Source organism: Mirounga angustirostris, unplaced genomic scaffold (assembly GCF_029215605.1).
Source record: "Mirounga angustirostris isolate CCGP_5_RB_7025 unplaced genomic scaffold, mMirAng1.0.hap1 SCAF_4, whole genome shotgun sequence".
Lineage (NCBI taxonomy): Eukaryota > Metazoa > Chordata > Mammalia > Carnivora > Phocidae > Mirounga > Mirounga angustirostris.
This window is the reverse complement of record NW_026991712.1, coordinates 1,508,437-1,578,296: the sequence shown is the minus strand read 5'-3', so window position 1 is coordinate 1,578,296 and position 69,860 is coordinate 1,508,437. Positions and strand designations below refer to the sequence as shown.

General features: G+C 51.8%; 2 protein-coding genes across 4 annotated transcripts; both read left to right on the top strand.

Annotated features, from left to right (window-relative positions):
- The first annotated feature begins 21,285 nt into the window (after positions 1-21,285).
- On the top strand, positions 21,286-41,221 carry GML (glycosylphosphatidylinositol anchored molecule like). Its single transcript, XM_064587790.1, has 4 exons — positions 21,286-21,417; positions 23,619-23,707; positions 24,195-24,302; positions 40,767-41,221. Exons 2-4 carry the CDS (start codon positions 23,638-23,640, stop codon positions 41,054-41,056), a joined length of 468 nt encoding a protein of 155 aa, XP_064443860.1. The 5' UTR covers positions 21,286-21,417; positions 23,619-23,637; the 3' UTR covers positions 41,057-41,221.
- A 14,930-nt stretch (positions 41,222-56,151) lies between these two features.
- On the top strand, positions 56,152-67,057 carry LOC123858670 (cytochrome P450 11B1, mitochondrial-like). 3 transcript variants are annotated; one of them, XM_045895791.3, is made up of 9 exons: positions 56,158-56,510; positions 56,951-57,106; positions 61,092-61,291; positions 61,423-61,626; positions 61,902-62,056; positions 63,137-63,303; positions 63,733-63,811; positions 63,910-64,107; positions 64,354-67,057. In XM_045895791.3, exons 1-9 carry the CDS (start codon positions 56,272-56,274, stop codon positions 64,465-64,467), a joined length of 1,512 nt encoding a protein of 503 aa, XP_045751747.1. In that variant the 5' UTR covers positions 56,158-56,271; the 3' UTR covers positions 64,468-67,057. The 3 variants fall into 3 exon arrangements, with proteins under 3 accessions (XP_045751749.1, XP_045751748.1, XP_045751747.1); XM_045895793.3 differs by lacking the exon at positions 63,733-63,811 and having other exon boundaries at positions 56,152-56,510; XM_045895792.3 differs by lacking the exon at positions 56,951-57,106 and having other exon boundaries at positions 56,154-56,510.
- The last annotated feature ends 2,803 nt before the right edge of the window (positions 67,058-69,860 follow it).

The following is a 69,860-nucleotide window of genomic DNA, read 5'->3' as shown; positions in this document are numbered from 1 at the left end:
AGAATAGAGAGCCCAGAAATGGACCCTCAACTCTATGGTCAACTAATCTTCAACAAAGCAGGAAAGACCATCCAATGGAAAAAAGACAGTCTCTTCAACAAATGCTGTTGGGAATATTGGACAGCTACATGCAGAAGAATGAAACTGAACCATTTTCTTACACCATACACAAAATAAACTCAAAATGGATGAAAGACCTAAATGTGAGTCTGGAATCCAGAGGAGAACATAGGCAGAAACCCCTTTGACCTCAGCAGCAGCAACTTCTTGCAAGACACATCTCCAAAAGCAAGGGAATTTGAAAGGCAAAAATGAACTATTGGGGCTTCATCAAGACAAAAAGCACAGCAAAGAAAACAATCAACAAAGCCAAAAGACAACTGACAGAATGGGAGAACATATTTACAATTGACATATCAGATAAAGGACTAGTATCCAAAATCTATAAAGAACTTACAAACTCAACACCCAAAGAACAAATAATCCAATCAAGAAATGGGCAGAAGACATGAACAGACATTTCTGCAAAGAAGACATCCAAATGGCCAACAGACACATGAAAAAGTGCTCAACATCACTCGGCATCAGGGAAATCCAAATCAAAACTACAGTGAGATACCACCTCACACCAGTCAGAATGGCTAAAATTAACAAGTCAGGAAATGACAGATGTTGGTGAGGATGCGGAGAAAGGGGAACCCTCCTACACTGTGGGAATGCAAGCTGGTGCAGCCACTCTGGAAAACAGTGTGGAGGCTCCTCAAAAAGTTGAAAATAGAGCTACCCATGACCCAGCAACTATACTACTAGGTATTTACCCCAAAGATACAAATGTAGTGATCTGGGGTGCCTGGGTGGCTCAGTCATTAAGCGTCTGCCTTCAGCTCAGGTCATGATCTCGGGGTCCTGGGATCGAGCCCCGCATCGGGCTTCCTGCTCAGTGGGAAGCCTGCTTCTCCCTCTCCCCCACTCCCCCTGCCTGTGTTCCTTCTCTTGCTTTGTCTCTCTCTGTCAAATAAATAAATAAAATCTTAAAAAAAAATGTAGTGATCTGAAGGGGTATCTGTACCCCAATATTCATAGCAGCAATGTCCACAATAGCCAAACTATGGAAAGAGCCCAGATGTCCATCGACAGATGAATGGATAAAGAAGATGTGGTCTATATATATTTTGGAATATTACACAGCCCTAAAAAATGAAATCTTGCCATTTGCAATGATGTGGATGGAACAAGAGGGTATTATGCTGAGCGAAATAAGTCAATCAGAGAAAGACAGTTATCATATGATCTCACTGATATGAGGAATTTTAGAAATAAGGCAGAGGGAACAATAAAACAAGGCAGAGGATCATGGGGAAAGAGAGGAAAAAATGAAACAAGATAAAACCAGGGAAGGAGGGAAACCGTAAGATACTCTTAATCATAGGAAACAATCTGAGGATTTGAGGGGTGAGGGATGGGGTAACTGGGTGATGGACATTGGGGAGAGTATGTGTTGTCATGAGCACTGGGTATTATATAAGACTGATGAATCACAGACCTATACCCCTGAAGCAAATAATATATGTTAATTAATTGAATTTAAATAGAAATAAAAATAAAATAAAAGTTCTGATTTTGTGCTCCGCTGCTCTATCACTTTCCAGTAGCTGGCTGATGGAGCCTCCTTCCCCCCCGTGGTTATCTTCTGATATAGCACCCCGAATTCACATCGCCACACCTCCTACCTTGCAAAAGGGTTGCTTTTCTATTTGTAGAATCGCAGCAATTCTTTTCTCAGAGATCTGGTTGATTTCGCAGGTGTTCAGAATGATTTAATAACTATCTAGCTGAATTCCAGGGACCAGATGAAATTAGGGTCCCCTGCTCCTCCACCTTCTTAACTCCTCCCCAAATCTTCCCTTTTTAAAGGGATTTCACAGGTCTCGGGCCCCTGCAGACGTCCTCTGCTGGTTATCAGTTCTGCGGTGTCATCGGCCAGTGCTGGTCTCGGCAACGCCCGGTCTTGGCGGCAATGCCCTTGACACAAGCCCCTGCTTGACATGAGTGACTCCACCTTGCTCTCTACCCATGGCTATGGCACAGGCTTGGCTCCTGCCCTCCAGCATCCAGCTCCCTCTGGCACCTCCTGCTGGCAAAGTGGAAATGTGGCGGGCAGAGTGGCAGTGAAAAGCTGGGCACAGAGGCCAGCAGCATGGACCTGAGCCCTAACTCCACCACCAGCACCCCTCCCGCCACCGAGGCCAGGCACCCCTCAGGACTCCTTTGAGCCACAGGGAGCAGGGTGGACCGATGCTGCAGCCAAGGACAGCAAACAGGAAGCTTGGGCCTGGCGAACATCTCGGAGCATCCTCCACCCTCCTCCCTGCACTGACGGCAGGCTCGGCCATCCTCCTTGCTCCTGCTACCCCTTCTGCCATCAGCCCCGTGTGCGCTCACACCCCAAGCACACTCGAAGCAGCCCCGCACCCCACTCTGCCCTACACGGCTTCTGCCACACCCACACCGGCTCCCACACCACCACACACGTGTGCACGCTCGCACATACGCAGGTTCACACGCATACGTGTACATGCACACGGCCCCCCACTCACACACATGCACCCACGTGCTCGCATGCCCGGGTGCGCCAGGCTCCGTCCAGCTTCTCCGCCTTCAGGAGGAGCCACTCTGCAGGACCCCGCCTCTCACCGAACTGCTGTCCTTCACGGCTGGCAGGCTCTCCTGCGGAGGGTCTGCGCACCCTGCCTGCTTCCCACACGACTGGCTTGAAGGGCATGGGAGGGCAGGAGGGAGGCAGCCTCCCTGTGCTGGGAGGACACCCTGGGGACTCTTCCCCACAGTGGCAGCACTCAGGGAGGCCTGGCTTTGGCGGTCCCAGACTGGTCGATCGGGTCTTGGCTGTGTGGCCTCTCCCTCCGCAGCTTTAAATTCTTTGTCACTAAGATGGAGATAAGGTGCCCTCCGCAGGGGAAGTTAGAGGGGATAAAGTGTGTACCATGTCCGGCCCAGCCAGGAGGCAGTAGATGGTGGGGTGGTGAAGAGGAGGGTGGTGACTTTGGGGCTCGAAGGCGTGGGGTTCCCTTCAAGGCATCGGGAAGACAGAGGTGAAAGGGACAGCTTGCAGAGGGGGCCTGGGAGGGCTCTTTCAACAAGAGAAGGGACCCAGAAAGCTTCTAGGGCTCCAGAGAGCCAGGCCTCCAGAAGGGCGTGGAGCTGGGTGACTTCAGGGCCACACTCCTCACTGGAAGACAAGAGGGGGGACAGAGGAGATCAGGCTGGCTCAGGACCCTGGGTCCAGACCTGGAGCTCACACCCTTTTGTCAGGTAGGGCAGGGTCTGGGCGGGACTGACATGGCCATCTTTCTTCAGCGGTGAGGATGCCAGCAAAGGTGGTTCTGAAGGGGCTTCCCAAAGCCCTGCACAGGTGAGCTCAGGTGCCCCCCCCCCCAGCTGACCAGGGAAAAGCCAGAGGCTCATCTGTGGGCACGCACCCCTGGCCTCAGGATCCCAGCTCTCTACCTCATCCTCCACTCACACTGCCCTGTTTGCACCCCCACCAGGCCCACTGTACAGACAGGGGGCACCTCCCTGCGCCTGTGGTACCCAGCTTGGTGCCTGCCACCTGACGGGCCCTGTGTCACTGTGCTGCCTCCTGTAGGATCGTGTCTGGGTCCCGGAGAAGCCAGCTGGCTGCCTGGAAGCTGGAACGCCCCGCGGGGGGCACCACCTTGTTGGTTCCGCTGTAGAAACCTGACCAGTGGGCAGGCTGGGGCTAGGCACCTTGGCCGCCTGGACCCTGGCAGATAGCAGTCTGCAAACAGGAGACAAGTAAGGGAGGACTTGTCCAACTGGAGATAAGGAGGCCCCCCACACCAAAATCATTTAGTTATTCATTCATTCCACAAATATTTATTGTGCCTCCCACATGTTGGGCACCGTGCCCAGCCTTGGCTCACAGTGGCCTTGGCTGGGATTGGGAGGGCCAATGGTTTTCACAGGAAGGAGGGCCCTGGGGGTGGTGAGTGCCAGCCTGTGGCAGCAGGGAATGGCTTCTTCTTCTTGTTCTTTTTTTTGTTTTTAAAGATTATTTACTTATTTGTTTGAGAGAGAAAGAGAGAATGCACAAGCAGAGGGAAGGGCAGAGGCAGAGGGAGAAGCAGACTCCCCACTGAGCAGGGATCCCGACGTGAGGCTCGATCCCAGGACCCGGGGACCAAGACCTGAGCCGAAGGCAGACGCTTCACCCACTGAGCCACCCAGGCGCCCCAAGGGAATGGCTTCTGTGTGCGCTTCCCACGGTCCCAGGGAGTAGACAAGACCTATTTAAGAGATCCTCTGGGCTCAGGGGGCAGGTGCACCTGGCCGTCCCACCTGGCTGTGTCCTCCCTGCAGCGAGTCCTCCGGCCAGCTTCCTGCCTTGCTTGCCTCGTCTCTACGGCAGAGCGCCCTGCGCAGCCGGCCGCGGGAGGCGCTGCTGAGTCCCCGTGCGCCGAGGCCACGGACCGCTCCCGAGCCCACCTGCACCCTCTGCCTCGCCACCCTGTGCCCGTGCCCGGCTCCCAGTGCTGGCACCACACTTCTCGGCCTGGGGCTTGCTCCTGGCCTTGATCCTTGGCTCTTAGCGAGGTAGGACAGCAATGCCCGAAAAATGGATGCCCCCCTTCAGTCCCCGAGGCGCCCCCAGTCCCTCGCCGGGTGGGACGGTCAGAGGTGAGGCTTCTATACAAGCACCACGTGATCCCGCGGGAGGGGCCCGTGGCTGCAGCGGTAACTGGCTGAGCGATGCCTTCTCTTCCTCGTATCCCCTAGAGATGTCCCTTTACCTCCTGAGTGACTCACTGGCTCTCCAACCCTCACCGCTGGGTCTGCTTCCAGGGGAGCTCCAACCTAGCGCCTTCAGGGGCCGGCACACGGTCGGTCCACCGGCAGCTACGGCAATGATGGTGAGCACCCCAGGAGAAGCGGGTGCTCCTGGGGAGGCTACAGGCATCTGCAGAGTAGACCAGACATCTGTCTGCGTGTGGCCTAGGGTCCAGGAAACTGTGGTTTGATCTTCCCTGGGCTGCTGAGTCCAGAGAACCATCCCCAAATGGCAGCTGAGCCAGATACCTCCCACCAAGAAAGCACTGTCTCCAGAAGCGGCCATGGGCAGGCAGGCCTGGGCTGGGGACCTCAGGGTCTGGTCCGAGGCCTGACAGTGCAATTTAGCTGGAGGGCTGAGCGCGGCACCGAGGCTTGGAGCCCTGGTCTCCTGAGTTGAGTTTGGGGGCCTTCCTCCAGGTGGGCCCTGAGGATCAAACCTGAGCGGGGCAGTGGTGCACTGTGGCCCCGCCACGTCGCGGCCCCACCGTCAGCCACAGTGGCCAGAGCGGGCAGAGCCACCACAACAGACTGGACGACGGTCACATGAGGCAAAATAAGCGGAGGTAATCAGTTCTGAGTGTCGCCTTCTTGTAATATGATGTATTAAATTACAAGGTGATATCATTTAACTTGACATACGACTGTCCTTAGCGAAAGCCCCCCAAATTCTTGGAAATCGAACGGCTGACTCAGGAGTACACCACCGCTGTCCCTGCAGTGTCCCTGCAGTGGTGGGGGGAGAGAGAGGGGAGGCCGCTGGTGGGGGAAAGGAAGAAAGCACGTGGAGACTGAACATTAAGCAGAAAGCCAGGTGGGAGCAAAGGGAGGGAGAGAGGTTGGGGGGGATGCTGGGGGGCTGGGGGGAGGCAAGGCCTGTGGTCCCCCAGCTGCACGGTGGGCCTCCAACCTGGTGTGGTCTGTGGACAGGGCGGGCAGGGCAGGTTGGTACTGGGGTCACAGCAGGGTGCCTAGGGCTCTTTGCACCATGGGGTCTGTGGCCAGAGTCCCCCAACCACATGGAGGCTGCTAAGACCATGCATGCACAGAAGAGGACAAGCTGTACAGTTAATTCAGCTGTGTCCTACTGTTAGGATGTGAGGAATGTATTTTCTTGATTAAATTTTAAAAATACAAGGAATAGCAATGGGGCTAATAGCCTCGGTGGCTCAGTTGGTTGGGCGACCGACTCTTGATTTCGGCCCAGGTCATGATCTCCTGGTTGTGGGACTGAGCCTCATGCTGGGCTCCGTGATCAGCGGGGAATCTGTTTGAGATTCTCTCTCTCCCTCTGCCTCTGCCCCTACCCCCTGCTCGCTCACTCTCTCCCTCCTTCTCTCTCAAATAAATCCATCTTTTAAAAAAAATACAATAGCAAGACATGGACAATAAAGGTCTATTAGAGCTGTGCCCTGACATCACCTGGAGGGAGTGTGACTATTGAAAGTCAAACTCACTCAAGTTCAATAACATCTAAAATTCAGTTCCTCTGCTGCACTGACAACCTTTTGAACACCCGATAGCCAGCGGTGGCTGGTGGCCGGCGGCATCTTAAGCAACCGCGGGTGATGTGTGGTGCCCAGCCAAGTCTGAGAGGTGTGGCTTTGAATCACAAAAGCTTTCTTCCAGCTTTCTGTTTCCCCAGCTCCACACAAACCAACACTATTGTTTAGGTTATCTGGATTTGTCAGGGGAAATGGTTCCTTTGCTTGAAAACCAAATATGTCTCTTAAGTTCCACTTGTCTAAGTGGCCTGTGGGGGTGACCAGAATCCCATCCTCCTCTGTTTGCCATAAAGAAGACCAAGAGCAGGTCTGCGGCTCTGACTGTGAGCGAGGAGACAGCACTGGCCTGCCGCAGAACTCCCCCCTGCCAAGTCGCATGTGCTTTCTCCGTTCCTTCTGGAGCCCTGGACGTGCTTCTGGTATCTCCAACGAGGTGAGGAGCTGCCCAGCAGGAAGGCACCAGAGCCTATGGAACGGTGCTAATCCAACCATTTCTTTTTTTCTATAAGGTGTCCCAAAGGGAAGGGAGGACTCTGACATGGCTTTGACCCTTGTGGCAAGTTTGAAATATGCTTTCAACCATGCCTTCATTTCCTTACCTGGCAGATGGAGGTGTGAGTGAGGAATGAGAGCTCACCACATACCATTCATTCATCCATCCATCCATCCATCGTCTGCCTCACAGAAGTGGCTGCCTTCTCACTCTCAGGGGGTCCCACTATAAGGATTCCCTATAACAAGTTCTGGGTTTCTGGCTGGTTTGACAAAGCCTGTATCATTTCGGAGACTCTTATACAAATGGAACCCTATAGTATGTGGAGGACTCGGCTTTTTTTCGCTCAGGATAACTCCCTTGAGTTTCATTCAGGTTGTTATCCATGTCACTAATTCATCCCTTTCGTTACTGAGAAGTGTTCCACAGTGTGGATGGACCACAGCTGGTTTAACCACTTGCCTACTGAAGGGTATCTAAGTTGTTTACAGTTTTTGACTATTTTGGATGAAGGCCCATAGGTGTTTTGCACGCACACACATTTTCATATCTCTGGGAGAAGCACTCATTGTTGGGTCATGCTGTACTTGCATGTCCAGTTTTATAAGAAACTGCCACACTGTTTTCCACTGTGGCTGACCAATCTACATTCTCACCAGCGGTGTGTGAGCGATCCAGTTTCTCTGCATCCTCACCAGCATTTAGTGTGGCCACTATTTTTTATTGTAGCCTTTCTGACAGGTGTGTAGTAACATCTCATTGGGACTAACGCTGAATTTGCATTTCCATTAAGGATAATGATGTTGAACATCTTTTCGTGTGCTTGTCGGTGAAATGTCTGTTCATGTGTTCTGCTCCATTTTCTAATTGTATTTTCATGTTTTAACTGTGGAGCCCTGAGAGTTCCCTATATATTTTAGATGATACTTCTTTGTAGGATTGTAGAGCTTATAGAAATATCCTCCAGGTCTGCAGCTCATCTTCCCGTCCTCCTAACAGGATCTTTAGCAAAGTGAAACATTTTAATTTTGAGGAAGTCCAATTTATCAGCTGTTCCCTTGATGGATTGTGCTTTTAGCATCAACTCAAGAACACTTTGCCTGAGCCCTAGATGGTATCCTTCCCCATATCTTTTTAATATTTGTAGGATCTGTAATAAAAGACATGTCATCTTTTGCATTCCTGATATTGATAATTTCTTTTTTCTCTCTAGTCATGATCATTCTTTCTAGGGATTTATTAGTTTTATTAGCTTTTTCAAATAAATAACTTTTGATTTTGTTGATTCGGGGGCTCCTTTTTCTACTTAATTAATTTCTGTTTCTATTTCCTTTGGGTTAATTTGTTATACGTTTCCTAATTTCTTGAAATTGATACTCCCATCTTTGACCTTCAGACTTTCTACCATTACTACATGATTTTAGATCACAAATTTCTCCTTATAAGCAGGCATTAACACTACGCGACAAATAATAATGTATTACTGTTCACTTTAAAAATAAAACTACCAGTTACTTTACCAGCAAAAATGGGCTTACTGGAGAACAACAAAAAATTGCAATGCAGGACCAGCATCCTATGTCCAAATCATAAGAAGCCTCTTTTGTAGAAGAAAGGAGGAGCTGGGAGGGGATGCTGTGAACTGAAAGTTCACTGCAGTAAACTGGGAGCTGGAAGTAAGTGGTTTCCCATTGGCTGAGCTGTGACAGTCTCTCATTGGCTGGGCTGTTGCCTTGGGAACCTTCCTTCCTCCTCAGCGCGGTAAAGGGTCTCCTCCACACTGCAAGGGGAGGTGCTTGCCCGTTGCATGGCTATTGACAAGGGGAGGCAGGAGGTGAGAGCTCACCTGCTTGCCTCCCTGCTGCGTCTAAAGGAAGCTTCCCTTTTTTCATTTTCACATTTTGTACACATTTAATTTAATATAAGTATACTCCAACTTCCGTTGTCATTTTTTTGAGTCTTAGGATATCAAGAAATTTACTGCTTCATTTCCGAACATTGGGAATATTTTAATTTTTGTTATTAGTTTTTAACTTAATATCACTATGGTCAAAAACACACTCAAGATGATTTCAATCCATTGAAATTGTTGAGAATTGCTTTACCCACAGCATATGGACAAAAATTTGATAATTATTCCATGCCCACTTGAAAAAACTGGTTTTTCAGTTGTTGGATTCCGTGCTCTATATGTCATTCGGCCCAATTTGTTAATCCTGATGTTCAAATATTCTACCTCTTCATTAATTTGCTGGCTTGTTTTGTCATATACACAGAGAAATATATACTGAAATCTATCATTTCATCTTTTATTTCTGTTAATGTTTGCTTGATAGATTTTGAGGCTATGTAAACAGCGGCATACAAATTTAGACTTGTATCTTCGGCTTGTTGGATTCACCCTTTTGCAGCTATGAAAAGCTCTCCATTATAGCAATGCTTCTTGTTTTGGCATCACCTTTGATACTAGAAAGTCTATGTTTCCTTTTCACGTGGTGCGCCAATTACTAAGAATAGCTCAGCTCCAGCTGGCCCCCGCCTGGCCCCCGCAGACCCGCTTCCCCGGCCGGTGCCGCCATGCGAGGCCCCGCCGCTAGGGGCGCCAGACAGAGCGGGCGGCGCTGCGGGGAGGGTGGGACCTGCTCCCTCCGCGGCACTTCCAGCCTGGCGGCCCCGGGACACTCTCCCCTCCGCCGCCGTCCGACCCGCTGCCGGTTTTTTCAGCGTGCAAAGCTTCGTCGCGCAGGGTGGGGTCCAGCCCGGCCGTCCTCCAGCCCCGAGACCCCCGCCCGGATTCACCCCTCCGCAGGGCCCGGGCCCAGCCCGGCCGTCCTCCAGCCCCGAGACCCCCGCCCGGATTCACCCCTCCGTAGGAGTCTTTGGGGCCACCCACTCCTTGGAGCTTTTAATTTTTATTAATCCCAACTTCTTCATTTGGTAACTACAGCTCCAGGAGTGGAAGCTACCTAGGCTAATCATGTTTCCCTCCTGTAGGAGTTGGCAGCCTGAAGGCCAATCTAGCAGCTTGTTTTTATAGGACCTGTGAGCTAAAAATAGTCTTTTATATATTTAAGTGTTGGGGGAGGGGAAGAATCTTTTGTGGAAGTTGTGCGACATACATCTAAATTCTAGCAAGATCTTTAACCTCTTTGTAAACCATGCAAAAACCAAATAACACTTTGATCCCAATCAGTTCCCTCCCGCATGGTGTGCCATTGGTATCGTCTTCTGTCTTACTTTCTTTGACCTTCCAAATAAGGAATTCTCCTTGCGCTACCTAGTTGAGGTTTGCTTTGATTTATCCACATGTCTTAGTCCTCTCGTGTTGCTGCAACAAAATGAGGACTGAGTGGGTTGAACAACAGATTTCTTTCCCCCAGGTCTGGAGGCTGGAGTCTGAAGTCCGGGTGCCCGCTGCCTCGGGTTCTGGTGAGGACCTGCTTCCTGGCCTGCAGGTGGACCCCTTCTCGGCCCCCTTCTGGCTGTGGCAAGGAGACAGCTTTCTGGTGTCTCACCTTCTAAAGATACTGATTCCTTTGGCTCAGGGCCCCACCATATGACCTCGTGTCACCTTAATTACTTCCTTAATCCAAATATAGTCACACTTGACTTGAGGATGTCAGCACGTGAATTTTCGAGGCGCCATAGCTCAGTCCATAGCACCACATATTAAGATCACTCTTTATGATTCTATCTTTCTGTCTGGGATTGTCACTCCCTTCAAAGAATGTTTACTGGGTGTTCCTTTAGTAATGACTGATCAGTGGTGAACCATTTCAGGTTGGTTGGTTGGTTTTTTATCAGAAAATATCTAAGTATTCAATTCCAGGCTAATTTCTTGTTATTTTCTTTCAGCGCTTGGGAGGTAAGAATGCCTCGTATTCTGACTTCCATACTGAAGTTGGGGTCCACACAAAGTATAATTGCTCTTCTGTTTTAGACATATCTTTTCTCCCGGGCAGCTTTTAAAACTTCCCATTGGCTTTGAAATCCTGAAGTTTTACTCTGAATGTGTCTCAGTACAGGTCAGTTGTGATTGCTTGATCTGAGTATTTGTCGTAAATCAGTTTTGAAAACTCATCCGTTGCTCTTTGTTTAATATTGCCTGTGTTCTATTCTCTCTGACCCCCTCTGGAGTTCTGCCTACTTCTGTATTAGACTTCCTCCTCTTTCCACGTCTTCTAGGCTCTTTGTATCTTCGATCACTTTTTATCTCTGGGCTGCATTGTAATAATTTGTTCAGATGAAATTCCACTTTTTTATTCTCCATGTATGTGTAACCTGTTGTTTCTCCCTCAAGTTTTTATATTCTGTGGTTATTTTTCTCATTTCTAGAAGTTCTCTTTAGGTTTTCTTCCTTCCTTCTTTTCTTTCTTGTGTGTGAGGCCCACTTAATATTTTTTCACTGTATCTTGTTCTTTCCTCATGTTTTTCATGCTCTTTTATATCTTTTTTTAATGCTCTTCTATATCTTTAAGCAAATCTGTATTATATTCTCTATCATTTCCAATGTTTGGTGGCCTACTTCTACTTATTGTTTCTTGTTTTCTTGTGTCTTTTGTGCATTTTGTTATTTTAGCAGGTATTCATGAGGTGATACCTGAGAGAGTCTATGACTTCTGAGTTCAGAGAATTATAACTCAGGAGGAGCAAGCTACAGCCAAACCATAGGCTAGCCCCCACAAATAAAGGGGAAGCACGTTACTTTAGGGTGAAGAAGGAGGAAGTTGGGAGGGTGGTTTTGAAGGAAAGTCCGCCGGAGGCTAGCAGGACTTCAGGCTGACGCTGGGTTCTGGCAGCTGAGCTGCAGAGGTGTGGCCGATTTCTTGTGGGAGCCCCATCTTTCCCTGGGGGGCCATAACTCATGATTATCTCCTATTAAGGATGCTTCTTTTGGATCTGTAACAGACAATTCTTGTAATTCACCTGGACTAGTCGGGCATGAGAGCGCCCCCTTCTGGCCTCCTTGACTCCATTTTAGTGAGGTTCCCTTGATTAATTTTCACGGAGTATATTCATTCATTCCTTCAGAGAGGATTTTCCTTTAGTTTTACGCTATAGAGACCTGGAAAAACAATCTATTACCACTTCGTATTTATTTCTTGTATTGGACCTTATTGGAATAAACCAATAGTGGAAATATGAACCCCAAAGTCATATGAGAGCTTTTAACTTTCAGAGAACATTCTCTGTATGTCTCTCTCCATGCAGCGTCAGTACCAACACAAAGAAGTTTCCTAGTGCCGTGTATGTGTTTTTCTAGTTTCATATTTAATTTGGGATATCGCTCTTCTGAAGCTCATTTGTGGTTCTTACTTTCATGCCCTCTCTTACGGAGACCCAGTACCCTGTCCACTCCCTCACACGTGGCTCTAGGGAACCAGCGAAAAGCAAGTCTCCTGACGGCTGCCAGCTCCAGGATTCTATGCTGATTCTATTCTCTCGTGATTCAGTTTCTTTGTTCTCTTCTTTCATTTCTGAAGTGTTCAAATTGGCATGGCATACGGTTGAAAAGTATTTCAAATATTTATCCAACATATTAAAGTTTTATAATAGGAGGGTTTTAAGCTATCTACTGAGGCATATTGCCAGGTAAGCCATTTCTATACTCCTAATTTTTCTCATTTTATTACATGGCTAAGCTTTCTACCTGAATGTCTGATTGTAGTTATGACAGTGTAGCGTATGTATACCAGGTTTTCCAGTTTAAATGGGCACACATCAACGTGTCACCATTAAGAATGAGGTTTGTTTTAGGTTTCAAGTAGGTAACTTTTATTAAATGATTGAAATTCTCTTCTATTCTGGACTTTTTAGAAAATCATGTTAAGTGAATGTTGATGGCCATAGGGTTCTTACCTGTATCCTCCAATGAGAGTGCACAACACCCTTGTGTAAGATGGAACCATTCTCACCTTGCTGGAGGAAGCTGCATTTGCTCATAACCTATCCATTACTTTCATTTGCTTGGGCTTGGTTAGCTAATATTTATTCTGTAAAAAGGAGGAGGTGGTAGGAGGTTTCTAAGTGCTTGGGACAGAATGACGTTTCAGAGAGATGGACATGCTTGTTCGAAGATGCAGAGGCTACAGAGAGCCTGTGTGTTCAGGAATGCACCAGCAACTGCACGTGTATCAATCAGGAGACCCGTCCGTGGCAGCCTCCGACAGGCAAGTTTGAAGCCTCAACTCCCAGGCTCCTCCCGTGGGCCCTTGTGTGACCCCTCGAGTCCAGCCATCAGAGGAGAAAGACTGGTAGCTCCTGGAGCTTCAGAGAGACTTGTTACCCTTGGAAGACTGCTCCCTAGACTCAAAGTAGACCCTCAACCTCTCTTTTTTCTAGGTCTAAAAGCCGACACATAGGTGCTGAGGCTCATGGGCGTGCATATTCTGGCATGGGGGCTATCTGCCACCTTGCAGCAGTGCTGCCTTGCCAGAGCTGCCCCCCCCGCCGCTCCCCCAGGCTGCAGTCCCAGTAGCAGCGTCACTCAGCAAGGGGAGTCTACCTGGCCCTGCTGCCGGCTACCTGACCCAAGTTCCCGATGTTGGACAAATGCACGTGGGCAAACCTGTGAGCCCACACACCTGTGCCAGTTGCTGGGCGAAGTCCAAGTTCCTTCCACAGAATTCCTCCTGTTCCATCTCCCAGAGTCCGGGTGGAGGAGCCCAGTGAGAGGAGCCGTGGTGCCACCCCCACCGGAACCTGCTCTCCCTGGGATGCTCTACCCCCGCCCCATGCTGAGGAGTCCTTCACTCCTGGGTGTCTCGCGCCCAGATCATCCTGTCTTCCCCCCGGCCCAGGGTCCACCCAAGGCCAGAAGCATCCGAGCACAACTCTCCATGGGTGACACTCAGGCTCCCCTCCACCAAGACTGAAGCCCTTAAAGGCCAAGAGGAGGAAAGCGTGGCAGCAATGAACAGAATATAAGGCTTGTGTTCAAAGAGAAACACTGTCAGAGGGTTTGGACTTACTCCGAAGGCAAGCTTTGGGCCATGGCCAACTGGACTTGGTCCCCACCCAGCTACCCTAAGGTCTCTCAAAAGTCAGACTGTGAGTTAGTCAGTGGAAAACAAGTTTAATGCAACAGGTTCCAAGCATCTGCAGCGAGTCCACTTCAACTGTGCCATGCTCCAGAAGGCAGGGCCCGAGGCATGCTCTGTGGCTCACGGCAGCCTGAGGCCCCCAAGCCCAGAGGACAGTGTCAGGAAGAGCACCAGCCAAGCACTGCTGCCCCCCGTGTCGCTCGCGCTCCCGCCTTGTCTGTACCCTGGCTCGGGGAGTTCTGGCCCGTGTGTGTTACATAACATGCCACTGCAGCACTTTACATACAGAAAAGGCGTGGGCTTTAAGAGGACAAAGGACTTGACTATCAGATCCAACGATTCACGTACTGGACAATATTTTGAGCACTGCTTTGAAACATAGAAGAAACGTGGATATATTCCTAAGAGCAAATACAGAGAAAGGAATCACGTGAATTGAAAGCAATGCCCCCAAAGAACTTTCTGTCTGTACCTGTCCAACCCTGACCTTCTAGTGCCCCCCGCCCAGAGGTCCATGGCTAAAGAGGCCCCCCCCTTTCCCCAGCTACCCTCCTTTCCTTTCCCCCCCGCCCCACCCCGGTCTAGGAGGGAGTCAGGAGGCATCACCGAGGAGGAACGGGACAGGCCTTTGTATTACGAGCTGCTACTGTGGATATGGGGCGGCTTGCCTACAGAGTAGCCATGTGATGCACCCCCCCGCCCCCGCACCCTCTTCCCCAGCCCTGGCCGGTGCATGCCTACTGGGACCCTAGGGCTGGGCTCCCCATTTGGGAACCTAGAGGCTCCTAGGCCTCAGCATCTCACTACCAGGGTGCACAGGCCTTGGTAACCACGGGACACACATGGGAGCTGGGACTCTTGCCCATCCAGGCCATGGCCCAGGACTCAGCACTGGGCTCTTGATGAGCCGCCAGCCAGGGCCTGGGCACCCATGCCGTTGCCGTGCACCTGCCAGGGGCAGCATGGTTCAGCACTGGCTGCACGGCACTCTTCTGGCTTCACCTCATCTTCAGTTCATCGTGCCAATCGCTTTCCCTAGGAGCTCGTGAAGTCGGCCTGGGGCTAGCGCCAGTCCTAAGCCTCCACTCTGCACCCCACACATTTCCGGGAACGTGGGTGGGACCTCCGGAAGTGCTGCCACGCTGCCTCTGAATTCCTGAGCCCTGGCCACGCCACTGCTGGATGGTGCTGGGCCTCCAGACGTCTCTTTGGTGGGGGCAGCTTCGTGTGGCCAGAAGTTCTTGGGTGATTTACAGGCGACAGAGCGATGGTCTCCAAACATTTAACAGCACACACATTCCTTCCAGAACATATGGTAAGCCCACTCCCCTAATTATGTAGCTCTCTTGTAAAAGCTATTCTCCGCGGGACAAGTGAAATCATTAAAGCTTCATTTTTCACTTAAAAATGAATACAGATAGGGGCGCCTGGGTGGCTCGGTCGTTCAGCATCGGCCTTCGACTCAGGTCATGGTCCCAGGGTCCTGGGATCGAGCCCCGCATCGGGCTCCCTGCTCGGCGGGAAGCCTGCTTCTCCCTCTCCCACTCCCCCTGCTTGTGTTCCCTCTCTCGCTGTGTCTCTCTCTGTCAAATAAATAAAATCTTAAAAAAAATGAATACAAATAGGGGCACCTGGGTGGCTCAGTCAGTTGAGCGTCCGACTCTTGGTTTCAGCTCAGGGTGATCTCCAGGTCCTAAGATCGGCCTGGTGCTGGGCTCCACGCTCAGTGGGGAGTTGGCTTGGGACTCTTTCTCCCTCTGCCCGTCCCCTTGCAGGGGCGCCTCTCTCTCTCTGTCTCTCTCTGAGGCAGATAAATAAATTTGTATAAAAATGGATACAAATAAACCTCTATGACTTTCTTCCTGCACCCCACTATTTCCTCTAGTCCAACTTTCCGCGGTCGGCCGTATGTCGGCACTGGTCTTCCATAAGCTGGTCTCCTCTGCCACCTGCTTTCAGTTGATGTCTTAGGACCTTGCTCTCCAATTTTTTTTTTTTAAGATTTTATTTATTTATTTGAGAGAGAGAGAATGAGAGACAGAGAGCATGAGAGGGAGGAGGGTCAGAGGGAGAAGCAGACTCCCCGCCGAGCAGGGAGCCTGATGCAGGACTCGATCCAGGGACTCCAGGATCATGACCTGAGCTGAAGGCAGTCGCTTATCCAACTGAGCCACCCAGGCGTCTGCGCTCCAATTTTTTTAAAGGTCACTTTTCTATTAGTTATTCCCTGTTGAGAAAAACTGGACAGACCCTACTTCCTGTTAGTATTTACTGACCTGCCTGTGAACCCAGTATGAACTGAGATACTTACTCACGGCAACAGAAGAACAAAACTTAACATCCTCGTCACAGTTCGTTTCATGGGTGCAGTTGAAACTATTCTCTCTCTCACATACATGACACCTCAGTGCTATGTCTGAAAGGAGGAATAACAACAAAGTGGAGAGTTACAGTCCCCAGCCCTATCAGATGAACACCCACCATCCTCCTCCTCCTCCGAGTGAGCACAAAACCAGTGGGTCTCGAGTCCTTTGCCTTCTCTCCTGGGCTTCCCTCCTCCTCCCCCGGGCTGTGCCTTGCTCACACACCCACACGCAGACTCACGGCACGGACATGTACACACAGAGACACGCACCAGTGCACCTGGACACCCACACCGCCAGCCTGCGCACCCATACCTTTCACAGAAGCACCCTCCACGCGTGCGTGCGTGTGCGCGCGTACACACACACACACACACACACACGTGGCATCTCACATTCGGCGGCTCGACAGATTTGCCATCTGCTCTCCCGGGCCCTTCCCGCTCACCTTCCTGGGCCACCTAACCTCCTCCAGCAACAGCTACACCCTCCTCGACACTCTTAGGCCCTGCGCCCTGACCCCTGTGCAGTAGCCCGCTGTTGGGTCTGTATTAGGGCAGGACCCGCTCCTGGGAGAGAAGCTGGTCACCCTCTCACCGCTGTTCCAGTTCTCGGAGACAGCCTTGGAAGGTCCCATGAGGACCAGGCCAGGCGTGGCTCCCAGCCTGACATCTCCCAGGAAGGCAGTATGAGGGGACACTGAGGAGACAGCAGGGTGCTAGGGAGGAAACCAGGATTCCAGCCACTCCTGCCTGCCCTTGGCGGGGGAGCCCCAAGACGACAGGCTCTCCCATTACGTGTCCAAATCCACAGGCTGCTCTCCTGACCCTCTCCTGCTCCCCGATGCCTGTGCTTCCAACTGCCCAGAGCCCCTGGGGCCGTGGCAATGTCCATTTCGGGTGGCCCCGCCGTGTCTGCCGATGAGGTCTGGCCTGCCTTCTTCTGCCAGTCAGGAGGCTGAGGGGCCCAGACTTACCTTGTTTTCCAGACACAGTGACATTTGTCTCCACCCGTGGCAGGTCCATGACCAGGAGCAAAGCAAGGAGGATCGTCATGTCCAGCAGTGCCTGGCCCTGGACACAAGGAGTGAGGCCACGTGCTCAGCTCTGTGGCTCCAGGGTTAGGCCTGACTTCCTATGTGTCCACCCCCATGGGTCCAGGGGAGGCAATGTGGTCTCTCGGGCAGGGTGCACACCTACTGGCCCATCCCCTCGTCTGGTAATCCAGTTTATGCCTCACCATCCATGCCAACCAGATTCCAGGTCCAGCCCTACTCACGCTCACCCCGACCCCAACCACTCCAGGCCCTGCTGCCTGACACCAACCCCGCCCACGCCCCACCCCTCTCACTACAGCAACCGAGCCTAGGCCCGGCCCTACGTGCCCACACACCAGTTAATAGGTAAGTTAAGCCATTGATCTATATTGAAATGATTGGTACGTTTGGTGTAAACTCCCTCAGAGACACTCTGTGTGTTATGATTATTATGTATATTAATATGTAATATTAATTATGTTGGCTGGTTCTTTGTGTGATGAGTTGTCCCTGTTCTTTTTAATATTTCTTTGGATAGTTCAATTTTGTATTTTTGTCTCAGTTTTACCTTATACTCAGATCTCTTGAAACTGCTTTCTTTCTCCACATTTTCCTACTTAACTATTTACTGCCGGTTGTCACTTTTCAATGGTGCCCTTTGGTTCCCGCTCATCACCATGATTAATAATGGCCATTTCGTGTAACCAGTGAGCCTGTTCTCCTTTCCTCTCTCTTCTTACCCCATTCTTTAGTTCCATTATCTCTGCTTCATCCGAACAGATGGAGGAAGACCGAAGCATTTAGTCCTACAGAGTAGGAGCTTGGGACCATCATTCCCAAAAGAAAACACTTGCCAAACTGAAAACCAACCACATTTAGTAGCCCCTCGGAGAACTGAGGACGACAGAAGTGACAGTTCCAAATCTGGCAAGCCCGGTGGACCCTGCCAGGCCACCGTGAAACACGCTTACCTGGAGCAGAAGCTGCTGGAGCTGTAAACCGGTAGGAGCAGTTACATGCAATTTTGACAAAGTGCTGGAGGCTGGGTGTGAACAGCAGTCCTCGGGAGTCTCCCATTCTCACAAGAGTCCACATCCAGCCCCCAGCACTTGGCCACCAAGCCCTTTCTTTTTCTTTTGGAAGCATAGCAACTGAAAGTGCCACAAAACACACCCTCTGTCCTAGGAACAATGCACAGGAAAGATGCGAGCTACAACAGGAGACAAAAACAAGGACACTCAAGAATGTGAAACCTAAGGGAACTAGAGCTACAGAAAACATTACACAGAGTCCCACTCCCAAGGCAGGTAACATGAATCCTCATGCTCAAAGCCTATTTACAGCAGTTCCTATTAACCAGCTCCACACGTCCAGGTTTCAACCAGAAATACAAGGCGTGCCAAAAGCCAAGAAAACAGTTTGAAGAGGGAAAGTAAGCACGAGAACAAGACCTATATAACAGAGACGTCAGTCATCAGAGAGGGACAGGATGGGACAGGACTAGGATTCAGACATGAAGAACACCAGTGGAAAAAGCAGATGACACGTGAGAACAGATACGCAATGTGAGCATAGAGACCAAAACTCTGAGAGTCAAATGGAAATGCTAGAAGCCAAAACCAGTGTGGCGGAGATGAGGAACGCTGCAGGTGGCACATCAATGGACTCAAGACACAGTTGTGGAAAGATTCAGTGAGCTTGAAGACAGGTCAGTATAAATCTCCCCAGCCAAAAAAACAAAGACAAAAAATGATGAGAGAACAGAATGGAATATCCAAGAACTGTAGGAAGGTGTTTTTTTAAGTAACATACAGGTAGTTGAAAGACCAAAAGGAGGAGAGAATAGCACAGAAGAATTACCTGAAATATTCACGGCTAGGGGCTTACCAGTGTTAGTGGACGGACATCACTGGGAAGACTCTGGAAGCTTAGAGAACAAAACAAGTACCAGACCAAAACGAACAAAGGCGCGCACACACACTCACACACACACGCGCACGCACACACACGGACACACACGCGAGCACACACACACACATGCGCACGCATACACACACACGGACACACACGCGAGCACACACACACACAGAGCCAAATTACCTACACCTGGGCATGTTCAAACCTACCATTTGAAATGCCACGAGTGTTCGGTTCAAAGAGAAAACTTTAAGGAACTCGCACAAAGGAATAAGAAGGGGAATTACAGTGCACTTCACATCAGAAACCATACAAGCAAAAGGGTTGTAATAAAACATGTCAAGTGTTGGAAGACAAATCCTGCCAACCTAGAATTCTGTACCTAGAGGAATTATCTTTCAAAGTACAGCAGAACATAGTTTTGAAAAGGCTCGTAACATGTAACATACATTTTGTCCACTACTGACTTCAACTTTCTTTTAGTGTTGAGTCTACAATAAAATATATCCAACACGTTCGCAGTATAAACTCCCATCAGTTTCAAATATCCAAATAAATGAAACGAAGATATACGTTAAAAGGAACTGCAAGGAAGCTCTCTTGATATAATTACCTGCACGTTCTACACCTCCACACCTTTTTAAATACCACTGGGGCACTGAGAGTGTCAACACGCCCTGCACATCAGCAGAGAGAAGAGCTCCTCAGGGAGGGTCAGCACGCACCAGCCACCTGCACACGCCTCTCGGCTCCTCTCCCCCCCACCTGCACCTGCATCCCACCCAGCAGGGCCCCAAGCTGCGCCACGCGGGCACTGGGGCGGTAGGCCTTTCCCAGCAGGAAGGCTTCCTCCCTCGTGACTTCACCTTGCAGGAAGTCCTCCGGCCGGCTCTCGGTCAGGCAGTGCTCTGCCAAGGCAGCCAGGTCCCGGTGCTGCCTCCACCTGGGGCTCACCCGAGGTCCCTGCGCCCCCAGATGCTGCTCCTTATGTACTCGTTGACTCCCACCTCAAGAGCAACTTGGGGAAAGTGCCAGAACGTTGTCCACGCAGACAGTCCCTGCTCCTACCAGCGTCCGGACAAACGTGGGGGGAGGGGGGAGGTGCCCGAAGCCTCACGTGCACACAGGCTGCAGCGTGACCCAGGAACCTTGTGCCACGCCCAACCCCCACCCGTGCCCTCCCCGCAGAATCGGGTGGCCCCAAGGTGTGGGCAGTGAGGGGCGGGCCCCCAGCAGCGGAGCCCAGACCCCGGCGCCCTACTCCAGGCGACCCCCCAGGCACCGCGCAGTGCCTGCTCTTGCAGCCGGGTCTCGCGGCGGGGGGCATGGAGCGCTCATATCCAAAAGGACTCGAGAAAGTCCGAGCACCTTTTCCTGCACACCGGCCCGAGCAAGACTGAGTCCCAGGGACAATGGAGGAAACCGCCGCGTTCGCCAATTCACACCCTTGCAAACTCGCAGCCCCCTCCCCCAGCGCTCCCGGCAGAAGAGGGAAAGTACTTGGGACAGCGTGGTAACGACAAGGCGACAACACAGCCCGACACGGACGGCGCACGGGCCGCGGAGGGAAAGGCAGGCTCCACCCGGGTTCGTTAGGAAGGGCCGGAGGGCGGGCAGCCCAGGCCCTCGCTTCCCTCTCGGAAACGAAGAAACGGACGTCAGGGTCAGCCGGCACGAAGGGCCCGAAAGGAGCGGGCGCAGAGCCAGGGGAGGGGTGTCCTGGGAGGGGTCCTGGCGCGGCCGAGACCCCAGGGCAGAGGGATGCCCCCCACCCCAGGCCCGCCGCGGGCCACGCCCAGAACCCTCGCGAACCCGCCCCGCCGGCCCTCCCCTCCCCCTTCCCAGAGACACCCAACCTTCTCTCAGTGAACTGCCGCGCGGCTGGGCCTGTGAGGTAAGTCCCCGGAACCTACTGGAACCTTTCGCGCCTCCCGGCTCTGTGGGGGCGGGGCCTCCGATGCCTGCCGAAACTTCGGGAATCCCTAGAACCTGAGCGCGCAGGCGCACCGGCGCGCGCGCACGCGCAGAGACCCTCGGGAGTTGGCCACGCCCACGCAGACAGCCTGGGGGCCGTGCTCCTGCTGTGGGAAGCGCGCCTGTGGTGCGAGGGTCCTGCTGCTCGCCGGCTGCGGCTGTGCCTCCGAACCCCACTGTGCCCGCGGTCTCAGGCCGCGCCAGCCCAGGGTTCCAGAAGGTTCTCTGTGGTCGTCATGGGTCGTTGCGGACCGTGGGCTCAGGGAGCCGGCAGGGCGGAGTGGGAAGGGGCTGTCGTGGGCGGCGGCGGCGGGGCGTGGGGCGGGAGGCAGGCCGGCCCCACCGCCAGGGGTGGGTGGCACCGGCTGGGGGGGGGTCCTCGCAGGGTGGGGACAGCAGGGGTGCGGGCGGCCCCCGCCGACAGGGAGGGCGTCTCCCCCTGCGGCAACGGGGCATGCGCAAACAGGCGGCCCCCCCCACCTCAGCCAGGGGCTCCCCCCAACTGGGAGTTGGCCCGCCTCACATAGCGGCCTCCCCCTTTGAGGTGGCCACCACCCCTTCAGCAGGGTGGTCCCCTCTAGACAAGCGGTCACTCCCCCAGACAAGCGGCCCCGCCCCTCACTCCGGGGCTGCCCGAGTCAGGCGGCCGCCCCACCTCAGCCACGTGCTCCCCTCAGCGAGGCGGCCCCGCCCCTCAGCCAGGGGCTCCCCGCGTCAGGCGGCCTCTCCCCTCAGCCAGCTGCTCCCCCCTCCAGCTGGTGGCCAGCCTCCCTCAGGCAGGTGCTCCCCCCCCAAGGGCGGCGTGCAGCTCAGCCGAGTGCGCATCCCGCCCCCAGACGGGCGGCCATCAGCCCCCTCAGCAAGGTGCTTCCCCCAGACGGGCAGCAACCCCTTAGCCAGGTACTTCCCCCTTGGACAGGCGGCCCCCCGTCAGCCGGGTGCTCACCGCCCATGACCCGCGGCCCCTTTCCCAGGCAGATGCTTCTTCCTAGACGGGTGGCCCCTGATCAGGTGGGTGCTCCCCGACTGGTGGCCCCCCCGTTCAGCCAGGGATTCCCCCTCAAAAGGGCAGCCACCACCTCTCAGGAAGACGGTCCCCCACACACAGGTGGATGCCCCTCAGCCAGGGACACCCCCTCAGACAGGTGGCCAACCCCCCTCAGGGCGGTGGTCCCCCCCCCCCCCGGCCCCTCAGACAGGTGGCCCCCCCGTTCAGCCAGGGACACCCCCTCAGACAGGTGGCCAACCCCCCTCAGGAAGGTGGTTCCCCCCCCCGGCCCCTCAGACAGGTGGCCCCCCCGTTCAGCCAGGGACACCCCCTCAGACAGGTGGCCAACCCCCCTCAGGAAGGTGGTTCCCCCCCCCGCCCCTCAGACAGGTGGCCCCCATCCCCCCGCCCCCCTTCCCCACTCTCCATCACCTCAGGCGGGTGCTTCCCCCCAGTCAGGCACCCGCTCACAGCCTCGGTCTGTCACCTCTCCCTTCAGACAGGTGTCCGCCACTCTCAGGCAGGTGGCCTCCCTCCCCCTCAGGGAGACCCAGTCAGGCTCCCCCTCCAGGCAGGGGACACCCCCCCCATGCAGAGATGCATCCCCCTGAGCACTGGTGACTGCGCCTGACCCTGAGAAGGCAGACGGGGCGTCCAGGGAGACAAGCTGCTGGGGCAGGGGAGGCGGTTTCCCGAAGGGCCCTGGACACAGGGTTGGGGGTGCGGGTGGGGCCCCATGGGAACATAGTACAGAGGCAGGCACTGCCCGGTGCCTTGGGGGCCATCCTGGAGCAGAGGGCCAGGGTCTGGGCTCAGCTGTGGGGCCCCCAGCCCCTCCGTGGCCTGCCCTTCGGGGCCACCTGATTCCGCAGAGGCGGGCTGGGTAGCAGAACGTTCCTGGCGCGCACTGTGGCCCGCGTGCAAGTGAGGCTTCTGGCACCTTCCCTTCCCCCACGTTTGTCCAGATGCTGGTGGGAGCAGGGAACACACAGATGGACAGTGTTCTGGCACTTTCCCCAGGTTGCTCTTGAGATCAATGGGTACATAAGGAGAAGCATCTGGGGGTGCGTGGACCTTGGGTGAGCCCCAGGCGGAGGCGGCCCCAGGGCCTGGCTGTCTCGGCGGAACTCTGCCTGTTGGAGAGCAGGCAGGATGACTTCCCGCAACCTGAAGGCAGGAGTGACGAAGCCTTCCTGCTGGGAAAGGCCTACCCCCCCGTCCCTGCGTGGAGCAGCTTGGGGCCCTGCTGGGTGGGGATGCAGGGGCACGTGGGGCGAGGAGCCGAGACGTGCGTGCGGGTGGCTGGTGCGTGCTGACCCTCCCTGAGGAGCCCTGCTCTCTGCTCACGTGGGTCCGGCAGACACACGTCCTGTGAGGGGCGCTCCGTAGACACGGAGCCTGCTGACGTGCACCCTGCGTCTCCTCACCCATAGGTTCGAGTTCCTGCGAGAAATGATGCTTCTCTGTGCCTTGCTCCTAGCCGTTGGCTGGCCATTGGTCAGCAATCAAAATATATCAACTTGTAAGTATCCCCCCTGGCTGTCTGGGAGGCGATAAGAATGTATGTGTTATCCAGGGTCAGAGAACGAATTTGAGTGGAATTTCTGTCATCTTAGCCAGCAGAGCCCTCCGTCGCCAGTGCAATTGGTGGGCACAGGGTGGATTTGGAAGTGTCCCTGAGCTAGGAGAGGGTCAGGAGGGGGTTTCTAGATGCGGCCCTTCCTCATCTGGAGTGGGCAGGAGTGGCTGAGTCCAGCGACATCTGGGTGGGCACCGGCCCTCTAGGACTGTCAGGCTTCTTAGACAGATGAAGCTTATCTGCAGAGCGCAGGGTTCCCTCACTTGGTCTCTGGGAACAGGAGCAACTCCTGGCTTCTGCCCAGAAGCTAATCCTGCCTATAGCAGCGTGTCCTTTAAGGCAGGGGGGAGGGGTCACCTGCCAGGGGAGGGTGTAGCTGGCTGGTAACGGGCGGAAAACGCTGGAGCCTGATGCTGCTGTTTTCTCTCAGGGACCTACAATTTGAAATGCCATGATTGTTCGGTCATCAACACCTTCAGCTGTTCAACTGTACGGGTATGTGACTATGAAGTCAGGCGCTGTCTGATAGTCTCTATTCGTAAGTACCTGTCTTTCCTACACTTTGTGATTTAGTGAGTTGCAGGGAGCAGGTCCAATCTGTTCTTTCTCTGCACCCAGTCCCATGGCCCTTGGCCTGCTCTGCCCCCATCCTGGGAGCACATCCCAGGCACTAGGCTCTAACTGCCACCTCTTGGTTGTACCAAGTGCCGATGCCCGCACTGGGGACTCGGGCGGGAGCTAGGATCTGTCCTTTGTCCCTGCAGGGGGCACTGTAGTGTGCAGGTCTCGGCCTCTCAATAATGCGGCGATGTGGCTGGAATGGCCCTTGTGGTTCTTAATAGGATTGCAAGAGGCCCTCAGCAGTAACCATCAGGGGACTTTGAAATGACAGGGGTTGTCACTTACAAGTCTGGAGCTTACAAGGTGCTTCTGGAGGCACACAGCGATGTCCTGGGTAGTAGAGAGAGAGAGGTCATGGGCTGGGGGTTCTGCTTTTATCGGGGTCAAGGGTGGGGACCCAGGGTTTCTTGGGCCCATCTTTTATTGGTGAATTTAAAACATGAGCGTGGGGGGGTGTGCCTGAGTGGCTCAGTCGTTAAGCATCTGCCTTCGGCTCAGGTCATGATCCCAGGGTCCTGGGATCGAGCCCCGCATCGGGCTCCCTGCTCAGCGGGGAGCCTGCTTCTCCCTCTCCCACTCCCCCTGCTTGTGTTCCCTCTCTCGCTGTGTGTCTCTCTCTCTCTCAAATAAATAAAATCTTAAATAAATAAATAAATAAATAAAACATGAGAGTAGGACTTGAAAGCGCGGGAGGAGAAAACACAGGACACCCAAGTGGTCACCTATGGAAACCAACCAAGATCCCTAAAGCAAAGGAGCCTCAGGGGGTGGTGGTGTGGGGCTGCTGGCTCTTTATCTCGTCCAGTGGCTGGTGACTTGTTTATTCCAGATAGCCATCTTTGAAGTGGATGGCTTAGCAGTCAGGGCTTGTGGGGCACTTGCATTACAAAAGGAAAAAAGACCCACCATCAGGGCTACACTCCCTCTGGGAGACCTGGATGAGTTGTGCAGCCACACGTTGGGATGACTGCTCCCGAAGTGGGCCGTGGACTCTGTTTCCAAGCACCTCACCCTCTATGGCTCTGGGGTAGACTTGCCCAGAGAGAGCTTGCCTGAGGTCTGCAGGGCTGAGGTGAAGCAGAGACTTGCTCTGGAAGGTCACTGTGGTTTTCCACAGTGGCGGATAGCAGGGGACTGCGGCGTCTCCTCGCTTTATCCTGCTGCACGTCCATCCCTTCATCCCCATTGCCGGACCTTTGGACCAAGAGTGCTTCCCTTTTTTAAAAAAAATTTTATTGTTATGCTAATCACTATACATTACATCATTAGTTTTAGGTGAAGTGTTCCATGATTCATTGTTTGTGCATAACACCCAGTGCTCCATGCAGAATGTGCCCTCCTCAATACCCACCACCAGGCTAACCCATCCTCCCACCCCCCTCCCCTCTAGAACCCTCAGTTTGTTTTTCAGAGTCCATCGTCTCTCATGGTTCGTCTCCCCCCCCATTCCCCCCTTCATTCTTCCCCTCCTGCTATCTTCTTCTTTTTTTTTTTTTAGCATATATTGTATTATTTGTTTCAGAGGTACAGATTTGTGACTCAACAGTCTCGCACAATTCACAGCGCTTACCATAGCACATACCCTCCCCAGTGTCTATCACCCAGCCACCCCATCCCTGCCACCCCACCCCCCACTCCAGCAACCCTCAGTTTGTTTCCTGAGATTAACAATTCCTCATATCAGTGAGGTCATGTGATACATGTCTTTCTCTGATTGACTTATTTCGCTCAGCATAACACCCTCTACTTCCATCCACATTGTTGCAAATGGCAAGATCTCATTCCTTTTGATGGCTGCATAATATTCCATTGTGTATATATATACCACTTCTTCTTTATCCATTTATCTGTCGACGGACATCTTGGCTCTTTCCACAGTTTGGCTATCGTGGACATTGCTGCTATAAACATCGGGGTGCATGTACCCCTTCGGATCCCTACATTTGTATCTTTGGGGTAAATACCAAGTAGTGCAATTGCTGGGTTGTAGGGTAGCTCTATTTTCAACTTTCTGAGGCGCCTCTATACTGTTTTCCAGAGTGGCTGCACCAGCTTGCATTCCCACCAACAGTGTAGGAGGGTTCCCCTTTCTCCACATCCCCGCCAACATCTGTCGTTTCCTGACTTGTTAATTTAGCCATTCTGACTGGTGTGAGGTGATATCTCATTGAGGTTTTGATTTGGATTTTCCTGATGCCGAGCGACGTTGAGCACTTTTTCATGTGTCTGTTGGCCATTTGGATGTCTTTGGAAAAATGTCTGTTCATGTCTTCTGCCCATTTCTTGATTGGGTCATTTGTTCTTTGGGTGTTGAGTTTAAGAAGTTCTTTATAGATTTTGGATACTAGCCCTTTATCTGATATGTCATTTGCAAATATCTTCTCCCATTCTGTCAGTTGTCTTTTGGTTTTGTTGACTATTTCTTTTGCTGTGCAAAAGCTTTTTATCTTGATGAAGTCCCAATAGTTCATTTTTGCCCTTGCTTCCCTTGCCTTTGGCGGTGTGTTTAGGAAGAAGTTGCTGCGGCTGAGGTCGAAGAGGTTGCTGCCTGTGTTCTGCTTTAGGATTTGGATGGACTCCTGTCTCACATTGAGATCTTTCAACCATTTTGAGTCTATTTTTGTGTGTGGTGTAAGGAAATGGTTCAGTTTCATTCTTCTGCATGTGGCTGTCCAATTTCCCAACACCATTTGTTGAAGAGACTGTCTTTTTTTCATTGGACATTCTTTCCTGCTTTGTCAAAGATTAGTTGACCATAGAGTTGAGTGTCCATTTCTGGGCTCTCTAGTCTGTTCCATTGATCCATGTGTCTGTTTTTGTGCCAGTACCATACTGTCTTGATGATGACAGCTTTGTAATAGAGCTGGAAGTCTGGAATTCTGATGCCGCCAGCTTTGCTTTTCTTTTTCAACATTCCTCTGGCTATTCGGGGTCTTTTCTGGTTCCATACAAATTTTAGGATTATTTGTTCCATTTCTTTGAAAAATGTTGATGGTATTTTGATGGGGATTGCATTGAATGTGTAGATTGCTCTAGGTAGCATTGACATCTTCACAATATTTGTTCTTCCAATCCATGAGCATGGAACGTTTTTCATTTCTTTGTGTCTTCCTCAATTTCTTTCATGAGTATTTTATAGTTTTCTGGTACAGATCCTTTGCCTCTTTGGTTAGATTTATTCCTAGATATCTTATAGTTTGGGGTGCAATTGCAAATGGGATCGATTCCTTAATTTCTCTTTTTTCGGTCTTGTTGGTGTATAGGAATGCCACTGATTTCTGTGCATTGATTTTATGTCCTGCCACTTGACTGAATTCCTGTATGAGTTCTGGAAGTTTTGGGGTGGAGTCTTTTAGGTTTTCCACATAAAGTATCATATCATCTGCAAAGAGTGAGAGTTTGATTTCTTTTTTGCCGAGTTGGATGCCTTTTATTTCTTTTTGTTGTCTGATTGCTGTGGCTAGGACTTCTAATACTATGTTGAATAGCAGTGGTGATAGTGGACATCCCTGCCGTGTTCCTGACCTTAGGGGGAAAGCTCTCAGTTTTTCCCCATGGAGAATGATATTCGCTGTGAGTTTTTCATAGATGGCTTTTATGATCTTGAGGTTTGTACGCTCTATCCCTATACTTTGAAGAGTTTTGATCAAGAAAGGATGCTGTACCTTGTCAAATGCTTTTTCTGCATCTATTGAGAGGATCATATGATTCTTGTTCTTTCTTTTATTAATGTATTGTATCACGTTGATTGATTTGCAGATGTTGAACCAACCTTGCAGCCCAGGGATAAATCCCACTTGGTCGTGGTGAATAATCCTCTTAATGTACTGTTGTATCCTATTGCCTAGAATTTTGGTGAGAATTTTTGCATCCATGTTCATCCAGGATATTAGTCTGTAATTCTCCTTTTTGATGGGGTCTTTGTCTGGTTTTGGCATCAAGGTAGTGGTGGCCTCATAAAATGAGTTTGGAAGTTTACCTTCCATTTCTATTTTTTGGAACAGTTTCAGAAGAATAGGTATTAATTCTTCTTTAAATGTTTGGTAGAATTCCCCTGGGAAGGCCTCTGGCCCTGGGGATTTTTGATTACTGCTTCAATTTCCTTAGTGGTTACAGATCTGTTCAGGTTTTCTATTTCTTCCTGGTTCAGTTTTGGTAGTTTATACATCTCTAGGAATGCATCCATTTCTTCCAGGTTATCTAATATGCTGGCATAGAGTTGCTCATAATATGTTCTTATAATTGTTTGTATTTCTTTGGTGTTGGTTATGATGTCTCCTTTTTCATTCATGATTTTGTTGATTTGGGTCATTTTTCTTTTTGATAAGTCTGGCCAGGGGTTTATCAATCTTGTTAATTCTTTCAAAGAACCAGCTCCTAGTATTGTTGATCTGTTCTACTGTTCTTTTGGTTTCTATTTCATTGATTTCTGCTCTGATCTTTATTATTTCTCTTCTCCTACTGGGTTTAGGCTTTATTTGCTGTTCTTTCTCCAGCTCCTTTAGGTGGAGGGTTAGGTTGTATATTTGAGACCTTTCTTGTTTCTTGAGAAAGGCTTGTATTGCTCTATACTTTCCTCTTAGGACTGCCTTTACTGTATCCCAAAGATTTTGAACAGTTGTGTTTTCATTTTCATTTGTTTCCATGATTTTTTTTTAAAGATTTTATTTATTTATTTGACAGAGAGATAGAGGGCACAAGTAGACAGAGCGGCAGGCATAGGGAGAGGGAGAAGCCGGCTTTGTGCTGAGCAGGGAGCCGGATGTGGGGCTTGATCCCAAGACCCCAGGATCATGACCTGAGCCGAAGGCAGCCACTTAACCGTCTGAGCCACCCAGGCGCCCGTTTCCATGAATTTTTTAAATTCTTCTTTAATTTCCTGGTTGACCCATTCATTCCTTAGTAGGATGCTCTTTAGCCTCCATGTATTTGAGTTCTTTCCGACTTTCCTCTTGTGATTGAGTTCTAGTTTCAAAGCATTGTGGTCTGAAAATGTGCAGGGAATGATCTTAATCTTTTGGTACCAGTTGAGACCTGATTTGTGACCTAGGATGTGATCTTTTCTGGAGAATGTTCCATGGGCACTAGAGAAGAATGTGTATTCTGTTGCTTTGCGATGGAATGTTCCGAATCTATCTGTGAAGTCCATTTGGTCCAGTGTGTCATTTAAAGTCTTTATTTCCTTGTTGATCTTTTGCTTAGATGATCTATCCATTTCAGTGAAGGGGGGGTGTTAAAGTCCCCCACTATTATTGTATTGTTGTCGATGTGTTTCTTTGCTTTTGTTATTAATGGGCTTATATAATTGGCTGCTCCTATGTTAGGGGCATAGAAATTTACAATTGTTAGATCTTCTTGTTGGATAGACCCTGTAAGTAGGATATAATGTCCTTCTTCATCTCTTATTACAGTCTTTGGTTTAAAATCTAATTTGTCTGATACAAGGATTGCCACCCCAGCTTTCTCTTGGTGTCCATTAGCATGGTAAATGGTTTTCCACCCCCTCACTTTCAATCTGGGAGTGTCTTTGGGTCTAAAATGAGTCTCTTGCAGACAGCATATCGATGGGTCTTGTTTTTTAATCCAATCTGATAGCCTGTGTCTTTTGATTGGGGCATTTAGCCTATTTACATTCAGGGTAACTATTGAAAGATAGGAATTTAGTGCCATTGTGTTGCCTGTAAGGTGACTGTTACTGTATATTGTCTGTGTTCCTTTCTGGTCTATGTTGCTTTTAGGCTCTCTCTTTGCTTAGAGGACCCCTTTCAAGATTTCTTGTAGGGCTGGTTTCGTGTTTGCAAATTCCTTTAGTTTTTTTTGTCCTGGAAGCTTTTTATCTCTCCTTCTATTTTCAAGGACAGCCTAGCTGGATATAGTATTCTTGGCTGGCTGCATATTTTTCTCCTTGAGTGCTCTGAATATATCATGCCAGTCCTTTCTGGCCTGCCAGGTCTCTGTGGATAGGTCTGTTGCCTATCTAAATCTAATGTTTCTACCATTGTAGGTTACATATCTCTTCTCCCTAGCTGCTTTCAGGATTTTCTCTGTCTCTGAGACTCATAAGTTTTACTATTAGATGTCGGGGTGTCGACCTATTTTTATTGATTTTGAGAGGGGTTCTCTGTGCCTCCTGGATTTTGATGCCTGTTCCCTTCCCCAAATTAGGGAAGTTCTCTGCTATAATTTGCTCCAATATACCTGCTCCTCTCTCTCTTTCTTCTTCTTCTGGGATCCCAATTATTCTAATGTTGTTTCGTCTTATGGTATCGCTTATCTTATTCTGCCCTCATGATTCAGTAGTTGTTTATCTCTCTTTTTCTCAGCTTCTTTATTTTCCATCATTTGGTTTTTATATCACTAATTCTCTCTTATGCCTCACTTATCCTAGCAGTTAGCACCCCCATTTTTGATTGCACCTCATTAATAGTCTTTTTGATTTCAACTTGGTTAGATTTGAGTTCTTTTATTTCTCCAGAAAGAGTTTCTCTAATAACTTCCATGCTTTTTTCAAGCCCAGCTAGTATCTTTTAAATCATCACTCTGAACTCTAGTTCGGACATCATACTAAGGTCCGTACTGAGTTAGGTCCCTGGCAGTCAGTACTGCCTCTTGTTCTTTTTGTTGAGGTGATTTTTTCCATCTTGTCATTTTGTCCAGAGGAGAATAGATGAATGAGAGAACAAAATGCTAACAGGGTAACAACATCCCCAGAAAATATACTCTAATCAGAAAAGACCTGAAGCCAGGGGAAAAGAAAGGGAAAGAAAGAAAAAAGAAAAAGAAAAAAAAAAAGAAATAGATGAAAACAAACACAGAACAAAACAAAACAAAAAAAACAGAATATGATCAAATATGATCAGGGTGGTGCATAGATTAGTGCCACACACTAGATTTTGGGTGTATTTTGGTCTGTTAGAAGAAAGTGCCCCCCAAAATTTTAAAGAAAGAAAAACTTATATATGTACAAAAATAAGGGTTAATACAATGAAGGGTTGGAATGCGACTGTAAAGATGAAAATTATAAAAACCTTTATAAAAGTAATTGATAAGAAGTTGTTTGAAAAAAGAAAGAAGAGGATTTTTAAAAGAAGAGAAAAGGAGAGAATGTGATCAGGCAGGAGACTAGAACAAAGCCATACACTAGAGATTTAGGGTATATTTTGATTTGTTAGAAGAAACTGTATCTCAAAATTTTAAAGAGCGAAGAAGGTATATATATATGCCAAAAATAAGGGTAACTACTATGAAGGGATAGAATATGACTCTAAAAATGAAAAATAAAAATGTTTTTTAAAAAAGGGATTGATAAGATGTTGGTTGAAAAAGGGGAAAGAAAAATTAAAAAAAGGACAGTTAAAAAAAATTAACTTTGAAAGACTAAAGAATCATGGTAAAAAAGCCATGAATTCTATGTGCAGTATTCCCCTAGCGCTGGAGTTCTGCCGTTCTCATTGATTGGTGAACTTGGTCTTGGCTGGCTGTTCTTGCTGATCTTCTGGGGGAGGGGCCTGTTGCCGAGGTTCCGAATGTCTTTGCCGGACGCAGAATTGCCCTACCCTTACCCATCTGGACTAAGTAATCTGCTTGGGTTTGCTCTCTGGAGCTTTTGTTCCCTGCAAGCTTTCCGTACAGCTTTGGAGGACGAGAGTGAAAAAGGCGGCCTCCCAATCTCTGCCCCGGGGAGCCGAGAACTCGGGGCCCCGCTCTTCAGTGCGCCCCCAGAGAAAAGCAGTCAGTCACTCCCGTCTCCCCAGTCTCCGGCCGCACTCCGTGCTCACCCGGCCTATGACCGAGCATTTCTATCTCTGGCTCACGACCCCATGTGGAGTCTCCAAACCCAGCAGATCCCTGCGGTGCACTCCCGCGCTGCTCCTCCCGGGGGAGGAAGGTGAGTCTCCCCAGATCTGCCGCTTGTTGGGTCCCTGCTGGAGGAGCAGTGGCCTGACTGCCATGGATCATGGTTTATGGCAACCCCGAGCTGAGAGCCCGCTCCGGCTCCGATACCTGGGAGCTCTGCCGCACTCAGGCACCCCCGGTCTTTCTGTGACCCTGAGGGTCCTGAGAACACACCGTCCCACGAGGGTTCCACCCCCGCTCAGCCACTGGAGCGACGTCCCTCAGCGGAACCAACTTCTAAAAGTTCCGATTTTGTGCTCCGCGGCTCTCTCACTTGCCAGAAGTGGCCGCCGGAGGCCCCTCCCCCGCCGTCTATCCTCCCGAATATCGCCTCGGATTCACTTCGCACTTCCTACCTTCCAGAAACTAGGCGCTTTTCTGTTCAGAGAGTTGCTGCTATTCTTTTCTTCGATCTCCTGTTGAGGTTGTAGGTGTTCAGAATGGTTTGATCCCTATCCAGCTGAATTCCTGGGACCAGAGGAAATCCAGGTCTCCTACTCCTCTGCCATCTTGCTCCGCCCCCTCTCCCAAGAGCGGTTCCTAAGAGCACAGTCATTGCTTGGCTGCTGGGCTGCAGAGGTGACAGGTGTGTGGGCGAGCACTTCAGACATCTCTGTAAGAGTTCTCTCTGCATGGCCCGGAACGGGAGAAGCATGGCATCGATATTTTCCTGCCAAGTGGGCTCTTCCCCCAGCCTCAGCTCCAAGTATTAGACCTGGTTCTGGACTATCCTTCTGATCGCCAGCCTGCCCTTGATACACGTCCATCTCTCAGCTCCTCCCCCAGTCATGGAAGCTAGAACACCTGGATTTAATAACTGACCCCCATAGGGCTTCAGGGGCTCAGTTTTCCCAAATGGCCCTGGTGGATACCGAGACAATGAGTTGACAAGAGCCTTCAGAGGGCTGGAATGCTTACATATTTTCCCCTGCAGGATATTTGCTGACTTCTGGGGTTGTGCAGGTAAACGGAACACCTCTTTGGAAAAATTCTGAACCTCAGAGACTGAGCTTCGACCCACACTCAAACTCAGTGATGTCTCAGCGATGGACAGACACAGTCCCCGGAACACAACAGAGACCCCAGAAAGAGTTCTACACACATATGCCCGAGTGATTTTGGGCAACGGTGCAAACACAGTCGGTGGAGAAAGATAGCCTCTTCAACTTGATCGGGCAAAAGTGAATCTTGACCTAAACCTCAAATCGTATTCAAAACTTACCTCCAAAGGATCATGGGCTAAATGTAAAAGGTAAAATCTACAACTTTTAGGAAAAGAGAGCACAGAGGAGAAAGTCGTTGGTATCTGTGGCTAGGCAAAGAGAACCTAGCCTTGATGACAAAGCACGACCAATAAGAAGGGAATTGCTGACATGGGACGTGCACCAGTGATCAATATTTCCGTGTGGAAGGCCCTGTTCAGAAGAGGGAAAGGCAGGCTCCAGACCAGGAGGAAAAGCGCACAAACCACATATTCAACAAAAGACTGATGTCTTGAGCATATATATACACAGCTTGCACAATTCAACAGCAAAAATGCAGCCAATCTCATTAGAACAAGGCCAAAGACATAAAGAGATATTTCACCAATGTGGATTCACATGTAGCAGGTAAACCCATGAGCAGATTTTCAATGAACATCTTTGGCCACTAGGATAATGAAAATTGACAAACAGTGTTAGATATCATGAATCAGAGTGGCCAAAGTAAAAAAGAGTGACCATCCCAAATGCTGGCCAGGATGGTAAAGAAACCAGATTTTTTTTTTAAAGATCTTATTTCTCTATTTGACAGAGAGAGAGACAGCGAGAGAGGGAACACAAGCAGGGGGAGGGGGAGAGGGAGAAGCAAGCTTCCCGCTGATGCAGGGCTTGATCCCAGGACCCTGGGTTCATGACCTGAGCTGAAGGCAGACGCTTAATGACTGAGCCACCCAGGTGCCCCAAGAAACCAGATTTTCATACCTTGCCAGTGACAATGAAAAGTGGGGCAGCCAAGATGGGGACCACCATCCAGTTTCTTAAAAACTAACCGCACAGCTACCATACATCCCCAAAATTGCACTTCTGAGGGTTTCCCCCAGAGTAATTAGACAAAACAATGCATGGTTGTTGATGGCAGATTAATTTGTAACACGTCACCCCCAGACTCATCCTGGGTGTTCTTCAGTGTGTAAAAGGTAAAGAAACCATGGTACATCTGCCCCGTGGGTATTCCTCAGCAGTAAAAAAAGAGCAGATATTGATACATCAACCTGAATGAATGTCTGGGGAATTACACTGCACGAGAAAGGCCAACCCCATGGTCCATGGTCCCTGTTAGAGGCCATTCTTGAAATGACCAACTTAGAGAAGTGGACCCCAGATTAGTTTTGTGCACATGGGGAGAGGGGTCCATGGCAGGGCATTTGGGTGGGAAAGATGTCAGTGCGTCCATATGAGGGATGATTATGGTGATACAACTGTTCTTTCTCCTTACTATTTTAAAAGCCAGTGGCCTGGTTGTGATAGTGTACTATGGTCTTGCAAGATGTTATCATTGGAAGTGACTGAGTAAAGCTATACAGGATCTTTCTGTATTACCTGCAAGTGCTTTGAATATCCAATTGTCAGAAGTAAAACGTTTAACAGAAAAGCAATTTAAAATCTAACATACCATTACTTACATTAACATTAAAATGGCTACACTTAGAAACCCAAGACTTTCAGAGTACACAGAAATTAATATATTCTGCTTAATAGAGGCATGCTTTAAAATGAGAATGTAGGGACGCCTGGGGGGCTCAGTCAGTTAAGCGGCTGCCTTCGGCTCAGGTCATGATCTCAGGGTCCTAGGATCGAGTCCATGTCGGGCTCCCTGCTCAGGGGGAGTCTGCTTCTCCCTCTGCCTGCCGCTCCTCCTGCTTGTGTGTGTGCCCTCTCTCTCTGACAAATAAATTTTTAAAAAACTTAAAAAATAATAATAATAAAATGAGAATGTAGGGGCTCCTGGGTGGCCCAGTCGGTTAAGTGTCTGGCTTTGGCTCAGGTCATGATCTCAGCGTCCTGGCATCAAGCCCTGCGTCAGGCTCCCTGCTCAGCGGGTAGCCTGCCTCTCCCTCTCCTCCCCACCTGTGCTCTCTGTCACTCTCTCTCAAATAAATAATTAAAATCTTTAAAAAATAATAAAAGGAATGTAAAAAGTTTGCAAATAAAATATAGAATGTGGTATACAACTTAAATATTGGCCAAAGAAAGCTCTTCCACCCACACTGAGGCAAAGGAACAATAACAAAGAATGTCACTTGTGTGAAGAGCATCACTGTATGGAGAGGAAGGGGTAAGAAAACCTGGAAGAAACCACCGTGTAAATGCCCACACGCCCAATAACAGGATGAAGATACACACAGAAAAATCCTCCATAGAATTTAGGAACTGTAGGTAGATCCACAATCACAGCGTGATTGTTGTTCATACCTCTCTCCCCATAGCTTCTAGGTGCCAGAGCAAGGAGGCAAAACTTACTGCCGCTGTACAGCCCCGGTGGAAGAATTCTTTCTGTAAAGGATCAGAGAGCAAACGTGTTCAGCTTTGTAAGCCATCTAGTCCTAGTTGCAAGTACCCAGCACTGCCCGTGAGGAGGTGAAAGCAGCCACAGAGGATGGGGACACATAGTGATCATCCCTATGTCCCAACAAATCTTGACTGCTAGACGCAGCTGGTGGACTGGGGTTGTCCCGCAGGCTCTTGTTTGCCAGCCTCAGCTCCAGAAGGTCTGAGCGATGCCGTTTACAGACCAGGAGTGATCATTATATATATAGCAGCAGAGCCACACAGGAGCAAGTACACGCACTTCACAAGGTCGCTTATGACGTTTGCAACAAGGACTGAAATTATTTCGTTCCTTCTCTGTTACGGTGGAATTAAACTAGAAATCATGACTCAGAAGAGAACTGGGAAATCCTCCGCTTCTTAGGAATTATTACCAATCACCAAAAGAGAAACCACAACAGAAATGAGAAAATACTGAGTGTCTCAATGATTAGAAAGCTATGACGTGGGAAAAACGAGTGGAGAGCCGAGAGCCAAATAAGGGAACACTCCCAGCATCTAGTAGAGGAGATAAAGGGTGAAAAGGCCCTAGGCTTCCACTCAGAAAGGTAGGAGGAGAATAGGAAATCCACCCAAAGCGATGAGGAAGGAAATGTAAAGAGGATAGCAGAAATCCTTGAAATAGGAAGACAAAAACAACACAAAACAGATAAGATCCCCACAAAGCCAATAGCTGGTTCTTTGGAAGGATTCATAGTATTGGTAAAACAGTAGGAGAAATCAAAGGCAGAAACATAAAATTCATAATTTCATTATCAGAAATGAAAAGGGAGGCAACCCTGAGACCGTACAGACCTTGTATAGATAATAAGAGCCATTATGAATAGCCTTCTTGTGATCAATCTGAGCTGCGTGATGAAATGAACAGTACCTTGAAAAACACATTTTAACTACATCTGACCCACAATGACATCGTAAAGCTGAAGTGTCCTGACTCATTTCTGGAAAACCTACCCGAGTAGAGAGTGCTTCTCTGGTAAATTCCCCACTAGCTTTATAGGAGAAATCAGCCCAATCTTCAACAAACGCTTCCAGAGAATAAACAAGGAGGATTGCTCCCCAATACATTCCCCCTGCCCGATGACAGCCTAACCCCAACCCAAAAGCCCAGCGAAGACACTGGAAGAATGGAAATCACAGATGATCCTCTCTTATGACCAGAGATATAAAAATACTAGCCAAATCGGAATAGAATCCTACTGTCAATAAGTTCTACCCCACCCAGCGTGATGCAGTATCCTGCACGGGGTCGTGGAACAGGAAGAGTGTTAAGGAAAAATGAATGAAATCTGAATAAAGTGTGGAGTTGAGTTAATAAGAATTTATCAGTGGTCATTCGTTGTGTTTGACAGATGTGCCATAGGACAGTAAGTAATGAGAGACTAGAGGGGATTGGGTGTGCGGTGTGTAGAACACACACACGCATAGTCCGGCAATGGCCTGGATCCAAGGTCAGTACTCCAAGATCAGTTCAAAAAAATCAATTGTATTTTTATACAACAACAAATTCAAGATGAAATTTTCAGGAAACCCGTAGCATTTTAAAAAGCACCACAATAGCTAGAAATGCAACCAGATCTCTCCAAGATTTCCACATCGAAACAGCAAAAACACAAATGAAATGGAAGACTTAAATAAACGGATACACCAGGCTTATGGATGGTGAAACCCGGTAGAGGTAAGATGGCTGTTCTCCCCAAATTAATCTAAAGTTTCCATCATATTCCAGTCAGAGTCTCAGCAGGTCAATGTGTGTGAGTGTGTGTGTGTCTGCATGTGCGCCCGTGCATTTGCGAGTGGGTGTGCACGTTGATTCCAAATATCCGAATGTTTATGGAAATATGAAGGGCTAGGAATGTCCAAGGCAATCGTGTGGAAGAGGAGAAAAGCTGGAGGACTTGCACTCTTAACTCTCAAGATTATTTATATCATTTCGTCAGTCATTTTGACAGTCTGATGTTGGTGTCATGGTTGAAAAATAGACCTGTAGAGGAGAAAAGAGATCTCACAGGTATCTAGTTACATGCTTTCTGACAAGGTTGGCCCTGCAGGTATTGGGGAAAGATGCTTGTCTGTACTCACCACTGGTGGGTAGATGAGATCTTATTCGCTACTTCACACAAAAGAAGCAGGTTCAGGTGCTTTGCGGATCTCCATGTAAATACTAAAAGAGCCAGGGGCTACTAGGTATTTATCCAAAGAACACAAATATAGTGATTTGAAGGGGCACATGCACCCCAATGTTTGTAGCAGCAATGTCCACAATACCCAACATATGGAAAGCGCCCAGATGTGGATTGACAGATGATAAAGAAGATGTGGTCTATATATACAATGGAATATTACTCAGCCACCCAAAAGAATGAAATCTTGCCAGTTGCAACGACGTGGATGTAATTAGAGGGTATTAACTAAGTGAAATAAGTCAGAGAAAGACAATACCATATGATCTCACTCATACGTGTAATTTAAGAAACGAAGCAGGTGAATGTAGGGGAAGAGAAGGAAACATAAAATAAGATGAAAGCAGAGATGGAAGCAAACCATAAAAGACTCTTAACTGTAGGAAAGAAACTGAAGGTTGCTGGATGGGAGGTGGTTGGGGGATGGGGTAACTGGGAGATGGGCATTAAGGAGGGCACTTGCTATGATGAGCACTGGGTGCTGTATGCTACTGATTAATTAAATTCCACCTCTACAACTAATAATACACTACGTTATCTAAATTGAATTTAAATAAAAATTTTAAAAATGTTAGTTGAAAGATGCCCTCTAGTGGTGCCTGGTTGGCTCCAATCAGTTAAACTTCTGCATTCGGCTCAGGTCATGATCCCAGCGTTCTGGGATTGAACCCCTCATCGGGCTCCCTGCTCGGCAGGGGAGTCTGCTGCTCCCTCTCCCTCTGCCTCTCCCCCAGCTTGTGCGTGCAATCACTCTCTCATTCACTCTCTCAAATTAAAAACAAATCTTTTTAAAAAGATGCTTTCTAAAATAAAAAAAAGAATGAGGGTTTTTTTTTTTTTTAAGAGAAATGTAGAAGAATATCTTTGTATCCTTGGATAATTATGAGTAAGAAAAGCGAACAGTATAGTGCTGGTCACATGTGGGAAAAGTGGCAAATGGGATTACATAAAAATTCACTTCTATCCCCGAGAAAATACGGAAAGACTGTGAAAACGATGCCACAGATGAAGAGAAAGCCCGTCAAAACACTGTCTGCTCAGGAGCTTGTATTCAGTATATAGAATGAACTTCGTCCTATAAATGAACAATTGAACAAGCAGATCATTGGGTAGAAATTTGAGCAAAAAGGCTTGAAGTCTGTTTACCAGAAAATGATGCCCAAATGGGTAATAAATCTATGAAAAGATGCTCAACGTCATCGTTTTTGGTGGAAACGCAACTCAAAACCATGATACGGTAACCCCAAAAGAATGATTAAACATTCACAAACGACCACTCATGTGGTGGCAAGATTTCAAAGTGTACACGATCCTTTGGAGTGTAAATAGGTACAACCGTTCTGGAAAACTCTTCAGCGGCATCTGCTAAAGCCATACATATGCATCGTAAAGACTCAGCATTACCACCTGTAAAGAACTCACACATGCTCACCTCAAGATGAGGACAAGCATATTCCTTGCAGCACTCTTTGGGGATAGACAAGAGCCAGAAACAATCCTAATGTCCATCAACCATCAACCGTGGAATATTCATCAGTGGAAAAGTATACAACTATGAGAGTAAACAATATACAACGGGGCCATAGAAGGGGTGGATTTCCCAAACACAAAGTAGAGAAAAGAAGCCAGACACCAAAAGAAACAATGCAGGATTTCATAATCACAAAGTTCAACAGACAAAATTAACATACAGGCTTACAAATGGAGACATTTCTTATCTTTGGCCTTGGCTGCTTATAGTGCCTGATGGAGGGACAGAAGCAGGAAACGAGGGTTTTCATCCAGTTCTGTTTCTGGAACTTGATGTTGGTTATATGGTTATGAGCAACACTTCATGAAAATCCGGTCGGCCGTCGACTTACAAATATGCACTCTACAGTACAGTACTGAACTTTCTAAAGTCCGTTACATGGCAAATAAAGAAAAGCAAGTGACTGGAGCCAGTTGTTCGTTCCTTCTCTTTAACCCCAGAGCCATGAATGGATACATCAACTGTGGCAAGTTCCAGGGAGAAAGCACGGTGTAAACACTGGGGTCACCAGGGGAACAGAACTCATGAATGAGAGCCGAGGAATTGAACTCAAGGACTCTCGAAGGAGGCCTCAGAACGAGCCAGTGGCATTGGTTGGCTGAGGCTATTGGGTGTGCCCACCAGGGAAGGTCATCACAGTAGTTGCGGGACCCTCCTTGGGACAGAGCGTCCAGTCTGTGCAGGGGGGCAGGTTGGCATTAAGCGTGCATCGACATTTATATGTTGGGCCTGGAGCTGGGAACATCTGGCCGAGGGGCCACTCCAACTGCAGAAACTCAGATGAGGGCCACACTTCCAGGGGCACTCCACTTCAGGGGCTGTGTGATCCTGTGGGACATAAGCAATTCTATTTATAGAGCCCTGGAATTCTTAGGACAAATAACGAACAGGGCATTTCACGTGTACAGCTATGCGCCAAGGTGCCATCCTACTATTTAGGGAGAGCCCGAGGCAGAGACGAGGTGGCAGTGTAGACAGAAAAACATCTCCAGAAGTTGTTCAGGGAGGAACCAGACCCTCCAGTGGCCTTACTTGGACATTCTTTATCAGTGAAGAATTCTAGGCAACGTAGCATTTGCGGATGTAGAGTGCGGGCATGGAGCTAGCTAGTACTGGGTGAAGTGTGCTTTGATATTTGCAAGCAGAAAACTGAAATCAATTATTTTCATCTCTATCTTTAGGTTTGAATGTTCGGGAACTATACGTTTACAAGAACTGTACATCCGGCTGCACTTTTTTATATCCATCCCAAATACCTCCTGAAGCCCCGAGAGTCCTTAAAACTAATAGTTTTTATTTTGTTCATTGTTGTCATAGTATGACTTGCAATGAGGGAGGACCTACTAATTTCGAGAGGGATATCCTACCCGATTATACAATTGAGGAGGAGTTAGAAGGAACTGTGCGCCTGGGGGAGTCAACATTTTTCCTGAGTGTTGCCTCCATCCTAGTCAGCAATATACTGACATGAGAAGCCCTCTTGGAGGGCCTGATCTCTCCCCCCATTCCTCAGAGCAAGTTCACTCTCCTTTCCTCCCTTGTGAGCCAGGGACCCTGACCCACAGGCCTCCCAGTTGGCCGGTTACCCCTTTCCAGCTTATTTCAAGAGAGAAATAAAGAACATCATTGTTTGGGTACTGCTTACCCGGAGATTTCTTTGTGGTTTTAGCGTTTGATCTGTTTGTTCCTCTTTAGACATCATCTCACAAGTAGAGCAAAACCTGTTGCCACTTTAGCTTACAGAGATCGAGTCTTCAGATGAAAATCAGAACAGTTACAGGGGACAGTGCACGTGTCGGCTGAAAGAGCGGTCCCAGCTATGCCCAGACCACAGGCAGCAGAGGCCACCTGAGGCTCCATGCTTCCGGTTTCAGGTCGGGACGATGGTCGCAGGAGGGTGCTTGGCGATAAGGTAGCACATAGACAATGAGCGCCTGACATTGGGCACTGTGCCCGGTGCCTTTGTGTGGGTCAGACAAGTCGTGCATGAGCCGGAGTCCTCCGTCAAAATGGCACCTGTCTTCACGCCGGCGAGAGAAGGTTTCCTCAGATGCTGACCTCTGAGAAGGGTAAGGGGCTCAGGGCCAGCTGGTGAGCCCCTTGAAATGGCAGGGGGACTTCTGGGCTGCTGCTGCCATTCTCCTTGCACACAGGGTCCGGGTCAGAAAAGAGACATGAAGGGAGCACAAGAGCTACACCTTCTTTCGCCCTCGTCCTCTCCTCCTTCTCTAAACCTGATTTTAAATCAGATAAAATTATCACCACAGCAAATTCATCATTTCAAAGGGTGTAATTCGGTCTTTTTTAGTATATTCACCTGCTGTGCGGCCATCACCACTGTCGAATTGCAGAACATCTTGCAGCCCAAAGGGAAACCCTGCTTCCACAAACAGCCAGTCACTCTAGGACCTCTCTTGCAAGGTAGGCAGATATTTCTGCAAGAAGGAGGAAAAGCGTTGGCAAACAGAGTGAGACTTCACGTCAGCTGCGGTGAGGCTGTGCCACACATTGTCAGCCCCCTGCTCCCCTAGGAGCACCATGACAGCGTGCGACACCAATGCTTAGTTCCCTGCTCCCGCCACAGTGCTCAGATTATGACCAGTCAGGAGGCTGATACTGTTCCAGTCTTTCCTCTTCTAGAAACTAAATAACCACAAACATGTAAAAAAGAATATGCATGCCTGAGCTGGACATCTTCAAAATCCAGAAACGAGTAGAATGACGGGCAAGGGAGCAGCCAGCCCAGCAGCCCCCGGGGGTCAGGGAGGGTCCGGTCTATGGGGGAAAGGATGCGAGGCATAGAACCCAAGCAGGATTAGAAGTTGCGATTGGAACCCCACTGAAGGGCAGGACTCTTTTTTTTTTTTTTAAGATTTTATTTATTTGAGATGGAGAGAGAGCAGGAGCTGGGGTGGGGCAGCGGGAGAGGGAGAGACAGACTCCCCGCTGAGCAGGGAGCCCAGTGCAGGGCTCCATCCCAGGACCCTGGGATCAGGACCCGAGCCCAAGGCAGATACCTAACAGGCGCAGCCCCCCAGGCACCCCAGGGCAGGACTTTGAAAGACTATGCTTGTATCAGGAGAAGAGAAGGAAGCTGAGTTCTGCAAGGCAGGGGATGAGGAGGAACAGCCACCCGTTCCCGCCTGAGAACCAGGATAAACGCCCTCACGTTGGCTTAGGACTCTTGTCCCTCGCGTCTTCGGGGAACCCCCAGGGTGAGTAATGAACACAAAAGGTGGCCTTGGGCAGGGGACCATGCTTGGGTGACTGGAAGGAGCCAGAGAATCGCTCAGGCGCAGCGCAGCCCCAGCCCAGGCCCCCCTGCCCGAGGAACAGATGTCCCGGTTGTGGACGTCTGCGGTGTTAAAGGCAAGGCTATTTCTGCACGGGAAGTTCTGACGAAGCACAGGAACGAGGATCATCAAGCGGGGTCCCTCCAGATCACCTGGAGGATTTTCAGAAAGAGCCCAGTGGACATGCGCAGCCAAAAGGCTCAGGGAATTCCAAGTGGGACACACGAAAAGGGACTTCCACGGAGCGCTGGACAGTGAGACTGCAGGAGCGCTGCGGACCAAGAGACGACCTTGACCCCGAGATGCTTTACTGCGAGGTTGTTTCCAAGATGTGCGCGGTCACTCCCAACCCCACATCCTTCGATGGGGGGAAGGGGTGCGGGCAGGGCCCGAGGAGCGGGGTTCGCGTGGCGCCTCTGCCATGGATGAGCCGCGAGGCTGTGCAGCTGGATGGATTCTCCGAGCCTCGGTTTCCCGGCCTGCGCCACACGGGTGAGCTCAGTGCTCCCCTGCCAGGGCTGCTGTGAAGAGGAGGGAACACGTGTGCCCCCACGGCACAGAGGGACACACACAGGCTCCCTCCAGGGGGGCGGCTTCCATTCCAGGCCTGCCTGCCATCTCGCGTCACGACACAGAGCAGGGCCTCAAGTAGAGAGGCGACTTTTGAGCGGCGGGAGAAGCAACCCGCGTTCATCGAGCGCCTGCTGAAGCAGAGAGCTGGGCACCTTCCAGATGCCAACCTTGCTGTGTCCTCCCCAGGGCCTGTGAGGTGGGAGTTCTCGAACAGAATGCCCCGGGAAGAACTCGAGGCTCAGAGGGATGAAGGGCTGGGCGCGATGGAAAGGCCGGGCCCCGGCTTGTGCCCGTGTGCCCGCAGGGTCTGGAGCCCCTCTTCTCCGTGGCTCCACGGCCCCTTCAGCTGTGCCTGGCCGGGGCGGGGGGAAGCCCACGCTCCTGGCAGCAGTCATCCTCCACCGCCGATGGAGCCAGGAGGGTGCAAATCCTCTCCCTCCTCCAGGGAATCTGCGCGGGAACAGAGGCCCGAGGGGCACCCGGGTGCGGGTAGGGCTGGCTCAGCCAGGGTGCGGCCCCGCCTCCCTCCCTGCCTTGCTGTGAGCTCAGGGTCTGGTTAATGGTAGGTCAGCAAATACTTACCAGAATTAGGGCCTATCTAGTTTTTCTCAAAAGGGAATAACAACATAAATTGACATATAAAAAAATTGGAGAGCAATGTTCTGAGACATCGGGACTGAAAGTGGTGGCTGAGGAGACCAGCTTATGGAAGACCCGTACTGATACAGGGCAGACTGCGAAGAGTTGGACAAGGGGAAATAATGGGGTGCAGGAAGAAAGTAGTAGAGGTTTATTTGTATTGATTTTTATTTTTTTTAAATATTTATCTACCCTAGAGAGAAAAAGGGGGGCTATTGGGAGGGGTAAAGGGAGAGAGACTCCCAGGCAGACTGCCTGCGGAGCATGTAGCCCAACAGGGTAGGGGGTCGATCTCAGGACCCCAAGATCACCACCTGAGCTGAAACTAAGAGTTGGACAATCAACCGAGTGCGCCACCCAGGTACCTCTATTTATAAGCATGTTTTAAAAAAGATTTTACTTATTTGTCAGAGAGAGAAAGAGCAGGTGAGCAGCAGAAGAAGGAGAAAAAGGCCCCACGCTGAGCAGGGTGCCCCACGAGGAACATAATCCCACGACCCTGGGGTCATGACCTGAGCCGAATGCAGACGGTTAATGTACTAAGCCACCCAGGCGCCCCTATTTATATTCATTTTTAAGTGAAAAATGAAGCTTTAATGATTTCACTTGTCCCGCGGAGAATAGCTTTCACAAGAGAGCTACATAATTAGGGGAGTGGGCTTACCATATGTTCTGGAAGGAATGTGTGTGCTGTTAAATGTTTGGAGACCATCGCTCTGTCGCCTGTAAATCACCCAAGAACTTCTGGCCACACGAAGCTGCCCCCACCAAAGAGACGTCTGGAGGCCCAGCACCATCCAGCAGTGGCGTGGCCAGGGCTCAGGAATTCAGAGGCAGCGTGGCAGCACTTCCGGAGGTCCCACCCACGTTCCCGGAAATGTGTGGGGTGCAGAGTGGAGGCTTAGGACTGGCGCTAGCCCCAGGCCGACTTCACGAGCTCCTAGGGAAAGCGATTGGCACGATGAACTGAAGATGAGGTGAAGCCAGAAGAGTGCCGTGCAGCCAGTGCTGAACCATGCTGCCCCTGGCAGGTGCACGGCGACGGCATGGGTGCCCAGGCCCTGGCTGGCGGCTCATCAAGAGCCCAGTGCTGAGCCCTGGGCCATGGCTGATGGGCAAGAGTCCCGTCCTTACAGAAGGATGTCACGCACTCTCATCAGAGAATACAGGTAAGAACCCTATGATCATCAACATTCACTTAACAAGATTTTCTAAAAATTCCGGAATAGAAGAGAATTTCAATCATTTAATAAAAGTTACCTCCCTGAAACCTAAAACAAACACCAAAACTCAGAGAATTCATAAACCTTTCTGGTATTACCTCATAAATACTTGCTAAAATACTAAAACTTACAAAAGACACAAGGAAACAAGATACAATGGATAAGGAGAAATAGACCACCAGGGGTGTCAAACACTGAAAACAATAGATACAGGATACAAAGTAAATTTTTTTAATTAACATATAATGTATTATTTGTTTCAGGGGTACAGGTCTGTGATTCATCAGTCTTACACAATTCACAGTGCTCACCATAGCACATACCCTCCCCAGTGTCCATCACCCAGCCACCCTATCCCACCCACCCCCCTCCACTCCAGCAACCCTCAGTTTGTTTCCTGAGATTAAGAGTCTCTTATGGTTTGTCTCCCTCTCTGGTTTTGTCTTGTTTCATTTTTTTCCTCCCTTCCCCTATGATCCTCTGTCTTCTTTCTCAAATTCCACATATCAGTGAGATCCTATGATAATTGTCTTTTTCTGATTGACTTATTTCGCTTAGCATAATACCCTCTGTTCCATCCACGTCGTTGCAAATGGCAAGATTTCTCTTTTTTTTTTGTTGGCTGCATAATAGTCCCATGTGGTGTGTGTGTGTGTGTGTGTGTGTGTGTGTGTGTGTGTACCAACTCTTCTTTATCCGTTCATCTGTCGATGGCCATCTAGGCTCTTTCCTAGTTTGGCTATTGTGGACATTGCTGCTGTAAACATTGGGGTGCACGTACCCCTTCAGAACACTACATTTGTGTCTTTAGGGTAAACACCCAGTAGTGCAATTGCTGGGTTGTAGGGTAGCTCTATTTTCAACTTTTTGAGGAACCTCCATACTGTTTTCCAGATGGCTGCACCAGCTTGCATTCCCACCAACAGTGTAGGAGGGCTCCCCTTTCTCCGCATCCCTGCCAACATCTGTCGTTTCCTGACTTGTTAATTTTTTTTTTTTAAAGATTTTATTTATTTATTTGACAGAGAGAGAGACAGCGAGAGCAGGAACACAAGCAGGGGAGTGGGAGAGGGAGAAGCAGGCTTCCCGCCGAGCAGGGAGCCCGATGTGGGGCTTGATCCCAGGACCCTGGGATCATGACCTGAGCCGAAGGCAGACGCTTAACAACTGAACCACCCAGGTGCCCCCTGACTTGTGAATTTTTGCCATCCTGACTGGTGTGAGGTGGTATCTCATTGTGGTTTTGATTTGTATTTCCTTGATGCCCAGTGATGTTGAGCACTTTTTCATGTGTCTGTTGGCCATTTGGATGTCTTCTTTGCAGAAATGTCTGTTCATGTCTTCTGCCCATTTCTTGATTGGGTCATTTGTTCTTTGTGTGTCGACTCTGATAAGTTCTTTATAGATTTTGGATACTAGCCCTTTATCTGATACGTCATTTGCAAATATCTTCTCCCATTCTGTCGGTTGTCTTTTGGTTTTGTTGACTATTTCTTTTGCTGTGCAAAAGCTTTTTATCTTGATGAAGTCCCAATAGTTCCTTTTTGCCCTTGCTTCCCTTGCCTTTGGCGGTGTGTCTAGGAAGAAGTTGCTGCGGCTGAGGTCGAAGAGGTTGCTGCCTGTGTTCTCCTCAAGAATGTTGATGGATTCCTGTCTCACATTTAGGTCTTTCAACCATTTTGAGTCTATTTTTGTGTGTGGTGTAAGGAAATGGTCCAGTTTCATTCTTTTGCATGTCATTGTCTAATTTTCCCAACAGCATTTGTTGAAGAGACTGTCTTTTTTCCATTGGACATTCTTTCCTGCTTTGTCAAAGATTAGTTGACCATAGATTTGAGGGTCCATTTCTGGGCTCTCTGTTCTGTTCCATTGATCTATGTGTCTGTTTTTGTGCCAGTACCATACTGTGTTGATGAATACAGCTTTGTAATAGAGCTTGACGTCCGGAATTGTGATGCCACCAGCTTTGCTTTTCTTTTTCAACATTCCTCTGGCTATTCGGGGTCTTTTCTGGTTCCATACAAATTTTAGGATTATTTGTTCCATTTCTGTGAAAAAAGTTGATGGTATTTTGATAGGGATTGCAGCCTGGGTTTAGGCTCTATTTGTTTGCTCTGGGTAGCATAGACATTTTCACAATATTTGTTCTTCCAATCCATGAGCATGGAACGTTTTTCCACTTCTTTGTGTCTTCCTCAATTTCTTTCATGAGTATTCTATAGTTTTCTGAGTACAGATTCCTTGCCCCTTTGGTTAGATTTATTCCTAGGTATCTTATGGTTTTGGGTGCAATTGTAAACGGGATTGATTCCTTAATTTCTCTTTCTTCCGTCTTGTTGGTGTATAGGAATGCCACTGATTTCTGTGCGTTGATTTTATATCCTGCCACTTTACTGAATTCCTGTATGAGTTCTAGCATTTCTGGGGTGGAGTCTTTTGCATTTTCACATAGAGTATCATGTCACCTGCAAAGAGTGAGAGTTTGACTTCTTCTTTGCTGATTCGGATGCCTTTTATTTCTTTTTGTTGTCTGATTGCTGAGGCTAGGGACTTCTAGAACTATGTTGAATAGCAGTGGTGATAGTGTACATCCCTGCTGTGTTCCTGACCTTAGGGGGAAAGCTCTCAGTTTTTCCCTATGGAGAATGATATTCGCTGTGGGTTTTTCATAGATGGCTTTTATGATATTTAAGTGTGTACCCTCTATCACTACACTGTGAAGAGTTTTAATCAAGAAAGGATGCTGTACTTTGTCAAATGCTTTTTCTGCATCTATTGAGAGTATCATAGGGTTTTTGTTCTTTCTTTTATTAAGGTAGTGTATCACGTTGTTTGATTTGCTGGTGTTGAACCAACCTTGCAGCCCAGAAATAAATCCCAGTTGGTCATGGTGAATAATCTTTTTAATGTTCTGTTGGATCCCATTGGCTGGTATTTTGGTGAGAATTTTTGCATCCATGTTCATCAGGGATATTGGTCTGTAATTCTCCTTTTTGATGGGGTCTTTGTTTGGTATTGGGATCAAGGTAAGGCTGGCGTCATAAAATGAGTTTGGAAGTTTTCCTTCCATTTCTATTTCTTGGAACAGTTTCAGAAGAATAGGTATTAATTCTTCTTTAAATGTTTGGTAGATTTCCGCTGGGAGGGCATCTGACCCTGGACTCTAGTTTGTTGGGAGATTTTTTATTACTGCTTCAATTTCCTTGCTGGTTATGGGTCTGTTTAGGTTTTCTATTTCTACCAGTTTTGGTAGTTCATATGTCTCTAGGAAGGCATCCATTTCTTCCCGATTGCCTAATTTGTTGGCATACAGTTGCTCCTAATATGTTCTTATAATTGTTTGTATTTCTTCAGTGTTGGTTGTGATCTCTCCTGTTTCATTCATGATGTTTATTTATTTGGGTCCTGTCTCTTTTCTTCCTGGTAAGTTTGGCCAGGGGTTTATCAATCTTACTATAATTCTTTCAAAGAACCAGCTCCTAGTCTCGTTGTCTGTTCTACTGTTCTTTTGTTTTCTACTTCATTGATTTCTGCTCTGATCTTTATTATTTCTCTTCTGCTGCTGGGTTTAGGCTCTATTTGCTGTTCTTTCTCCAGATCCTTTAGGTGTAGGGTTAGGTTGTGTATTTGAGACCTTTCTTGTTTCTTGAGAAAGGCTTGTATTGCTCTATACTTCCCTCGTAGGACCGCTTTTGCTGCATCCCAAAGATTTTGAACAGTTGTGTTTTCATTTTCATTTGTTTCCATGATTTTTAAAAATTCTTCTTTAATTTCCTGGTTGACCCATTCATTCCTTAGTAGGATGCTCTTTAGCCTCCATGTATTTGAGTTCTTTCCAACTTTCCTCTCGTGATGGAGTTCAAGTTTCAAAGCAGTGTGGTCTGAAAATATGCAGGGAATGATCCCAGTCTTTTGGTACTGGTTGAGACCTGATTTGTGACCCAGGATGTGATCTATTCTGGAGAATGTTCCATGGGCAGTAGAGAAGAATGTGTACTCTGTTGCTTTGGGATGGAATGTTCTGAATATATCTGTGAAGTCCATCTGGTCCAGTGTGTCATTTAAGGCCCTTATTTCCTTGTTGATCTTTTGCTTGGATGATCTGTCCATTTCACTGAGGTGGGTGTTAAAGTCCCCTACTATTATTGTATTATGTCGATGTGTTTCTTTGATTTTGTTATTCATTGGCTTATATAATTGGCTGTTCCCATGTTAGGGACATAAATATTTACAATTGTTAGATCTTCTTGTTGGATAGACCCTTTAAGTAGGATATAGTGTCCTTCCTCATCGCTTATTACAGTCTTTGGTTTAAAATCTAATTTGTCTGATATAAGGATTGCCACCGCAGCTTTCTTTTGGTGTCCATTAGCATGGTAAATGGTTTTCCAGCCCCTCATTTTAAATTTGGAGGTGTCTTTGGGTCTAAAATGAGTCTTTTGCAGACAGCATATCGATGGGTCTTGTTTTTGTTTTTTTTTTTATCCAATCTGATAGCCTGTGTCTTTTGATTGGGGCATTGAGCCCATTGACATTCAGGGCAACTACTGAAAGATATGGATTTAGTGCCATTGTATTGCCTGTAAGGTGACTGTTACTATATATTGTCTTTGTTCCTTTCTGATCTATGTACATTTAGGCTCTGTCTTTTCTTAGAGGACCCCTTTCAATATTTCTTGTAGGGCTGGTTTGGTGATCGCAAATTCTTTTAGTTTCTGTTTGTCCTTGAAGCTTTTTATCTCTCCTTCTATTTTCAATGACAGCCTAGCTGGGTGTAGTATTCTTGGCTGCATATTTTTCTCATTTAGTGAGAATATATTATGCCAGTCCTTTCTGGCCTGCCAGGCCTCTGTGGATAGGTCTGCTGCCAATCTAAAATGTTTAACGAAATCGGAGCAAAACTAGAGGGGCAGGTGACTGCCATATCTGCAGGAGGCCATGGGGTGAGCATGCCCCCCCCAAGTAAATTTGCTTAAAGAAGAATAAGAGCATAGAAAACATGACAAAAGAACAAGATACAGTCAAAAAATAGTAGGGGGATTTCCATGAAAGAAAAAAAAATCTACAGAGAACGCCTAGGAATGAGAAATAAAAGAGTAGAACATAGAAATTGGGGGATCAGTGAAATATTACATACTACACATAAGTGAAGAGTGAGTAAGAAATTGTGGTGTCGGCTGTTAACCTCACAGCAGTGATTTTGCCTGCAAAATAGGCGTTTCAGAGAATTGCAGCTCAGGACAAGCAAGCGACAGGAGAACCACAGGCTAGTCCCACAAACAAAGGGGGAGGAACGTTACCTTAGGGTGAAGAAGGAGGAAGTTGGGAGGGTGGTTTTGAAAGAAAGTCCGCCGGAGGCTAGCAGGGCTTCAGGCTGACGCTGGGTTCTGGCAGCTGAGCCGCAGGGGCGGTGGATTTCGTGTGGGAGCCCCATCTTTTTTTTTTTTTTAAGATTTATTTATTTATTTATTTGACAGAGAGAGAGACAGCGAGAGAGGGAACACAGGCAAGGGAAGTGGGAGGGGGAGAAGCAGGCTTCCCACCAAGCAGGGAGCCCGATGCAGGGCCCAATCCCAGGACCCTGGGATCAGGACCCTGGGATCATGACCTGAGCCGAAGGCAGAGGCCCAAGGAGTGAGCCACCCAGGCGTCCCCTGGGAGCACCATCTTTCCCTGCAGGGCCCATAACTCATGATGCTTCCTGGGACGGACACGCAGGGGTAGGCACCCGCTTCCAGCCTCCCCTTCTAGCTCCCAGAGTCTACTCTCGTGAGGTTTTCCCTTTACTCTTTTTCACAAACCTGAACACATTGCTTAAATGAAACTCACAGAAGAAAAGAGATGGGAAATGCAAAGAGAGACTGGAATGCGTGGACAATGGGAGGACACAGTGTAATAGAGAAGTAGGGAGAACTCCAAAGAAGTTGAGGGAATAGAGCACAGGCAATATTCAAAGTAAGAACCGTGGAGGATTTGCCCTGGGGACCAAGGACCAAGGCGAGGGAGAGGGGAGGTATTGTTTCCTCAGCACAAACTTTCAGTTTTATGGGATGAAAAGAGACGTGCGGATGGGTGACGGTGATGGACACAACGAGTTGTTCGAACTTAATACCACTGAACTGAGCACTAAAAAATAGTCAAGGAAGTAACGTTCTTACTATGCGTATTTTAAAACCATAAAAAAAGAGACAAATGGAAAACATGGGGTAAACTGAAAATAGGACGTAAAGTATAATCATTCTACGTCAGTTATCATATGTATGTAGACGGAATGAATTTGGGAGGAAAAGACGAGTTGAGGCTGGCAAGAAGACACCGTTGCATGGCGCTCTGGGACGGGGGCGGGGTGTGGGGGGCCATCAAGTTCCCGAGAGGTTGAAAGTCGCAGGATGGAAATATACATCCCAGGCAACCGTGACCAAAAGATGCACCCATGATGCTGGGGTGGGAGGTGCACTAGTGTCTTCAGTGGACCAGGGGAGGGCCCTCTGGGACCGAGAGCCAGCATGGGGCCTCTTGCCACCCACTCAGTAGGCTGCCTAGAGGGATGGAGGCACCAGAGCCGCCGCAGGTGGCGATGAACGCACCGCACGAGCCCTCGGGCTGTCAGTCTTCTGCAGCGCCCAGGTGGAGTACGGATGCATCTGGTGACGTCAGGGACGCATCTGGCGACGTCAGGGACACTGCCAGAGAGAGCCGTGCGGGAGAAGCCCCCACCACAGAAAGCTCCGGGTCTGTACAGCCGCCTGGCTTAGAGAGCGTGATGTCCGCTCAGGATGACAAGATTCGCTAACAGGCCTCTCATTGTCTCACCGCTGTCCCATCTCAAACCGATGAGCAAGCTGGGTGGCAGACGGGGAGAAATAGGAAGAGGCACGCGCGCGCGTGCACACACACACATACACACACACACACACACACCTTCCCCCTTCCCGCTGCTGGCGCCACCTCATGGAGACCCAAGTTCAAAGCAGTGAGCACTGCGGTTTTCAACGTGGAGGACAAGAAGCAGAATGTGAACGAGATGACGGAAACCCGGAGTCACAGGGGTAGGAGACGATCCTGGGGAGGAAGCAGGAAGCACAAAAGTACAGCGGTTGGAGATGCCCGTGTTCCATGGAAAGGCACCCGTGGGCTCCACGATGTCAAAGACCCAGTGGGGTGGAGGCACGGGGTGCTGGGCGGCCGAGGGTGTCTGCTCGCCAGGGCTGTTTGTCCACTCAGGAAACACTGCCTGTGTCTTCACCCACGTCACACCTGCCACCCATGAGGCCAGGCCGAGTTGTTGGTCCAGCGTGGAAGGACAAGCTAAAAGGCCAGCCCGCTGCACCTGGAGTCCCATGTCTTCCCCGAGCTGCACACAGCAGCTGCGCAGAGTCCAGATTCCATGCAGAAGCTGCAGGCCCCTGTGGGGTCCACTCTCTGTCTGGCTTTCGGATTGCTGGTGTGTCTCCTGCTGGCGATCAGCCTGGAAGGGGGAGCTCGGGGAGGGTCAAGGCTGTTTGTCTGCTCCTTGGTCTGTCTGCTGGGAGGAGCCCGGGTGCATCTCCCCTCCCTGACTTCACAGCACTTGACCAGGTGGCCAGGGCCCTGCCCTCTGCTGGTCTGCAGCCTGCAGCAGGGGAGAAGCCACTGTCCCCAGCCTGGGGCCTGCCTGTGTCCCGCCGGCCCTGAGCAGGCTCCCCGGCACCCACACTGGCCTGCGGGCCTCGAGGTCCGTTGCCTTCTTGCAGGAGCCCTCTTCGGGGTGGAAGGAACACCGGACCCAACCCAAGCCCTAGAAGACGGGCAGCAGCGTCCATCTATCTACCTCCCCACCCGCAGCGCACCTACCTCGCTGTTTCCCCCAACACAAGGCCCCATCGCGGGGCCTCCGTCTCTCCCAGACCCGCTCGGGTCCTTACTTTAAACAGCTGTGTTTAGTGCACGTCATTGTCTCGTTTTCAAAGGCTGTGCTTGAAACATCGTGCTGTTGTGAGCGGCTGACACGTGTTCCTCGTCACTCGGTGCTGTCTGTCTTGCCACCTGGCCCTGCCATCGCTGCGGGTCCTTCTCCCTGCATGCCCTGTGGCAGCGCTGCCCAGCGCTGTGGGGAAGCCAGCTGCGAGCACGGAAGGCAACCACGGGCTTCCCTTGCACCACGTCATGTGTGGTGGTTTGTGCTGAGCAGGGGAAGGAAGGAAGGCAGGACCCCCGTTTCCATCACTTGAACTTCAGAGGTGCGCACGGGCGGCCTTTAAAACCCTTCCCCGGGCGCCTGGGTGGCTCAGATGGTTAAGCGTCTGCCTTCGGCTCAGGTCATGACCCCGGGGTCCTGGGATCGAGTCCCGCGTCGGGCTCTCTGCTCCTTGGGAGCCTGCTTCTCCCTCTGCCTCTCTCTCTCTCTGTCTCTCATGAATAAATAAATAAAATCTTTAAAAAAAAAAAAAAAAACCCTTCCCCCACCCCCCACTCCCGACTGGGCATCTGGGCGCGCTTCTTCCCGGTTTCTCGCCGGCTTTCCCTAGTGCACAGGTGCACACATGATACCATGTTGGGAGCATAATACCATGGAAATAAGGGGGTGGAAACCGCTGGATGCTAGGGCACGTTCTGTGCGGTGCTTCCCGCTTCCGGAAGAGGGGTCCCCTGTGTGTCCCCCACCCCCCGCCCCCGCGCCCTGAGGGTCGCCAGCCATCCCTGTGGGCGGGGCTCGAGGCGCGGCTGCAGTTGGCCTGCCGGCCTCCAGAGGGCGACCCGGAGTCCCCACGTCTGGGCGGCGAGGGCCCGGGAGCTCCGCGGTGGGCGCCGCCCGGCAGCTGCTGCGGCCGCGCCGGGCTTGGGGCTGCCTCCCGCAGCCGAGGGGAGGAAGTCCGAGAAGCCCCTTGGGGGAGCAGCCTCAGTCCCTGGAGTTGGGGGCAGGAAGGACCGGGGATGAAGTGCGGACGAGCCGGGGCGCAAGTCCCAGGGCAGGAAGGAGGGCGGACCCAGATGCACTTGCTCCCAGCAGCCGGCACACCTCAGCTCTTTTGCAGAGACGGGCCGGGGCTCAGGGTGCCCCTCAGCTGACGGCCCCTCTTCCGGACACTGGGCCTTGGGGCGCCCGCCCCATTCAGGCACACCTTGTGCGGGCCTTCCTCTGGCCCACCTCTGACCTGGGTTCTTCTCCGGCCCGCACTGGCGTGCCCTCAGCACGGCGGGGCGGTGCCAGGGCGGGGGATCTCCCTCTCAGGCCCCCCCTGTGCTCTCGGGCCTCGCCAGCCTGGGCCCGCTTGGCCCCTGGCCCCCCCCGCCCCCCCCCCCCAGCTCGGCCTCAGAAGAGACAGCCGCCCGCCCCCCAGGGGCTGCCTTCCCCAGAGGAGGCCTCCAGGGAGCGCCTGCCAGGCCTGTGGGGCCGCGGGGAGTGGCAGCACTGACAGCCCTCCTGTGGGCGCGCCAAGGAGGAAGCTTCGCAAGAAGGTTTTCTGGGACCCGCTCGTGGGTCCCGGGGCTGGGGCGCGGGGAGGCCCCGGGAGTTCGGGGCAAGTACGGGAATGTCTGCTGCCGGCACCTCCCCGTTGGAGTCGGCCCCACGGTTCCTCTGGGCAGGAGAGGCTGCCTGCGGGCCACCCGGATCCCCAGCTTCCTCGTGGCAGGCTGTGTGGGGCCACGGAAAGCTGGCCCGCGGCCCGGCGACAGCGCTGACAGGCCCGAGAGTAGAGCAGCAGAGACCACGAGGGGCTGGGGCTGGAGGGCCCACGGGCAGGGACGGGCAGCAGGAGTGTCCAGCGTGGCCTGGGCCGGCGTGGCTCCAGCCGGGCCCTCTGCCCGAGGACAGCTTGTATACCGGCCGGGGCTGAGGCACCGCGCACGTCTCAGCTTGCTGAAGGGGCCTTGGCAGTTCTGACTCCTCCCCCGCCCCACCGCCAGCCCACGGAAGGGGCAGGAGCAGGGAACGGATTCAGTTGGAGGGGGGGCCCTGGGAGGTGACAGAAGCCCGGGGCCTCTGTCCCCTCCTCTGAACATGGGAACAATGACAGCGATAGCCACCTCGTGGGAATGCCGCCAGGCGTCGGGGAGATAGATGCCCTGGGACCCCAAACCGTGGATCCAGCCCGCAGAGGGTGGGGAGCCCGTGCCCACACACCCCCCCTTCCCTGCTACGGACTTGATAATGCGGCCCCCGGCCTGAGCTCCGAGTCTGCACCCCCGAGAGCACGCTTGCGAAGGATGAGAAAGGAGGGTCTGGGCACTGAGCACAGGCCCGGGCAGGCCGGCCAAGCGTGGGCCATGGCGAGCCATGCCTCTAACTTCCCTGCCCCAGGAGTGGCTTGCAGGCCACCCCGCCAGTGACCCTCGCATCCTGGGCACTCCCTGCTCCTGAGCTGAACCAGCCAGGCCACACAGACAGGGCCTCGGCCACATCAGTGCCATCCCCAGGTGGGTCTTTGGATTCCTCTAACTGCCCCCCTGGGACTGAAAGCCCTCACTGGCAGGGACCCTTGCCAGCTCAGGGCTCACGTCTCGGTCCCCTGCACCCAGCCTAAGGGCTGGGGAAGAGCAGTCAAAAAAGGCCCGTGGGTTAGTGGGATTAATGCCCTCCCACTCCTCCCTGCTCCGGTCCTTGTAGAAAGGACAGGAAAATAGCCCAGGCCCCTCTCATCTCTTGATAAGATAAGGGACCCATCCATCTTGCTCCCTTCCCCCACTGGGGAGGAGGGAAGGGCCCCTACCCCTGCCAACCCCACTGAGCCCCCAGTCCAGACCCTGCGCCTGCTCTTGACACCCACCCGCCAGCAGGCCTTGCGTAAGTGCGAGACAAGGCACCCATCCATCTCTTTCCTCCTCCTCCAGCCGGAGGCCTCCAGCCCTGACCCCTGCCCTGGGTTTCCTGGCCTGGTCCAGGGACAGCTTCTCCCATGACGTGATCAAGTCAGCCGGTCCAGGCCTCCAGGCGAGATAAAAGGATTGCGCTGACCGGGGGCGGAGGGAGCATCAGAATGGCATTCAGGGCAAAGGCACGAGGGTGGCTGGCAGGGCGCTGGCTGTCCCTGAGCTGGGCACGCGCACTGGGCACCAGAGCCGCTCCGGCCGCCAAGGCGGTGCTGCCCTTCGAAGCCATACCCCAGTGTCCCGGCAACAAGTGGCTGAGGGTGCTGCAGATCTGGAAGGAGCAGGGCGCTGAGAACTTCCACCTGGAGATGCACCGGACCTTCCAGGAGCTGGGGCCCATTTTCAGGTAAAGCCCTTCCTGCCCGCCTCGCGGAGAGCACCCTAACCGGCTCTCGAGACTGGCTGCTGAGGCCCGGCTGGGCGCCGCGCAGGCGCACTGCCACATCCCAGCCGGGCGCCGGCGGCCGGTGCTCCGTCCGCGTCCTTCGGAAGGCAGGCTGGGGGCTGAGCAGGGCCTGGGAGCTGCTCTGTGCCTTTGACCATGGACACGGCGGCTCTTGGTGAGGACCGAGCGCTCCCCGGCTGGCCGCTGAGAGGGCAGAGCGCAGACAGGAGAGCAGGAGAGGCTTCCTGGGTTAGACAGCGGGAGGGAGCGCCTGCTCCGAGCCCCGGTCCACGGTCCGGGAGAAGGGAGAGGCCAACAGGAGACAGGCCGGCTTGGTTCTGCGGCGTGAGGCCCCGGGTGGGACACGGCCCCCCAGCAGGGCTCTGAGCTTTGTCCCGCAGGTATGACGTGGGAGGGACGCACATGGTGCACGTGATGCTGCCCGAGGACGTGGAGAGGCTGCAGCGAGTGGAGAGCCCTCAGCCCTGGCGGCCGCCCCTGGACCCCTGGCTGGCCTACCGACAGCATCGTGGGCACAGATGTGGCGTGTTCTTGCTGTGAGAGCCAGTCGGGGGGTGGGGGGGGCCGGGCGGGGGCGCAGCCCGGTGCAGGGATGGCGAGGCCGGGAAGCCCGCAGGCGCCCCCGCCCAGGGCCTGTGCAGGGGGGGGGGGGGGGTCCTGTGTGTCCCGGGGCTGGGGAGGGGCGGTGGGTCCCTGGCCCTAGAGAGGAGGAAGGACGACCACCGCCATTAGGGAGCACCCACCCTGCGCCCGCCTCCGCAGGTTGTCCCAGCAGGGTGGGCTTCTCCCTTCCTATAGGTCGGGAAGCCCAGGCCTGGGGGAGGGGAGTTACTGGCCAGGCGTCCATGTCAGCGTGTGCCGGGGCCTCACGGCCCCCCGGGACTGCAACCCTCCGCAGGAGGACCCCTGCGGGATTTAGAGTTGAGCACAGGTAGCTTGGGAGGGAGAGGCTGGGGGATGGGGAGAGGGCGGCCAGTAGAAGAAGGCACCTTTGTTCAGAAGCTAGACTCTAAGTGGGTGCCTGCATGAGCATGAGTCTGTGCATGTGCCCGTGTGTGTGTGTGTGTGTGTGTGTGTGTCTGGAGGGAGGGTCTGACTGGGTGGACCTCTCTGCGCCCTGGGAATATGCTTGTGGGGTGTGTGTGGGCGCTCACGTGTGCTCACCTGTCATAAGCGTGTGAATGCAGGTGTGTTTGCCCATGTTGGCTTGCTCCCGTTCGTGTTCATGCCACCGCATGCGTGTTGGCACGTGTGCATGTTTTTGCTCATTGTTGTGTGTGCATGCATGTGGTTTTGTATGTACCTGCATACGTATGATCGTGCCTGCGTGTGTGTGCATGGTTTTGAGCATTCCAATGTGTTGTGGGAGTTGTGCTTGTGGGAATTGTGGGTGTGTTCACGTGTGTTGTCTGTGTCAGCGAGCACATATTCAGGTGTCCCGGTGTGTCATGTGCCCCTTTCTGGGCATATGTGTGTGCACTGGTGTGCAAATGTGCACGTGTGTGCATGTGATCATTCTCACTACCTGCAGGCAGCCAGCCGAAGAAAAGAAGGTGTTTCTGCTCGAATGTGGCTGAGAATGCAGATCCCTCCCCACCATTCGCTGGAGACATCTGCAGAGCCCCCGTTGCTTTGGGCTCTGGTTTGCTTGGAGAAAAGCTGGTCTAATTTAATCATCATCACCCTGTTGAGGAGAATGCTTTTCTCCTCCTCCTCCCCCTCCTCCCCCCCATCCTCCTCTTCTTCTTCTGCCTCCTCCTCTTCTTTTCTTCTTCTTCTTCTTCTTCCTCATCCTCTTCCTCTCCTCCTCCTCTTCTTTGTCTTCTTCCTCTTCTTTTCCTTCCTCTTCTTTTTCTCCTTCTCCTCCTCCTCCCCCTCTTCTTCTTCCTCTTCCTCTTCCTCTTCTTTTCCTTCCTCTTCTTCATTTTCTCCTTCTCTTCCCCTTCTTCTCCTCCTCCTCCTGCTTGTCCTCCTCCTGCTCCTCTTCCTTCTTTCTAATTGAGGTATAATTAACATACACTGTTATATTAGTATCAGGTGTACAATGTAATGATTCAACACTTCCATACATTACTCAGTGCTCATCATGACAAGCGTACTCTTGATCCCCATCCCCCACTCCCCCCCACACACACACCCACCTCCTCCCCTCTGGCAACCACCAGTTTGTTCTCTGTATTTAAGACTCTGATTTTTGTTTGTCTCTTTCTTTCTGTGTTTGTTCCTTTGCTTTGTCTCTTAAATTCCACATATGAGTGAAATCTTATGGTAATCTTTCTCTGACTTTTTTCGCTTAGCATGTTACCTTCTAGATCCCTCCGTGTTGTTGCAAATGGCAAGATCCCATTCTTTTTAGTGACTGAGTAATATTCCATCTTATATAGAAATATCTATCTATATATCTTGACAATCATAAATAGTGCTGCAATAAACATCGGGGTGCAGGTATCTTTTCGGATTTGTGTTTTCATTTTCTTTGGGTAAATAGCCAGTAGTGGAACTAGTTTTAACTTTTTGAGGAACCTCCATACTCTTCTCCAGAGCGGCTGCAACAGTCTGCATTCCCAGCAACAGTGCGCGAGGGCTCCCCTTTCTTCACATCCTCGCCAACACCTGTCGTTTCTCGTGGTTTTGATTTTAGCCATTCTGACAGGTGTGAGGTGATGTCTCATTGTAGTTTGATATGTATTTCCCTGATGATGGGTGATGTTGAACATATTTTCGTCTGTCTGTTGACCATCACTATGTCTTCCTTGGAAAAATGTCTATTCAGGTCTCCTGCCGTTTTTAATCGGACCGTTTATTTGTTCGGTGTGCGATTGCATGAATTCTTTATCTGTTTTGGATATTTAGGTTATCATATGTATCATTGGCAAATATCTTCTGCCACTCAGTAGCTTCCCCTTTTCCTTCTGTTGACGGTTTCCTTCGCCGTGCAAAACCTTTTCATTTTGGTGAAGTCCCGATAGCTTAATTTTGCTTTTCTTTCCCTTGCCTCAGGAGACACGTCTAGAAAAATGTTTCTACAGCCCATGGCAGAGACATTACTGCCTGTGTTCTCCTCCTGGAGTTTTATGGTTTTGGGTCTCACACTTTGGTCTTCCATCCACTTTGAGTTTATTTTTGTGTATAGTGTAAGGAAGCGGTCTAGTTTCATTCCCCCGCATGGGGCTGCCCAGGTTTCCCAGCACCATTTGTTGAAAAGACTGTCTAGATTAATTGACCATACAGTCGTGGGTTTGCTTCTGGGCTTTCTCTCCTGTTTCACGGATCTGTGTGCCTGCTTCTGTGCCAGCACCATCCAGAACAATCACCACCGCTTTGTCGTATAGCTTGAAATCTGGGATTGTGGTACCGCCAGCCTTGTTTTTCTTTCTCCAGGTTGCTTTGGCTGTTCAAGTCTTTGATGGTTCCATACAAATTTTGGCATCATTTGTTCTAGTTCCGTGAAGAATGTTTTGGTCTTTTGATAAGGATTGCACTGAATCTGTAGATTGCTTTGGGTCGTGTGTACATTTTAACAAGATTTGTTCTTCCGAACCTTCAGCGTGAGATAGCTTTCCATTTCTTTGTGTCATCTTCAGTTTCTCTCATCTGTGTCTTACAGTTTTCAGAGTACAGGGCTTTCACCTCCTTGGTTAAGTTTATTCCTAGGCATTTTGTTATTTTTGGTGCAATTGTAAATGGGACTACTTTCTTCATGTCCTTTTCTGCTACTTCGTTATTAGCGTACAGAAATGCAACAGGTTTCTGTATACTAATTTTGTATCCTGCGACCTTACTGAATTCAGTTATCAGTTCTAGTTTCTGTTTTGTTTTTTGGTGGAGCCTTTAGGGTTTTCTATATATAATATCATGCCATCTATAGGTGGGGAGAACATTTTATTACTTCTTCCTTACCCATTTAAGTCGTAGCCACAGCAATCAGACAAGAAAAAGAAATAAAAGGCATGCAAATTGGAAAAGAAGAAGTAAAACTCTGGGCTCTGTTTGGAGTATATTACGTGAGAGGCAGTTTGGCTCCTGCCCTGGAGGAGCAGGAGACACGCGGGGGCAGGACTAGGTGTGACTGGCACAGGGGCAGCATTCTCAGCAACAGGGAGGGTGGGAGGTGAGGGATGCCAGGGGCCTCTCACTCTGGGGCATGGTGTGAGCAAAGGTCGACAGGAGGGCCAGCCTCCCTCCTTCCTCCCGGGAAAGGGAGGGCCCAGATGGATGCTGATGTGCTAGCAAGGGACCCCGTAGGTGTGCACGAACAAACGCCAAAAACCCACGTGGCACGGCCAGGCAGAGGTTCTGGGCTCAACCCACTTTAGACTGGAGCACGCTGGGCACAACACACAAGGCCTCCCTGAGAGAAAGGGCTGCAGCCGAGGCCGACAGATGGGCAGCCTGCTCCCTAGGACCAGCAGGCAGCTCCCTGCCTCACCCCTTCCCCTTGGAGACAAGGAAGATGGGGTCCAGGGCTGGCCCCCAGCTGCTGACCCTGGCTTCCCTGAAGCTCCTCTCTCTGCTCTACAGAAATGGGCCTGAATGGCGCTCGAACCGACTGAAGCTCAACCCAGACGTGCTGTCGCCGCAGGCCGTGCAGCAGTACATCCCCATGGTGGACGGGGTGGCGAGGGATTTCTCAAGGGCCCTGAAGTCGAGAGTGCTGCAGAATGCCCGGGGGAGTCTGACCCTGGACATCCAGACAAGCATCTTCTACTATACCATAGAAGGTAGGGAGGTGCCGGGCTTGGTGTGGCAGGGGCAGGCCAGGAACTGGGACTGGGACGGGGCAGGTGTGCGGGAGGAGACCCCCGTGAGGCCATTGGCTGCCCGGGGCTCAGCAACCGTACCCTCTCCACAGCAAGCAATTTAGCCCTTTTTGGAGAGCGGCTGGGCCTCCTCGGCCATAGCCCCAGTCCTGCCAGCCTGAACTTTATCCGGGCTCTGGAGGCCATGTTGAAGTCCACCGCACAGCTCATGTTCATGCCCAGGGGCCTATCACGCTGGACAAGCACCAAGGTGTGGAAGGAGCACTTCGAGTCCTGGGACTACATCTTCCAGTATGGTGAGGGCCAGAGACGGGGCCAGCTCGTGGAAGAGAGTTGGGTAGCAAGGACACCAGGGTCCCCAGTGTTCACTCCCCAAAGTCTGGGGGGAGGGCCGAGGCCACATTGGGGGGCTCGTGGCGTCTCTGTGGCCCAAGAGACTTGGCGAGGAGGCCGGGCTGGGCTGGGCTCCTGGCACAGGAGCAGGGCGTCTTGGGGGTGTGGTGGGCTGCCGGGCAGGGGATTGAGGAGAAGGCTGCCCAGCACCAGGCCCGGGCCCCTCTGTGCCCCACAGCCAACAATGCCATCCAGAAGATCTACCAGGAGCTGGCCCTCGGCCGCCCGCAGCACTATAGCGGCATCGTGGGGGAGCTGCTGATGCATGCAGACATGACCCTGGAGTCAGTCAGGGCCAACTCCATCGATCTCACCGCCGGGAGCGTGGACACGGTCAGGCCAGTGACCCGCCCTGCCCTAGGACACGGAGCCTCCCAACTACAGGCAGCATCCCCCCATGCCAAGTGGCTCCTACAGGCCCCTGTTTGGAGCCAATGGAAGGCTCTGATCTGAGGGGGGTGTTGGGGGGGACACGACTTGGGAGCTGACCTTCCAAGGGAAGGGGTGGCAGTTGCTTGGGAGAGAAGCCGTGCTCCAGGCCCAGTGCAGAATGGCTGAGGCCCAGGGACATGCAGCAGCACAGACCCCCTTCAAACGTCTGGGTCCTGGGAAGAGGGGAGGGCTGAGATGCAGCTGGAGGGATACCTGCACAAGGAGCCCCTCCCAGGGACAGAGTACATTTGGCTCTCATTAGAGATGCTTTGGAGGTGACGGGTTGACGACGGAAAGGGCAGCACGGGGCTCCAGCTTGTGGAAGAGAGAGCAGATGGCAACCCAGCTCGCAGGGGTCGGGTGTAGGGAGGTGCAGGCAGGTCCCAGGGCGTGGAGTGCAGCCAAAGCCTCCTGCCCCTAGACCCAACCTTCATCTGCCCGCATCCCCGAGGTCCCCTCTGGGCCAGGCACCCAGGCTTCTGAGCAGAGGCACAGACCCCAGGGTGGAGAGACTCCCTGAGCAGAGGCTGAAGAGCAGCCAGAGTTAGGGTCCAGGGTGGCCCCTTCATGTTAGGACCCCAGGGTCTGGGCTGATCTACCTGTGGGTGCCCAGGAGAGATCACCCAACGGGTCCGGGGATGTGGAATAATACCCTACCTGCGCCCCCACCCCTCCACACCTGAGTAGGTGGACCCCCAGGAGGGTGAGAAGCTGGCCCTGAGGTGGCTGGAGGAGGAGGCCTGGATCTTCACCAAACTTGGGGACACCTTCCCTGAGGGATTCAAGGGAAGTAGATGAGGCAGGTTTTAGATCTTGAGGTCTCAGATCCCCAGGGTCAGTCCTTCTCTGGGCATGCACGTCACTGTGGAGCAGAGGAGACCCATCCCCAGGGGAAGACCATCTTCCTGGGGGAGATGCCCTGGGGGGCGGAGGTGCATGGCCTGTGCCAAGGTCTGAGCCCTGCACCCGTGGCTCCTGCAGACGGCCTACCCCTTGTTGATGACTCTCTTCGAGCTGGCTCGGAACCCTGACGTGCAGCAGGCCCTACGCCAGGAGAGCCTGGTGGCCGAGGCCAGGATCGCTGAGAATCCCCAAAGGGCAACCACAGAGCTGCCCCTGCTGCGGGCGGCCCTCAAGGAGACCTTGAGGTGAGTGTGGCAGACCCTGGCTGCCCCGGCTGCCCTGGCCCCACTGTCTGGAGAGCAGTGCTCAGTGGGGCCTGCAGACAGATCCTGGGGCTGAGGAGCAGTTTGCCCAAGATGCATGTCCCGTACCTCCTCTTCTTCTCCCTGAAGGGATAGGGACACTTCTTCCTCTGGGATCCCGCTCCAGCGCCCTGGGCGCCATCCTCGGCCATGCCCTCCTTGGCCGGGGCTGCTCAGGCTGGGAGAGCTTTGTCTGAGCTCAGGAGGTGCAAAGAACCAGCTCCTCATGATCTGGGCTTCCTGGTGCCAGAAGCGACTTGTGAGGGTGGCGGGGCGCTCCCCTCGGCCGGTGGCCTCTGGGCTAGGAAGGCCGCAGAAGGGAAGCGAGGGTCCCTGTGACAGCTGGACCCTGTTGGATGCCCCTCTGCACAGGCTGTACCCCGTGGGTATCTCAGTGGACCGACAGGTGGGCTCGGACGTGGTGCTGCAGGACTACCACATCCCGGCAGGGGTGAGTGGGGCCCCACAGGCCCTCCAGCAGACGCCAAGCCCCGCTGACCTTTGCCCGCAGGGGGGCGCTGACGCTGCCCCTCCCCCACCTGTCCACAGACCTTGGTCAAGGTGCAGCTCTACTCCCTGGGTCGAAACCCCTCTGTGTTCCCGAGGCCGGAGCGCTATCATCCCCAGCGCTGGCTGGACAACAGGAGCTCTGGCACCAGGTCCCCCAACCTGGCCTTCGGCTTTGGCCTGCGCCAGTGCCTGGGGCGGCGCCTGGCAGAGACAGAGATGCTGCTTCTGCTGCACCACGTGAGCAGGCCTGGGCCGTCCCGCGGAGGCGGGGTGGGGGGGTGAGGGGGTGGGGAATGAGATGCCACTGGGCAGGGCCTGGCCTGTGGGCGGGGTAGGGGCTGGGCGTGCTGGGCGGCCTGGCTGGGAACCACTGGCTTCTTCGCTGCACCCAGCCCAAGGAGTAGGGTCCAGGAAGCGGGGGAGGCGAGGCCTGGACCATGGGGCTGACCAGCTGTGCACGCGGAACCCGCGCCTCTGTCCTAGGTGCTGAACAACTTCCTGGTGGAGACCCTAACACACGAGGATGTAAAGATGATCTACCAGTTCATACTGATACCCTCCACCCTCCCCCTCCTCACCTTCCGGGCCATCAGCTAGTCACGTCACCACGCTGTCGGGCCAGCCACTCCTCCAGCCCCCCTCTGCCTGACCCCAGGCCACCCCTGTTTTCTCCCAAGGGCCCTGCTTCTTGAGCCACGGCACTGGGCTGCCAGCATCTTGCACAAAGGGTCAGGGGGATGACCCTTGGTTGCAGGTCCTGGCTGTGTGCCCAGTCCCACCAGCACCTTCTCCAGCAAGGAGCACCATCGGAGGGCCTTTGAGCCTCTGTCGCCTCAACACTAGCTCCAGGGTCTTCAGATCCGCCCCACCCCCTGCCTCCCTGTCCAATCGCTTTTCCCCTCTGTACTCAACTCTGCCCCCATGAAGAGCTGACAACTTGGGGTCCCTGTCCTGCCTGTTGCCATTTCAAACCCATACTGGTTTTCGACAATGCTCTTGCCCAGCCTAGAGCTTCAAGCTGGGATGTTAGTCGCCCCCCTACCTGTTCTGCTCAGTCCACTTGGGCTCCTCCCGGCAGTGCCAGTCTTCTGGGTTGTGGCTGAAGCACCCAGCCAAGGGCCCGGAGAAGTGGGTCAGCAGCAGTGTTTATTAGAAGAGCCACCGCAGAGCTGATGTGGACATCTGGGCCAATGATACTCCTCTGAAAGCAGGGAGGATGGTGAACTCCTCTGGCTGGCCACAGGGTGACCACAGAGAAGTCTCTAGAAGGCGGCTTGGGGCCATCTCAGCCAGGCACAGCCCCGTGCTCCTCCTAGTGAAGCCTCCTGTGTGCAGTGCCTGGCTGCCCTCTGGCAGTGGCCCTCAGGAGAGGGGCCGGCCCTGACATCGTGGGAGGAAGAGGCTCTGAACAGCTGAGAGCCGGCTGGGGTCTCCTAGCTGGCAGAAGCGAGCAGCCTGTCCCGTGCTGCCTGGGGCCAGGTGCCCCCGCCCCCTGAGTAGAAAGGGGCCGGGAGGCAAGGCTGGGTGGTGGGGTCGCTCTGCTTGCTCTCCCTCCTCACCCCACCCCCACCTCCCCTGGGGAGAACCAGGCCCTGAGCTCACAGCAAGGCAGGGAGGGAGGCGGGGCCGCACCCTGGCTGAGCCAGCCCTGCCCGCACCCCGGTGCCCCTCGGGCCTCTGTTCCCGCGCAGATTCCCTGGAGGAGGGAGAGGATTTGCACCCTCCTGGCTCCATCGGCGGTGGAGGACGACTGCTGCCAGGAGCGTGGGCTTCCCCCCGCCCCGGCCAGGCACAGCTGAAGGGGCCGTGGAGCCACGGAGAAGAGGGACTCCAGACCCTGCGGGCACACGGGCACAAGCCGGGGCCCGGCCTTTCCATCGCGCCCAGCCCTTCATCCCTCTGAGCCTCGAGTTCTTCCCGGGGCATTCTGTTCGAGAACTCCCACCTCACAGGCCCCGGGGAGGACACAGCAAGGTTGGCATCTGGAAGGTGCCCAGCTCTCTGCTTCAGCAGGCGCTCAATGAACGCGGGTTGCTTCTCCCGCCGCTCAAAAGTCGCCTCTCTACTTGAGGCCCTGCTCTGTGTCGTGACGCGAGATGGCAGGCAGGCCTGGAATGGAAGCCGCCCCCCTGGAGGGAGCCTGTGTGTGTCCCTCTGTGCCGTGGGGGCACACGTGTTCCCTCCTCTTCACAGCAGCCCTGGCAGGGGAGCACTGAGCTCACCCATGTGGCCCAGGCCGGGAAACCGAGGCTCGGAGAATCCATCCAGCTGCACAGCCTCACGGCTCATCCATGGCAGAGGCGCCACGCGAACCCCGCTCCTCGGGCCCTGCCCGCACCCCTTCCCCCCATCGAAGGATGTGGGGTTGGGAGTGACCGCGCACATCTTGGAAACAACCTCGCAGTAAAGCATCTCGGGGTCAAGGTCGTCTCTTGGTCCGCAGCGCTCCTGCAGTCTCACTGTCCAGCGCTCCGTGGAAGTCCCTTTTCGTGTGTCCCACTTGGAATTCCCTGAGCCTTTTGGCTGCGCATGTCCACTGGGCTCTTTCTGAAAATCCTCCAGGTGATCTGGAGGGACCCCGCTTGATGATCCTCGTTCCTGTGCTTCGTCAGAACTTCCCGTGCAGAAATAGCCTTGCCTTTAACACCGCAGACGTCCACAACCGGGACATCTGTTCCTCGGGCAGGGGGGCCTGGGCTGGGGCTGCGCTGCGCCTGAGCGATTCTCTGGCTCCTTCCAGTCACCCAAGCATGGTCCCCTGCCCAAGGCCACCTTTTGTGTTCATTACTCACCCTGGGGGTTCCCCGAAGACGCGAGGGACAAGAGTCCTAAGCCAACGTGAGGGCGTTTATCCTGGTTCTCAGGCGGGAACGGGTGGCTGTTCCTCCTCATCCCCTGCCTTGCAGAACTCAGCTTCCTTCTCTTCTCCTGATACAAGCATAGTCTTTCAAAGTCCTGCCCTGGGGTGCCTGGGGGGCTGCGCCTGTTAGGTATCTGCCTTGGGCTCGGGTCCTGATCCCAGGGTCCTGGGATGGAGCCCTGCACTGGGCTCCCTGCTCAGCGGGGAGTCTGCCTCTCCCTCTCCCGCTGCCCCACCCCAGCTCCTGCTCTCTCTCACTCTCAAGTAAATAAATAAAATTTTAAAAAAGCCTAATGATGTACTCTATGTTAGCTAATTGAATTTAAATTAAAAAAAAAAGGTTTGCTAATTTTTGGTGTGTCCATTCACTGGAACGCTAGCCATTGGTAAACCAAAAAAGAAAGTAAGTTTCATACATAAGTGTTTGCAACAGTGATGTTCACCAGGTACTAACCAGTCAGGTCACCGTTATAGTGGTGTGTACATGGGGTCACATGTTCTTGCAAACACCTTCGTCCACTCCACACACTTATATACCACATAGCACACGTGTAGATTGTACTGTATTTTAAGCAAAACAATAATGAAGAGAAAAGTCTAAAAGCCTCTAGAAATCAGAGACAGGGGTCCCTGCGTGGCTCAGTCAGTTGAGCATCCAACTCTTGACTTCGGCTCAGGTCATGATCCCAGGGTCCTGGGCGACCACTCTGTGCTCAGCGGGGAGTCTGCTTCTCCCTCTCCCTCTGTTCCTCCCCTCTCTCTCAAGTAAATAAGTAATATTTCAAAAACAGAAATCACTGGGGCGCCTGGGTGGCTCAGTCGTTAAGCGTCTGCCTTTGGCTCAGGTCATGATCCCAGGATCCCGGGATCGAGCCCCGCATCGGGCTCCCTGCTTCACGGGAGGCCTGCTTCTCCCTCGCCCACTCCCCCTGCTTGTGTTCCCTCTCTCGCTGTCTCTTTCTCTGTCAGATAAATAAAATCTTAAAAAAAAAACAAACATAGAAATCATAGACAAATGCCCCTGCATCTGTGATGACATCATTAGATGTCAGAGGAGAAGGGGACAAGTGCCCACAATGCAGAGGGGAATGACTTATAAGACGGGAATCTAGCTCAGCCCCCTCCAAAGCCACAAGTACCTGCGAAGGAAACATGTCAACCAAGCAGCCCATTAACCACAGAGCCTCGCTGAAGGGACTACTCAGAATCTGCTTCAAAGAAAGGAAGGGGGGGAGGGGCGGATGCCTGGCAGACTCCTGAGTTCGAGCCCCCCTTCCCCATGTTGGGCCTAGAGCTTCCCTTTAAAGGGAAGAAAAAGGCACGTGAGCTGAGCTATGACGCAGGATATACACCGTGAGCGCGAGCCCAGCAGCGGCGGTGGCCATGTGCGGACACACTGACCAGTCCCTGACCCCAGAGCCCGTGAGCCACATCCCTCTGCACTGAGCTCTGGAATACTGGGACGTCCAGATGCGATTGGTTCCCGGCTGTGGCGTGTGTCCCTCAGCAGCACTTCCTATCAGCCCGTCTCTGCCTTCGGCATATGCCAAGGGCACTGTGTTGAGGTTGGGCCTTTGCTCACAGCAGCAGGGGCTCCTGCCCAGGGCCAGGCTCCCTCCAGCGACCACGAGCTCTCCCTGCTGGCCCGCCATGGGCATCCCTGTGGGAGCCCGGGCAGCCTGAGCCGCAGGGTTAGTCCCCACTCTGTGAGCCTGGACAGGCGTTTTAACTCCTGGTCTTCTGGATTTTTCCTTCATCTGCAAAACCATGCTGAAGGCATAACCACGGGAGTTATGATATTGCTTTAACATATCAACCACTAGCAGCCTCGAGCCCTTAGGTGTTACCTGTTCCACAGTTTCTAATGGTCACATATCAACAAGGCTATGGAGGACAATCTGTCATTCTTCCACCTTATCAATCAGCAAATGGAGGCCCCAAATGGGAAGATCTTTGCCTGAGGACAAAAGGCTAATGGGTGGGACAGTGGGGATTAGACCCCTCGTCCCCGTGACTACATGGCCCAGTGTCCTCCTGGGCTCCCCCACAAAGCCAGGCAGCAGGAGGCCTTCCTGCCAGTGGGGGGCAGGGAGCGGGGGGCAGGAGGAGGAGCCGCCCTGGGGAAGCAGACCCCAGCTGGACTGCCTGAAGGACTCTGGGTCCGACTGGGACTAACTCTGGGATTCAGCGGCGTCTATGAAGCCCCATGTCCTGCATTCCCTCCACGCCTCAGCAGTTGCAATAAGAAGCAAGGCCCCCTCGTCGCCTCCAGGAAACTGGACTAACATCTCCCCAGGGCCTGACGCCACCCTGTACCCACCCACCCAAGGAGAGCCACGCACATGCAGCGTACACACTGCCCAGCCCCTGCGATCACTGGCCCGGTCCGGGATGCTCTGCTAACAGAGACTTCCCAAACCCTCAGGCCTTCTGTCCCAGGAGCCCTTCTGGTGCACCTGTGCTTCTCACCCGAGTGGAGCCTCCAGAGCTCCAGGGTCTGGTGCTCAGGCATGCAAACTTTACAGCCCTCCTTCTCCTAACTGCCCCTGGGTGAGACGCGGTTGATCTGTTTCCGCTCAGTGGCTCTCTGTCCTTAGGAAGATAAGGCAAGAGAAAAACACCTGCTACCTACATCCCCTGGCCCTCCTCCCAGGTGAGATCTGAGAGAGCAGCCAGGGCAGAAGGTGAGGGCTGCCTGGAAGGAGGGACATCGCCCGGACGGGAAGCCAGCCAGCACACCTCCTCGCGAGGGGGCACACAATCTCTTGTGGCAGATACCGCTGGAGGAAGACCCAGATTTGGGGAGCCTTTGGCCTGGTGTCTGCTGGGGTGCTGCGCCTGCGGCCCGCCTCATCCCACCAAAGACCCCAGGAGGAGCAAGGCTGACGCTCGTCCGTCTGGGGAGCAGTGAGCCCAATCCCAGGAAGCCCTGGGGCTCCAGAATGGTCCAGACCAGGCACTGATCTCACTCCCCAGGAGGGCAGGATGTCCTGACAGTCCTCCAGGAAATGACCCATATCTGGGGGAAGGCAGAAAGGGCATGTCCCCACAGAGGCCAGGGGTCAGGCCTGGCAGCAGAGGCTCCGCAGGAGCCCCTGGGGACCTCCCCCCTGCCGGACACCACTCTGTC

Bases quoted from the DNA above. Each gene is read 5' to 3' on its own strand.
- LOC123858670 (XM_045895791.3), top strand. From the start codon at position 56,272: ATGGCATTCAGGGCAAAGGCACGAGGGTGGCTGGCAGGGCGCTGGCTG. The intron at 61,292-61,422 runs GTAGGGAGGTGC...CCCTCTCCACAG, and splicing joins CTTCTACTATACCATAGAAG to CAAGCAATTTAGCCCTTTTT. The intron at 64,108-64,353 runs GTGAGCAGGCCT...CCTCTGTCCTAG, and splicing joins TGCTGCTTCTGCTGCACCAC to GTGCTGAACAACTTCCTGGT.
- GML (XM_064587790.1), top strand. From the start codon at position 23,638: ATGATGCTTCTCTGTGCCTTGCTCCTAGCCGTTGGCTGGCCATTGGTC. The intron at 23,708-24,194 runs GTAAGTATCCCC...GTTTTCTCTCAG, and splicing joins CAATCAAAATATATCAACTT to GGACCTACAATTTGAAATGC. The intron at 24,303-40,766 runs GTAAGTACCTGT...CTCTATCTTTAG, and splicing joins CTGTCTGATAGTCTCTATTC to GTTTGAATGTTCGGGAACTA.